At 31.1% G+C, this 72,089-nt stretch overlaps 2 protein-coding genes and 1 non-coding gene across 5 annotated transcripts in view; 1 reads left to right on the top strand and 2 right to left on the bottom strand.

Moving 5' to 3' along the window:
- The window catches only part of LOC124924248 (COP1-interactive protein 1-like), a 936-nt gene extending 428 nt beyond the window's left edge, over positions 1-508 (bottom strand). The window contains exon 1 of the mRNA XM_047464308.1: positions 1-508. This exon is cut by the window's left edge and continues 428 nt beyond it. Within this exon, the coding sequence (XP_047320264.1) occupies positions 1-508 (508 nt within the window).
- A 30,925-nt stretch (positions 509-31,433) lies between these two features.
- Positions 31,434-39,590, top strand: LOC124923709 (BTB/POZ domain-containing protein POB1-like). Of its 3 annotated transcripts, XR_007098261.1 has the most exons (9): positions 31,434-31,704; positions 32,975-33,100; positions 33,288-33,403; positions 33,491-33,554; positions 33,711-33,990; positions 34,281-35,067; positions 36,587-36,648; positions 36,750-36,799; positions 38,562-38,699. XR_007098261.1 is itself a non-coding variant. In XM_047463673.1 (8 exons), exons 1-7 carry the CDS (start codon positions 31,497-31,499, stop codon positions 38,685-38,687), a joined length of 1,707 nt encoding a protein of 568 aa, XP_047319629.1. In that variant the 5' UTR covers positions 31,434-31,496; the 3' UTR covers positions 38,688-38,698; positions 38,976-39,590. The 3 variants fall into 3 exon arrangements, 2 of the variants coding, with proteins under 2 accessions (XP_047319629.1, XP_047319630.1); XM_047463673.1 differs by lacking the exons at positions 36,587-36,648; positions 36,750-36,799 and adding an exon at positions 38,976-39,590 and having other exon boundaries at positions 38,562-38,698; XM_047463674.1 differs by lacking the exon at positions 36,750-36,799 and having other exon boundaries at positions 38,562-38,696.
- A 31,830-nt stretch (positions 39,591-71,420) lies between these two features.
- On the bottom strand, positions 71,421-71,493 carry TRNAE-CUC. Its single transcript has one exon. It is a non-coding gene; the product is annotated as a tRNA-Glu (tRNA).
- Between the last annotated feature and the right edge of the window lie 596 nt (positions 71,494-72,089).

The raw sequence follows: 72,089 nt of genomic DNA, 5'->3' as shown, positions 1-72,089 counted from the left end.
TCATGTAGACTTCCTTGTTCTCGATATGAAGTTGTTCTGCCACCTTTATTCTCCTGCTCATCATTCGGATTTGATCTTCTAAATTCTTACGTAACTCTCCAGCTATCTCGTTGATCCTCTTCTCCGCTAGTTGTTTCACTTCCTTGTTCTCGTCGCTTAACTTTTTTATGATGTTGTTTTGATGACTCACAGTTATCCTATTCTCTTTCTCTATTTTGGATATTATATTGTGTAGACGATTGTTCTCTGTTCTTAATGCATCCAGTTCTAGTATCATACTCTCGTTGGTGTTGGTATTGGTATTGGTGTTGGTGTTGGAGTTGGATTGGATGTTTGGGTTGTTTACTAGGCTTGAAGCTTCGATGCTGTTTGAAGTCATTTTGTTCCTCTTGAGTTGAAGGCAGTTGGAATGTTCCATTAAGGTTTCAATTTTGGATCTTGAATTGCTCTTTGTCTCTTCAATCTTCTTTATAAGAACTAAAACATCTCCTTGTTCATTGTTCTTCATTTTCTTTAGATGATTCTTATCATAAAGAAAATGCAGCATATATGATAATGTTTAGTTTGGATTCTTCACCTGATTTCTTGTAATCTGATTTATGAGCTTTTAAAAAGGTATGTTACTTTATTTTTCTATTTCTGCAAAAAGAGATATAAAAATCAGCACAAGAAAAGACATGTGTATAACAAAATACTAAAGAATTCAGCTGAAATAAGCATATGAATTCAAACATAAAGATACCCCAATAAATTGATCCATCCCATAAAAAATTGTTTATAGGAAAACCTATATTTCCCCACTTGAAAAAGAGACAAACTATTAGCATTTCTTAAACATTTAAACATGTAACAACAATGATTAATTTATATTTCTTTCATATCCACAATAGAGATTAGTTTTCAATATTTTCTGAAGAAAATTGATATTTAAACTATTCTCAGAACAGTCTCTTTTCATACATTTGATTCTTCGTTCAAGTAATGAAAATAGTTTAAAAAGTAGAAATATCATGTGTACCTGCGAATTGCGAACTGAAAACTTTATATCTCCGATGAGAGAGAGAGGAGAGGGAAATCTGAAATATGATATGTAAGTAAGCAAATAACTAACTCTATATATACATATATTTTTTACTTATTATTATTTTTATTTTTTAATTACTTATTTATATGGAGAAAAACAGTAAGAATTCAAGTTGTCATATCATGTAGATTATGATGTTAATCAACCGTTAAAGATTTTTGTTTTAATTTTATTCAAATAAATAAACTTAATATTTAAGTTATTAAATAAAATATATTTTTCATAATCTTTTAATTACATTTTAAAATTAAATTAAATTTAAATCATTTTACTTAAATTATTAAAATTGAATTATTATAGTCATATTTCTTATATTTTAAAATAAAATTTATATATTTAAATTATTATATTAAAATAAATCAAACCATAAATAGTTCAAGATCAAACAAATTACGAATTATTTTCAAATAACTTACTCAAACAATCCCTAAGTTTGATTGAAAATACAGCTAAACATTGCATTTCTTTATTTATAAAAGATGTTAGAATTTATTCAAATAATATTTTAAGCTCTTTATATACTTTAAACTTTATAGGAGGATTGCTATAACTAATTTTTAATACTTTGTCCCTATCAAAAATTAAATATTTTAAATAGCTTTTCAATATTTTAAACTCTTTATATACTTTAAATAATATTTAATCACTTTAAAAAAAATTGAATAGTTAAATATAAATGTATTTAAAACAAAAATTCAATATTTATTTTATATAATATATAAGAAATGATATGTTTTTGTTCGATTCTCACTTAAAACGTCTAATGTTAAAGTGAACGTCATTACTGTGTAGGTCATGCTAACATTTTTCATTCATACAAAAATATAAAAATTAAGAGACGGTAGGTTTTAAGTGTATATATTAGTGATGAGAAATAAAACAAATAAATCGAACAAAACAATTATGATTTAAGATAAAAAAAAAATTGTTACTAATCTAAATTATTTTAATAATAAGATTCAAACCAGACGAAGATACTTATAACCAAAAACTTCTATCCTACTAATTAATAATCTAGTGACAGTTAGGGAACACTACAGAGGCTCAACCTTTGTTGTATAATTATTTGAAAGGTATGAAATCAAATTTCATTCAATAAAAATGTGGGTTTTTTATTATTATTTAGATTAAATTATTAAAATGACAATTTATATTTAAAATTTATAAAATTAAAATAAATATATTTAGTATTTTAAATTAAATGAATTAAGTAATTTGATGATTGAGAATATAACTATGATTATGATATTTTTTTTTAACCCAAATAACTCAATATCAAACTAGCTCTGATATTTTTACCGAAATAACTCATTTTTAAATACCTCAAAACCAAAAATAAATTTTGAAAATAACCAAATTTCAGATAAAGCCTTGAATTTAATCCAAATTTTATCATATTATTCCAATCATAAACTAAAATAAGAAAATACTTTTTATAAATAAATCTTCTTTTCAAGATCATTCTCACAACTTATTAGAGGTTACTAGAATTGATATAAATGAACAATATTTAATAAAATCTTTAAGAATATTGAATTTTTATCTTCAAAATCAAAACGGTATAAAAATTCGGAATTCTTTGATTTGGTATAGAAGTGTCTATATTCATCTTATGACAGCAAAATTGATTCTTCTACCTCTCAAAATTCTACACCATTCTTGAACTCCAATTTCTCTTAATTTGCAAAATCCTTTTAAAAATATATAACATTTTAAATTATTAAATATTTTACTCATTTTATTAATGATTGCTTATGTACAAAAGAGACTAGATATATCATATAATCCTTGGAAGGTATTAATTTTTGTAAACCAATCTTCTTTTCAAGATCATTCTTACCGCTTATTATTAGATGTTGCTATAATTGATATAGATGAAAAATATTTAATAAAATCTTTTACAAATATTGAATTTTCATATTTAAAATTCAAATTTTTTATAAAAAGCTTCTGAAATCATCGATTTGGGATATAAGTTTTTCTCATTCATCTCATGACAGCAAAATTGATTCTTCTATCTCCCAAAAATCTCTCTACACTATTCTTGAGCTCATTCCTCTTAATTTAAAAATCCATGTTTGACAACAAATATGTACATATCCCCTTTCTTTATTTTCAATACCCATTTGTCCACTAATTAATACTGTGTACTATAAATAAAGAAATATGTTTAATAACATGTGTATGATTGTATCTTGGATTTAAGAAAAAAATCTTTTAAGAATATTGAATTTTCATATTTAAAATCCAAATTGTTTATAAAAAGCTTCTGAATTATTCGATTTGGAATAGAAGTTTCTCTGATTCATCTCATGACAGTACAATTGATTCTTCTATCTCTTAAAATCTTTCTACACCATTCTTCAGCTCCATTACTCTTAATTTATAAAATCTAAATTTGACAACAAATATGTACATATCCCCTTTCTTTGTTTTCAATACATTTGTCCATGATTGTATCTTGGATTTACCTTAGAAATATTGAGAACTAAATGTAATTAAAGATAAAAATAATTAAACATTAAAAAGAAAAAATAATTATCAGAACAAGATTTTGATCCTGGGACATTTGAATTATGGGTCCATCACGCTACCGCTGCACCAGTCTGATTTTGTTAATAAAATTGTAAATAATAAAGTTTATTCGTGTTTAATATTTTATTATATTTAGAATTATCCATTCATTTGAAATAAAAAAAAATTATCGAAAATAAGTTTGAAAGAAGCCATGTTTACAGAAATTGAATAAAGTTAAAACTTTTCGACATAATTAAAAGAACTAACCTGGTAAAAGAAATTTCAATTATTCTTCTAGTCTGAATATAGAATAAATAACTAGACAAGTCAGTTAAGATTTTCTGAATGATGTGAATTTAATCTCAAATAATACGTTCTTGAATTATTAATCACATCGTTCAAATAATCATGTTTTTTTTAAATAAATTTGCATTCTATATTTACTTCCAGAGCTTGTTTGTTGTGGAGTTACTTGATGTATTTTAAAGATATGAAATCAAAATATTATTTAATGAAAATGTGAGATTTTTTTGGGTTAAATATTAAAATAAATTTTATATTTAAAATTTATAAAAATAAAGTAAATACTTAAATTATGAATTAAGTAATTTGATTATTGAGAATATATATGATGTGATTGAGATTGTTTTTTAAAAAAATCAAATAATTATCAAACTAGCTCTCCTTTTACCAAAATAACTCAAAACTAATAATTTTTGAAAATAAACAGAATTTCAGGTAAAGCCTTAAATTTAATTCAAATTACACATTATCCTTGTCGGTGATTTATTTAATCATATCATAAAACATAAACTAAAATAACAAAATAATTTTATTTATCTTTAAAATATATAAAATTTAAAATTATAAAATATTTTAGTCAATTTTATTAATAATTTCTTATGGGCAAAGAATGTCAATAATATCATATAACCCTTGAAAGTACATTTTGTAAGTCAATCTTTTTTCAAGATCTTTTTCACAATTCATTAGAGGTGTCTAGAATTGATTAGATGAAAATTATTTAATAAATCTTTAAGAATATTGATTTTCTATCTTCAAAATTCAATTCTTTTTTATAAAACTCACAAATCTATATCTTCTCAAGTTAGTTTTCAATACCCATTTGTTTCATAACTTATTAGAGGTTTCTAGAATTATTTGATTAACCAAATCTTCAATAATATTGAATTTCCATCTTCAAAATAGAAGCTGATAGAAACGCCTCCAATTCATCCAATGGCAGCAAAACCGATTTTTTTCTCCTAAAAATCTTTCTACACCATTCTAAAATCCTATTGAATTATTGTCTTAGGTGGGAATGAATGTTGATTTATTATATAAGATATAATTTTTCTTACAAGTTTAACAACAAATATATACATTTCTCTTACTTTGTTCTTAATATCCATTTGTCCACTAACAAATACTTTGTAGGAACATACAAGAAATATGTTTCATAATATTTTTATGATTGTATCTTAGTTACCTTGATTAAAAACATTGAGACCTAAATATAATTGAAGATGAACTAAATAAAACAGTAAAAAGGAAAAAAAATAAAAACCATATCAGAGGCAGGTTTCGATCCTGGGACCTGTGGGTTATGGGCCCACCACGCTTCCGCTGCGCCACTCTGATTTTGATAATATAATTGCAAATAATTCATTTTATTCATGTTTCATAATCTTATTAGAGGTTATTAGATTAGCCAAATTTTGAACAATATTAAATTTCTTAATTCAAAATACAAGCTTTCTAGAATGTTTCAGGAATTATTTGTTTTGAAATAGAAGTGCCTCTCGTTTATCCCTCCTTTAAAAGTTTGACATATCATACGTAAGCTCTTCTTAATTCGCAAAATCCTAATAAATTATTGTCTTTCAAGGAAATGAATGAAGATTTTTAGGTAAGATATAATCATGTTAACAAATTTGACAATAAATATGTTCATTCCCTTTGAACTTAGTTTTCAATACCCATTTGTACACTAACAAATAGTTTGTAGGGATATAGTATAAAAAAAAATATGTTTCATAACATTTGTATGATATTATCTTGTCTTTCTTTGATTACAAACATTGAGACCTAAATGTAATTATTCTACATATTAATATAAGTTAAGAGTTAAAACAATTGTATGCAATATATACCTAGTAAGCTAGTTATGTCTAGCAAATCATGATAATATATAAATTGATGACTTTCATAACATAAAAACTACAATTATAAAATACTTTGTATTCTAAGAAAAAGATAGTCTAAGTACATAAATACCAACTAATAAGATGAATCAAACATTAAAAATAATCAAAAACACTTCTAATGATGCTCCACTCTTATTTTAATATTGTGATTGTAATTTTTGATTCATAGAATATAAACATACTTTGTTTTTGTTTCTAACTATTAATGATGACTACGTCTCATTATTAGGGTATTATGAGATTCATCTTTCGTGTGTTATCGTAATTATCGTTACTCTTATCGAATTTCTACTTTTATATAATTCAAATTTAATGTTTATTGAAACCAATAAATTATTTAACAATGGCTAAATCAATTGAATTACAAGCATATAAGAAAATGAGACCACTAACAAACCAACCAAAAAGGAATTAGACAAATAAACTCAGGAAACATGACAAAACTCAAAAGAAATATCAATTGTGAAAATCATAAGGCATCAATCACCAACCAACAATGAGAGCCATAACAAGTTACATGAAAAAAAGATTAGAAAAGTTAACATATGATGTTAGCCAAGTCATATGAAGTATTTCCTAAGATTAGGGACACGGTTCTTGCCAACATATTTTCAGTTAACCGAAGTACCAAACCTATATCGAATTGAGTTGATCTTATCAAACTTATCGAATTGAGTTGATGACGACTAAGGATACTATCAAAAAGGTCAAACAAGATTTTCTCTTCGAAAAAATCCCTACATCAAACAAACCTAGTTCATCATCGAGACAATAGTTTGAATCAAAAATAGACAAAATAGAATGGTAATTCACTATATTTGTCGTCACAAATTCTTCTAAAAAGCAATGAGTCACTAAAATTTTTACAATATTATTGCACTACACTAATCGATCTATCATCCACTAGCAACAAAAAAGAATGTCAGCTTTCCCTTGAGATACCTCTAATCATTTGTCGATCATGATCTCTGCTTTTTGTTGGAGGACTCCATCAATGAAATATACACTATCTTCATCTAGGAAATCCATCGTCTGTGGTGCGCTATTAAACAAATTTTCGTAACCAACCACCTTTTGTCCCCCAAAAGTATATTTCCCTTTATATCTCCTACTAAATTTTTTGCTCGTACTCAACCTAGCTGAAAACTCGTACTCAACCGAAACAGACGAATACAAACAACCCTTATCTTGCATTCCCAAGAAAAGCCCAAAGGAGGAAAAGTTCACTTGACAAATTCATTTGGAAAACAGGAAGAAGCCTTTACCATCAAGAGGGAAAAGCTTAACATAACTCTGACGCTTTGATAATAGATAAGCACACTCTTCCCTTTTCAGGTCGAGATAAACAATGCATCGCGGGTTAGGTGATTTAAACTCAACCATCTTAGTCAAATTATAGTTATATCTCCTCTCAATGGAGAAGTCAACAGTTGTGGAAAGGGCGCGTTGTTTGTATGGAGGCTCGGCCTTGAAAAAAAAGAGCATTGCGGACGAGTTTGTGAGAAACCCAAGAATCGATATCAACACAAGTCAGAATGTTTCTCAGCTTTTGGCACGACATGTAATGAAAACACATGAGTTTACACAGCCGCGTACTCATGATCATGCGACGTTCGTCTTGTTTTCAATAATGAATCGACACCCAATTAAGTAGGAATTCGTAAATTGCATTCTCGGTTGGTAATCGGAGATTGTCGCTTGCCTCGATACCGAATAATGGTATTTCTAATAAATCTTGTCGACATCTACAAAATATAATATTTGGGACTTGTTGGATCTTGGGTTATTTTGATATAAAACATTTGTGAATGCAAGATAAGGGTATTTTGGATAATTTAGCATTTCAGTTGACGAGGGTTCAGATGGAGTCATGAAAAAGTTGATTATTTAAACAAATTTTGATTGATGATTAGAATGATGCAATTCAAGAGAGAATGATGAAAAGATAATGAGTTATTTGAAAATTATTCAAATAAAGTTATTTGAAAATTATTCAAATAACACAATCCAAACAAGGCCTAAGATTAAACCTAGATTGAATTTAAACCAAATAAACACTAGTATCAACCACACATTCCATCACATTCGTTCAAATCATCAACAAAAAGAACCAAAATACCCTTAGTTTATCTTTTATAATATTGTTTTCATTTTACCCAAATAGGGCACTTTATATATCAAACAAGATTTATTTTGTTAAAAAAAATCAAGTTCAAAAAACCTTGAAGCTTCAAAGATTTATTGTTTTCATTTTAATTGTTTTTTTATTTCCAGTCAATATTTAGAGAATATACTCACTTCATAAAGTTGGTAAAGCGCATAACAAGATGCTTCATAGCTGCATCGGTTAGTGGCCGAACTTCATCGACCATTCCAATGGAGGAAATACGATCGAGATAGATCAAGGATGACTCACACGTTATAAGCCCGTTCAGTAGCATCTTTGTACAATATCTAATGCAGGAAGAAACTTTGTATTTATCAGCAGCTATTAACACGTCCAGCAAGCCATGTATTGAATTTGTTGACAAAGTAATATTGTACATAAAGCTCAAAAGGTCCATTAAAGCAGCTTCTTCTATTCCACATAGAAACATGACAGTTAAGTAGAGACAATATCCTTAATTAGGCAAATGCAGTAACACAAATACTAAAAATAGATCATTTTGGGTTACTTTTAGTTGATAATTTGAATCATCAAGTGATTAATAATGAGATAAAGAGTTATTTGGATTAACCCTTTATCAAACAAGGCCAATGTAACATGTCCTGAAAATAGTACAACTCAAATTTGTCAAATATATTGGTTTCATTTGAAAACATCAATTCCTATGTTTTCTCATCAGGGTTTGGATCCGAATGAGATTTTGTTTGGAAACAAAATGTACCTAAAAACAAAATCTATAAAAAAAATCAATGTAATTAGAAGATTGGATCGTCGATAGAAGGTGATTGAAGGTTGTGATTATAGTGTATCCAGTTAGCCACACTTTTTATGTCAAAAGTGTTTGAAAATGTATGAGAAAACCTTTATAAAACTGATTATCTCATAAACTGTAATGTAAGGCTTTAAAGCCTTTCAACCCACAACTAATAAAGCCACTAACCTAATAAAAGCGAGAATAGACTGTCTAAGAAATAGTAAAGAAAAACTACGCCCTCTAAAATTAGACTCACTAATTAGAAATCAGAAACTTGCATAAAGAAATAGTCTTTTCATTTAAAATAAATCTAATTCTAACAGGAAATGCACTTAAAATCCATTGGCGATTTTCTCATATACAAAAGTTTTTCCAAATGAAACCAATGAGTAGTGACCATATGAGAACAAAGACCTATATTTACCTGATGCATGGATTCTAAGAGTTAGTTATCTGTGCTCTGACTCCCTTGTATCATTTCAGAAAATCTAAATGAAAAAAAAGACAGAACAGAAACAATATCAAGATGAAAATTTTTTACACTTAAGATTACACTAATAGAAATCCTATAAATAATTGCATAGAAAAATCACCTCATAAAAATACATGCTCGTTGCTGCTAAAATGAGGGAATTAATGTGAATATCTTTTACTTGAAGAATAGCTAATGCGTTTGAATTTGATTCTACACTCTTAGCTGCTTCACCCTCTACCAAAAAGAACTTAGTCCATATTAAAATTACAAGCATTGCATATTTAATCAATAACTATGGAAAGAAATTCATTAATTTTCTTGGTTCACCAACTTTTTAGAAGGAGATGTTTTCATATTTAAAGTGAAAACAAAAATTTCATTGAAAACTATACCAAGTAAATTAGTATTCCTAACCAAAGCGTGTATTTTCACAGCTCCCTCCTCTTCAGCATCAACATAGCCAACGACATCATCTGTATCTTGTTCTAGAAAACTACAATTTAACTTATGCTCTTCATGGTGAATATGAGCATCCAGATAAGTAAAAGCAAACTTACATGGAAAAAAACTATATTCAAACTAAGATCAAAGAACACAATAATTTCATAATGTAGCCAAAGGTTCAACTAGCTATTACAATTTGGATAGCCAAACATGCGTAAGGGTAATGGCTAAACCACTAGCTAGATTTTTTAAACGAAATAATCTTGTCAAACAACCAATTCCAAATTCATCCTTGATATATGAACAACAATTCGGGTATCTTAGACAAAAAGGAGAGAGACATATCTACAGATTTTGCAAAAAGTTATAAAAACTACAAAGTTAGTTTAACAACATGAGTTGAATGCTTACCCAAATGAGATGGTTAACAATGGGTCAACAAGTTCAAATCCTCTCCATCAGGTATTTGAAATGTATGCTATGATCATTTCATCAAAAGTTAACATTTGGAATCAGTATGAAACACTAAGAAATTTCTCTAATTTGAAAAATCCATGACTTATACATATGTAACCACATATGTTCTTCTTGCATTGAACTTGTTCATACAGTAGCAATAGATTCCTTTCAAAAATAAGCATACATTTCCTTAACTAAATAGTAAATACCAAGAGTTTGCATCTAGTAAAATTTGAAACGAAACATATTATAGGAGTGTATTAATATATTGATGTTCAGTAGAATTCAAATGCAATCCTACCATTTTCTTTCAATGAAGTTTCCTTCTTCATATTGTCGTCATTGATCCAACTGATTAAGCTTCTTTGATTCTCGTCCTTCGATTTAGTCTCAAGAACATCGACGGTGATTTCAATTCGGAGCACACGATCAGAAATTTTTTTATTGTTAAAAGCAAAGGCAAAGTTTGATTCGATGACTGACAAAGGGCAACGACTTCTAAAGAATAAATTCACGGCCATGGCCATGGCCATGGAAATTCAAGGGAATGTGGGTTACTGTTACTTAGATCATAAAGCCGATAGACACGGGAAAGAAGAGGAAGTGAAACCCTAAAGTCACGGGAAAGAATTCAAGAACCAACACTATCTGCAATGGTGGTTGATAAAAACAAAATTTTATGTACGATAATTTTCAAATAATCTCGAACAAATCTAATATTAAAAGAAAATCAAATAGTGCTTCAAAAACTGTTTTTATAAATTCATGTATTCAATTATAATTCACTAGTATATGTTGTTCATTGTCCTAAGTCGTAAAACTGGAACTATCAGGTTGAAAATTTTTTATCTTATCAGTTTGGTTACATCATTTTATAAGATTAACTCAAAATGTTTGGTAATTAGGATGCGTGGAGTTTTGGGTACGTTTATCTCTGGAAATCAGATGTATTTTATCAAAGAACGTCAAATTTTTGATGCGACACTAATCGCCAATTAGTGTATTGATTCGGCTAACTCTAAAGGCGATAAATGTGTTTTTGTCAAACTCGATATCGAGAAAGCATATGATCATGTTAACTGAGAGTTTCTTTTTGATATTATGGGTAAAATGGGTATAGGGGAAAGTGAGAGCTCTCATGGTTTCTTTGAGAGTCGGTATATATTCAACTGAAAATCTCTCAAATCAACTGTATTAGTCTCTTCTAGATTGGAATCACCATCTAATGTCTTTCCAACACAATCTTTGTAGAGAACCTATTCATTGAAGATAACATTTCTGCTATGAATGATCTTCCGATTTTGATTATCCCTGAAATGATAACCAAACTCAATATCACCATAACCAATGAAAAAACATTTACTAGACTTTGGATCAAGCTTACTCTTATCATATTAATTAATATGAATATATGATAAACAACTAAACACTTTCAAATAAGAAAGGTTTACCCTTTTTATTGCTCCAGACTTCTTCAGGTATTCTGAATTCAAGAGGAACAGAGGGTCCCCTGTTTATTAAGTAGGAAGAAGTATTGATAGCTTCTTCCCATAAGGTTTTAGGAAGCCCTGCATGTAATCTCATGCTCCTAGAACGTTCATTCAATGTTCGATTCATCCGTCCAACTACTCCATTCTCTTGAGCCATTCGGGGAACAGTTTTCACCATACTAATCCCATTCACATCACAATACTTTTGAAATCTGAATTGATATATTCACCTCCGTTGTCGGATCTCAAGCACTTAACTTTCTAATTTGTTTCATTTTCAACCAAATCCTTCTATTTCTTGAAAATAACAAATTCAGACTTGTGCTTCATAAAATATGCTCATACCTTTCTTGTCGAATTATCTATAAACGTCACGTAGTACTATGATCCGCCAATAGAAGAAACAGGTGCAGGTCCCCACACATCAGTGTGTATCAACTCTATCCTTTCTTTCTTGAGCTTCTTCACAATCATTAAGAAACTCATCCGTTTTTGTTTTCCAATAATGCAGTTTTCACATAACTAATGTTCAACATACTTCTGTTCTGGAATCTGTCCATTCTTCAAAAGAATTTTCATCCATTTTTCGCTCATATGGCCCAACCTACAATGCCACAGCTCACTGTTTTTCGAGTCATCAACTATAGTAGAAAATGTTTCTCTGCAAGTTGAAGTCATGTATAACGTTCCAGTTTTGTGACCTCGAGCAACAACTATTTCTCTTTTAGTCACCTTCCATTCACCATTTCCAAAACTGAAATTGTGACCTTCTTCATCAAGCTGTGTAATAGAAATCAGATTGTGCATTAAACCTAGAATGTGTCTCACCTTATTAATCTTCCAAACAGAACCATTTGTCATCTTCAATTTGATGTCCCCCATGCCAACAATATCTAGTGGCTCACCATCTGCGAGATAAATTTTCCCACAGTTTTCAGCCACATAATTCTCCATTAATTCTTTGTGAGCAGTGGTGTGAAAAGACATTCCCGAGTCCAAAACCCATGAATCTATTGGGCTATCAACAGACAGAAGTAACGCATCAGAGACAGATTTTGTAACAACGTTGGCTGCATCATTTTTATCATCACCGTTTTTTCTTCGGTGCTTTGCAGTTCCTCTTTAAATGACCTTGTTACCACAATTCCAGCACTCAAATATCTGCCTAGACTTGGACTGACTCCTCCTGCTCCTCGACATAGATCTGCTCTTACCTCGGTTGAAATTTATATTATTACCTTTGCCCATGTTATCTACATTCAGAGTAGAACCTTTGAACGTTTCACCAGAATCAATTTTACGAACCTTTTCAGCAAGAATATGATCTCTAACTTCAACAAACTTTAGTTTAGCATTTCCAACTGAATTACTAATTGCTTCCCTCATAGGTTCTCAGCTATTTGGTAGAGATGTTAACACAATCAGGGCACTAATTTCATCCCAAAATCAATCTCAACAGATAGCAATTGATTCACAATTGTATTGAATTCATTCAAATGAGTAGTAACAGAAGTATCATCAACCATTCTTAAGTAAAAGAGTCTTTTCATTAGATGTACTTTGTTGTTAGTATATGATTTCTAATACATATCAGAAAGAGCTTTCATCATACCCATGGTGGTCTTCTACTTTACTACATTGTGAGCAACCGTCTTGGCTAGCGTCAATTGGACAGCTCCTAAAACCTGTCTATCAAGGAGTTTCCATTCAGCTTCATCCATCTTCTCTGGTTTCTCACTCAAAAGAACATAAAGCTTCTTTCCATAGAGATAATCTTCAATCCGCATTCTCCAGAAGGCAAAATCTATCTCATCGAATCTTTCAATCCCATGTCCTATACTGCTCTCGCTTGCCATCGTTTCCAATGCTCAGATCTAGCCTAACTGTTCTGATACCAGTTGTTAGGATTTGTATCTCCCAAATCTGACCTTCTTGAAACGATCTGTAAAAAACTCAAGAAAAAAGAAGAACACAAGAAGACACAGATTTATAGTGGTTCACTTAAAATGAGCTACGTCCACTTCAGCCACCACCAGATTTCAAAGAAGGAATATAGAGTTTTTGTCTCACATTTTATTTCTCTAGAATTATGTCTAACTTATGTAAATCCTTAATAATCACATATTTATAGGGTAAACATTTAGGTAATAAACCTAAATAATTGTTAGTCAAACCCAAGCCCAAAACCAAATACAAACTCAATAAACTCTAATTAACAATGTAGAGTTTATTATAAGTGTAGGCTCCATAACTCAACAATTCTTACTGATGATAGATGTATGAAAAAATGCATGATTATTGTGAGTCGTATGTGTTACAAAGAGTTTGAGACAGTTTCTCATCTACTTTTACATTGTCACGTTGTTGCAAATATACGAAGTATTTTGTGGAATTTGTCTAGAATACAATGGGTTATGCCGGAAACTGTTAGTGACTATTGGGAGACATGGATTGGGGCGACTAAAAATGTGATACTTAGAAGATGAGTCGCTATCCCTATAATTTTTTGGTGGATTATCTAGTTGGAAAGAAATCGAAGAATTTTTAACAATGATAGTAGGCCGTTAAAGATTATTCACAATGTCATTATCATAGCGATGTCGGAGATTGGATCCGAAAAACATGTGGATTCGTATGGAGATCTTATTGCTCTTTTTAAAGATTTTCGAGTCAATTAATTATTCTAATGTATTTAATTTATACATAATTTTTCATGTTATGCTTTTATCGTTGTGCTTAAACAATTTTTTAATTAAATGGACCATTTCTTATCGGGTCTTAATCTCTTGGTGTTTAGTGCAAATCAACCAGAGTTAAAAAAAAAGATAGTGATAATTATCCATGGATTTCAATCTACTATCATTTTTGGTTCACCCTATATTTTGGAGGTTTTATTTTATTAATATAGGTATGACAATCTTTCAACATAAAACGTTTTGAATGAAAATCGAATTGTGATATTGGATCTCTTAAGTTAATTGGAATTCAAAACTTAATCATCGTCTACTTCTATTTGAGTGATATTTCATCTCTTAAGTTAATTGGAGTTCAAAAACTTAATATCGACTATTGCTACTTGAGTTACCCTAATAAGTAACTATATACTTGAATCTCAATAATTTACTTAGAAGAAAAGATAAGGTCATAGTTATTCACGTTTGGTTTTTGATACGATAATTTTATAAATTGTATTTGGTTCAATAATTTTCAAGAAAATGATCATTCACTGTCAAGGTAGTCACTTTCTTTGGGCGGCAAATCTTGCCCATCATTCAGAGTTAATGCACACGGTTTCTTTCTGACCTATTTGACTCTCTGACTGCAGTTATTTAGGTGGTATCCCGAGATTGGAAAGAAACTTTCTAAGGTCAATGCGAATAGAAGTTTACTATGGTCAATGCACAGTGTAAGAAAAAAGTGCTTAGTTTCGTTGGAAAAATTAACGCTCATGTTTACATTCTCTCTCCCTACTTCTAAAGATAGATAGAAAAGATTGGAGTTTCTGGGTTAAGCACGCTAATTAGAAGGACCTTCTTTTGCTATCAATAAAAAGGAAGAGCGGGATAAGACATTCCTAGTGCCAACTAGAACAGACTGGTGTCAATTCGGATGAGATCGGGTTGGGTTGAAGTAGGTGCATCACAAAAAAAATTCAACCCGAACCCGAATCTGAACCAACCCGAACAAGGACCAACCTGAAATGATTTTTTTACTATTAAAATTATTTTTTAATTATTTAACAAAATAATTAAATAAAAAAATAAATAATAGTAATAATATTTTGATTTAAAAACAAAATAACAAAAACTGGCCTAAATATAACCATCCATGGAAAATAGAAGTCCACAAATTAGAAGTGAAATAAATCTTTTTAGGGCATGAACGCATTTTTGAGCTAGCCTATTGCATTCATTTTTATGCATCTTAAGAATATTAGTCCTTGTAGTATTTTTAGTGAAATGATTGACTTGAGGTTCTAAATAGGTAAAAACTGTTCTAATTGCCTCATATTCTACGAACTGAAATGGTAAATCATGCCTCACAATTGTTAAGATTAGCAACTCTCTAAATCTTTCCTGACTGAACATTTATGACATAATGACAAGACTTTTATTATATTGTTCTCGCAAATCCTGATCAATATCACGAGTTTTCTGTCTATCACATTAATTAAGGATATGACATCGAAGATTACATGACCCAATGTTATTGTCAGCTTTGTATGTAATACCACATGCTTTACATCCGCAATGTCAATCTTCTCCCTCTATTTTAGGAAGCATCTCAAAATATTGTCACCACTTTGATTTGAAGGGTCTCTTTCGTTTGCCTATTTCACTTTCGGAGGTTGGCTTTAAGAATTAATATTGGTTTGTTCATTTGCATCTAAATCTGTCATAGGTACACCCTCCACACCCTCTTGCTAATGATCAATATCCATAAGATCCATAAGTTGTGAACTCATTGTGTTATTGATGGATGCTGATGGAGTTGAAGAGATAAGAGATTGAAGAAGAGATGAGAAATGAAGGAGGAGTGGAGGTGGAATGAAAGAAATATAGATATATATTAGTTATGGTTAGGTTTTTTAGGGCAGGAGTGTAGAGATTTTTAATTCTGGTCAACCAGGGTTAACCCAAACCCAATCCAACCCAACTCAACCCAAATTTTTTTTAGACCAGATTTTGGGTCTAACCCGACCTGACTCGAACCTGAAAAACCCCAGCCATAACTCAATATTTGTCGAGTCGACTCGTGTCGGGTTGGCGGGTCGAGTTTATTTTTGACACCCCTAGATAATACCAAATTACCTTCCATTATTCTTCTGATCCGTAAAGAAAGCTAGAGCAAAGAGGAACTTCTCGACACACTGTTCGAATCCGAAAACCATCTTTCTATCTTCTCTTACTAAATTGATAGTTATAGGCAACAATTGATTTGTTTTCAATCAAAGCAAGTTCTAAATGTCAAGGTTTCGTTCAAATAATCTCGAAGATAGAGTTATGAGATAATTATAATTTTTTTTCATTTTTATGATTCATAAAATCGAAAAATTGCATTTCGTTGTCAGGAATCGAACTGCCAAGAATGGAACCCGAGTGTTGAGTCTTTCAGTAAGAGCCAAATATCCTAACCAACTACACTATAACGAATGATTAGTTTATTCTCGTAAATGATGCATGTAAATTTAATTTTTTTAGATAAGAGATAGATCTATCTTTCTCTTTTTTAAGATTCTTAAAATCGCAAAATTCAATTTCGTTGCAGGGAATTGAAGCGGGTCTTTCAGGTGAGAGCCGAATATCCTAACCAATTCGACTATAACGGATGATGAGCTTAGTCTCATTAATCATACATCAAACTTTTAATTTCTTCTATAAGATCTTTTTGACTTAAACTACTATATATAGTTAAAAATAAACTACTTTAAAAAACTGAAAAATCATTTCAAGTCTTTCGGGGATATCCTAACCAATTAAGACTACAATGAATGGTTAGTTTATTCTTGTGAATGATACATTAAACTTTTAAATTTTAGATAATACTTTTATAACGTAATCTACGAGATAGAGTTCATATTATTTTTTCTTTTCTTAAATTTATAAAATCACAAAATTCAATTAGTTGTCGGAAATTGAACCCAACTCTTTAGAGTGAGAACTGAATATCATAAAAAACTAAAATTCAACGGATGATGTGTTCATTCTCGTGAATGATACATCCAATTTTAATTTATTATACAAGATCTCTATGACTTAAACTAGATAGAGTTAATGTTATTTTTACTTTATAAAATTGAAAAATTATTTCGTTGCTAGGAATTGAAACCTCGTGAATGATACATGAAATTTTTGATTTTTTAGATAAGAGATATATTTATCTTTTCCTTTTTTAATATTCTTAAAATCGTAAAATTTAATTTCTTTTTTGGGAATTGAAATTGGATCTTACAGGTGAGAGACGAATATCCTAACCATCTAGATTACAATGGGTGATGAGCTTATTATCGTGAATGATACATTAAACTTTTAATTTCTTATATAAAATTTTTATGACTTTAACTACTATATAAAGTTAATATTTTAACTTTATAAAACTGATAAATCATTTCTGTCGCGGGAATTGAACTCGAGTGTTGAGTCTTTCGGTGAGAGTAGAATATACTAACCAACTAACACTACAACGAAAGATTAGTTTATTCTTGTGAATGATACATTAACTTTTAAAATTGTAGATAAAAATTTTATATGTAAACTACGAGATAGAGATAATTGTTTTTTTTTTCCTTTTTTAAGTTCATAAAATCACAAAATTAAATTTTGTTGGCGGAAAGTTAACCCAGGTCTTTAAAGTGATATTTGAATATCTTAACAAACTAGATTACAACGATGAAGAGTTCATTCTCATGAATAATACATCCAACTTTAAATTTCTTATATAAGATATTTATGACTTAAACTATTAGATAAAGTTAAAAAAATACTTTATAAAATTGAAAAGTCATTTCCATTGTCAGGAATTGAATCAAGTCGCAAAGTTGCATTACATTGCCTGGAATTGAACATAGATCTTTCAGGTGAGACACGAATATTCTAACCAACTAGTCTACAATAAATAGTTATGTTAGTCTCATTAATGCTACATCAAACTTTTAATTTCTTCCATAAGATCTTTTTGAGATAAACTACTAGGTAGAGTTATAAATGAATTATTTTGAATAATTGAAAAATCATTTTAAGTCTTTCGATGAGAGCCGAATATCCTAAAAAACTTAGATTACAACGAATGGTTAGTTTATTCTGGTGAATGATACATTAAACTTTTAAATTTCATATAAGATTTTTTATGACATAAGCTACGAGTTAGAGTTACTATTATTTTTTGTTTTTTTAAAATTCATAAACTCACGAAATAATTTCGTTGCCAGGATTGAACCCAACTCTTTAGAGTGAGAGTTGAACATCCTAAATAAACAACTAGATTACAACGGATGATGAGTTTATTCTCGTGAATGATACATCCAACTTTTAATTTATTATATAAGATCTTTATGACTTAAACTACTAAATAGAGTTAAATTGAAAATGTATTTCCAAATATTCTAACCAACTAGATTATAATGAATGGTTAGTTTATTCTGGTGAATAATACATGAAATCCAAAAATTTAAATGATACAAACAATTTTTAATTTCTTATATAAGATATTTATGACTTAAACTATATATAAAAAAAAATTACTTTGTAAAATTGAAAAATTATTTATGTTTCCGGGAAATGAACACGGGTATTTTAGGTGAGAGACAAATATCTAACCAACTAAACTACAACAAATATGATGATGTTAGTCTCACTTCTAATTTTTTCTATAAGATCTTTTTGACTTAAACTACTATATAGAGTTAAAAATAAATTACTTTATAAAATTGAAAAATTATTTCAAGTCTATCGTTGAGAGACAAATATCCTAACAAACTAAGACTACAACGAATGGTTAGTTTATTTTCGTGAATGATACATTAATCTTTTAAATTTTAGATAAGATTTTTATGACGTAAACTACGAGATATAGTTACTATTATTTTTTTCTTTCTTAAAATTCATAAACTCACGAAATTCAATTTAGTTACCTGGAATTGAACCCAACTCTTTAGAGTGAGAGCTGAACATCCTAAACAACTAGAATACAACGGATGATGAGTTAATTCTTCTAAATGATACAACAAACTTTTAATTTATTATATAAGATCTTTATTACTTAAGCTACTAAATAGAGTTAATATTGTTTTGCTTTATTAAATTTTGCCAGGAATTGAACCCGAGTGTCGAGTGTTTCATCGAAAAATATAATTTCGTTGCTGGGTATTAAATCCGGGTCTTTTAGGTGAGAGCCGAATATCCTAACCAACTAGACTACAACGGATAATGACTATCTTTCTCGTAAATGATACAAACAACTTTTAATTTCTTATATAAGATATTTATGACTTGAACTATATATAAAAAAAATTACTTTATAGAATTGAAAATTTATTTTGTTGTCGGTAAATGAACATGGGTCTTTTAGGTGAGATACAAATATCTACCCAACTAGACTACAAGAGATGACGATGTTAGTCTCACTTTTAATTTTCTATAAGATCTTTTTGACTTAAACTACTAGATAAAGTTAAAAATAAATTACTTTATAAAATTGAAAAAACATTTCAAGTCTTTCGTTGAGAGCCGAATATCCTAAAAAACTAAGACTATAACGAATAGTTAATTTATTCTCGTGAATGATACATTAAACTTTTCAATTTTAGATAAGATTTTTATGACGTAAGATACGAGATAGAGTTAATATTTTTTTTGTTTGTTTAAGATTCATAAAATCATGAAATTCAATTTAGTTGTCGGGAATTGAACCCAACTAATTAGAGTGGGAGATAAACATCCTAAAAGACTAGAATACAACGAATGATGAGTTCATTCTCGTGAATGATATATCCAACATTTAATTTATTATATAAGATTTTTATGAATTAAACTACTAAATAGAGTTAATATTTTTCACTTTAATAAATTGAAAATTTATTTTTGTTGCCAAGATTTGAACCCGAGCACTGAGTCTTTCGATGAAAGCAAAATATCCTAACCAACTAGACTATAAGGAATGATTAGTTTATTCTCGTGAATGATACATGAAACTTTTGATTTTTTTAGATAAGAGCTAGATCTATCTTTTTCTTTTTTAAGATTCTTAAAATCAAAAAATTTAATTTTGTTGATGTGAATTGAAACCGGGTGTTTTGGGTGAGAGTCAAATATCCTAACCAACTAGACTACAACAGATGATGACTATCATTCTTATATATGATACATACAACTTTTAATTTCTTATATAAGATATTTATGACTTAAACTACTAGATAAAGATTTTTTTTGACTTTATGAAATTGAAAATTTAATTTTTTTTACTTTATAAAATTGAAAAATTATTTCCGTTGCCGGGAATTGAATCGAGTCTTTCAGGTGAGAGACGAATATCCTAACCAACTAGACTACAATAGATGTTGAGGTTAGTCTCATGAATGATACATTAAACTTTTTAATTTCTTCTATAAGATCTTTTTGACTCAAACTACTAGATAGAGTTAAAAATAAATTACTTTATAAATTTAAAAAATCATTTCAAGTATTTCGCTGAGAGCCGAATATCCTAACAAACTAAAACTACAACGAAGGATTAGTTTATGCTCGTGAATGATACATTAAACTTTTAAATTTTAGATAGGATTTTTATGACGTAAGCTACGAGATAGAGTTAATATTTTTTTATCTTTTTTAAAATTCATAAAATCACGAAATTCAATTTAGTTGTCGGGAATTAAACCCAACTATTTAGAGTGAGAGTTGAACATCCTAAACAACTAGAATACAACGGATGATGAGTTCATTCTCGTGAATGAAACATCCAACTTTTAATTTATTATATAAAATTTTTATGACTTAAACTACTAGATAGAGTTAATATTTTTTTACTTTATTAAATTGAAAATTTATTTCCGTTGCCAGGAATTGAACCCGAGTGTTGGGTCTTTCGATGAAAGCCAAATATCCTAACCAACTAGACTATAACGGATGATTAGTTTATTCTCGTGAATGATACATGAAACTTTTGATTTTTTAGATAAGAGATAGATTTATCTTTTTCTTTTTTAAGATTCTTAAAATCAAAAAAATTAATTTCGTTGCTGGGAGTTTAACTTGGGTCTTTCGGGTGAGAATCGAATATCCTAACCAACTAGACTACAACGAATGATGAGTTTATTCTCGTGGATAATACATCAAACTTTTAACTTCTTCTATAAGATCCGTTGCCAGGAATTGAACTCGAGTGTCGAGGTCTTCGGTGAGAGATGGATATCCTAACCGACTAAGACTACAACGAATGGTTAGTTTAATCTCGTGAATGATACATTAAAATTTTAAATTTTAGATAATATTTTTATGAGGTAAGCTACTATATAGAGTTCATATTTTTTTTTACTTTTTAAGATTAATAAAATTACAAATTAATTTCTGTGGTCAAGAATTTACTTAAACTACTTACATAGATTTAGTTATTAAAAATGCTCAAAGAGGAAATATTACCACCTAATTCAGAGTTACTAAGTTAATACCATAAGTGTAAGAAATTTATTACATACATTGGTTAACGTATGACAAAATTGATGCTTGTAAAAATGATTTTATCTTATTCCATAAAGAAGATAAAGATTTATAAGAGTGTAAAGTTTTTGGTGTGTATAGATGGAAGATCAACCAATCAAGTGGTAGGTTTCGGGAAAAGGCAAATGGAAAGTTCATTCCAAATAAAATTTTACGATATTTCCCATTTGCACCGAGGTTGCAAAAGTTGTACATGTGCTCCAAAATCGCTCCTCAGATGACTTGGCATAAAGATATTATTAATGTTGATGATGAAGTCTTAAGGCATCCAACTAATTCAATGACATGGATGTCTTTCGATGAAAAGTTTAAAGATTTCTCCTCCGAGCCTCGAAATGTAAGATTTTCTCTCGCAAGTGACATGTTCCAACCATTTGAAAATGGAAAGACTTCTTATAAAATTTGGCCTGCTATTATTATCCCTTACAACGTCTCTCCTACAATTTGTATGGATAAAAATAACTTCAATTTCCATGTTAATCCCCGTGCCAAAAAGTCTCGAGGATTCGATTGACGTGTGTAAGCATGAAAAATTGACTTACCCTATTTGCAAAATAATATTATTATGTTTAATAATATTAAAATAATATTTTGAATTTTTATATTCAAAATAACTTAAAAGAAGGAATTAAAACCTAATTAAGGATTAATTATAGTAATAATTAAACCTTAATTAAGGAAACTTTCCAAAATTCCAAAAATAATTTGAGGATAAAATATTTGTATATATTTTACCCATATTAGACCAAGGAAGGGGTTAAAAATATTTAATTAGGATTTATTCATGATTTATGTTTAATTCATGACTTAAACTAATTAAATAAAATACCCGAAAATTCACAAAAAAATAAAAATGATCATAATTGCTATTATGAATCTAGAAATATTTTTTGTGAAATTTTTGGTGAAAAAATGGATTTAAAAGGAATTAAATTCGATTTTTAATAACATTTTAAATAAAATTAAAATTGCATAATCCTTTGTGGCTGATTTTATGTTTAAACTTTGTAACAGGATCTTGGACCATCAGATGAGCGCCCAAATCTCATCCGACAGGCCAGAGCGCGCCAAAAATCCAGCTATAGCAGAACCATGCGCGCGCGCCCGCACCGGATCAACTAACGGGACATACTAACCCCATTAGTCAACCAAGCTGACCGCTGACGGAACCAGACGGAACTAGTCGTTCCGTTACTCAAAACGACACCGTTTTGTTTGTCTTATTCGCTGGGATGTAGGGGTGGCCGGATTCACGATCATCGTCGGCGTCCAACCTTCCAGAAGCTCTAACTTTGGCTATAGGCGATCAAATACTTTGATTTTTTCGCCCACGTGATCCCCTCATCAGCGTCTACGTTTCCCCCTTATCTAGAAGCCTTATCTTCCCCGGGATAAGACTGCCAGCTTCCGGATAAGATTTTAGGGATAAGAACGTCGGCGATCAAATTCAAGTCGAATTGGCCTTCTATAGCCGACCTATCCACCCTATAAATACTCGCCCACCATCCTAATACTAATCTATCAAATAATAACTGCAAATTACACATCAAATCGCCTCAATCGAAGACCTGCAATTTCCAGCAAAGAACAGTTTTCTACAAAACTTTCTCCGGTGAGCCAAGCTTCGATCCAGGCTTCTAGATCACTTCCAATACTGCCCAGGAATGTTTTCCAGTTGTTGGTATGATTCTAGATGCCTTGATTTTCGATTTGTAATTTAAAATTTTGAATTTCTTCAAATTTTCTTGTTTGATCACTTTGGCCGTATTCTTATGTTTGATTGTGTGATTTCTTTGTAGAGAATCATTATATATATCATGTGTAAGCTTTTTGTTGAAAGAAAACCGATCAAATGAACCTAGAACAGAATTTTGCAAAAATCAGTTTGAAAATTGGATTTTTTGAAATGTTGTGTTCTTGGTTTAAATCTGGATTTGTTGATCTAGATTGTTGTTATATATGTTTATAAACATGTTTGAATCATTTCCATACAACTGTAATCAAGTTTTGATCATGTTTGATTAAAATTGAAATTTGAGAAAAAAACTTGAAATTTTGAATTTTAAAACTTTGTGTTCTTGCTTTTATTCTAATTTTTTTTGTTCAATTAGTTGTATTACATGTTTGTATACATGGTTGGATGATTTCTAAGTAACTGTAATCATGTTTTGATCATGTTTGATCAAATTGAAATTTTGGAAAAAAAGGTTAAAAATCTGGATTTTTGAAATTTCATGTTTTTGCTTCTAAGTTGGATTTGTTGATTCAATTAGTAGCTATACATGATTCCTAACATTTAGAGATGAATTCCAAGTAACTGTTTCACCCTTTGGATCATGTTTGATCAAATTTGGTTTTTGAAAAAAGTTAGATTTTGATTCAATCTTCAAAAACTATTTTAATGATGTAATGATGTTCTTGTTTTGGTATGGATTAACTATATTCATCATTTCAAAGCTAATGGAACAAAAATCAGGCCTTGAAATGGCCTAATTTAAAAGATCCTAAAATTTGACCTAGAAATGGTGTTTTAAAATTATTCCTCTTATAATTTTCAAAATAGTGATTTATATTAGGGTTTTTGTTCTTCATGATCATATGAACCTACTGCAACTTACGGATTGTGATTTGGACATTCCAATCAAAACTTATGGCCTTTTGAAATTTCGGGCCAAAACAAGAACACCAAGCCCTGAAATTTTACCTTAGGACCGAGAAAAACATGCCAGGACCGAGAAAAACATGCCAGGACCGAGCCGCTTGACTGAGAAAACCGCCCAGGACTGTGCCGCCCGACAGAGAGAGTTGGCTTAGGGTCGACAAAACTAGCATAGACCAAATTAACCTAGGACAAACCTTGCCACTTGACCTAGGATTGACCTTGACACCTAACCTAGGACAAACAATTAAGCCTAGCCTCATCTTAGCCTAGACCAAGCCCTAACCCTAGCCTAGGATCAAACCCCCACTTAGCCTAAGACCGTTACAGCCCTAGGCCTAAGTCAGAACCCTCACTCAAGTTTGAACCTCTCAAACCCTACTAAGCCCAAATTGATAAGATCGGACTCGAACCTAGGATTTAATCCTTAGGCCCGTTTGGTTCTAATTTTCAAAAATCCAAAACTATTTTGGAACCAAACCTCCCATTTTCTAAAAAAATGGTATTCTCAAGGTTTTGTTAAATCTGAACCCCAACGCAACATTTACACACCTCCTTTAAATAATTTTGTACAATTATTTAAAGTCTATCCTCATTTAGGACCCCTGTACTACTAATTAAAGATAAGGAATGTTATAATTAGATTTATAGAAGCCAGACTTTGTCTATTTTAGAAGGATTTTGAAAACCGTCCTTAGGCGGGCGCAGAGGACATAGCGCGAAAACCCTTTCTCGAGCGTAAACAAACAACGAACCACTTTTTTCAGAAACTCTAGTATAAATACGTTTGTACATGTATCATTTTATTGATTTTCATAAAATCTCTTGGCGACTCTGATTTTCAAATGAATAATCTTTAAATTAATTATGCTTAATTGATTTAAATCGGGCCAGGTTAAATTGTTATTTAGACTCCTAGATTATTAATGTTTGAACAAAAGATTAATTATTTTTCATAATTAAATCTTTTAAAAATTAAATGTTTCATTTTAAAAGATGTCTGGCACGCAAACCAAGGTTGAAATCATTGAACCTCGAGCTGCCTCGCGGTAGTCCTTCTATATTTCCATGTGCCTCACAAGCACGTGATAAGCTATGGAACGGGACATAGACCGGGGGGGATAATCGGTGTTACAACGTGTTTCTTCAACCATTGATTGACGAGTTAAAATAATTGTGGCATACTGGTGTTATGACTTACGACACGAGCCGTAAATAATATTTCAATATGCAGGCATCTATGTTGTGTACTATTAATAATTTTTCAGCTTATGCAAATTTATCTAGATGGAGTACGAAGGGAAAACTTGTATGTCCGTGTTGTAATAAGGATACAACTTTGTTGAGATCGGTACACGTCAAGAAAGAGTGTTACATGAGTCATCGACGATTTCTTACACCTACTCATCGTTGGTGCAAGAAAATAAATTCTTTTATGGTAAAGAGTTAAGACTGTCACCTAATCTTTTGTTTGGAACCGAATTATTAATGCAAGCAAAAGATTTGAATCCAAAGAAGATAAAGATTAGTCATGATTCTCGTGGTGATAATTGGAATAAACTCAACATATTTTTCGAACCACCATACTGAAAAACGTTGTTATTGAGGCATAATTTGGATGTGATGCATATTGAGAAAAACATTTGTGATAGCGTGTTGAGCACTATAATGGATTTCAAAGAAAAACGAAAGATGAACTCAAAGCTCGTAAAAAATTAGAATTATTGAACATAAAACATTTATTGAATCCCGAGTAATTCTTTTCAAGTGTAGATGGTTTGATGTACATTCCAAAGACAATGGTATAAAAGTAGATAAATATGGGTTTATAATTGTTAATGTGAATAGGACATTAAGAACTCAAAGTCATGATCCGTTTGTAATGGAAAATCAAGCACACCAGGTTTTTTATGCTACGGATATGATTTCTAGACATTGATGGAAAATTGTCAGAAAGATAAATCCTCGTTATTCGAACATCTAGACATGTTTTATTTGTGTGTGTCAAATATGATTACTTATTTAAAATTTTAACTTCATTTTTTTTAGATATCATGGCACCTAAACGGGGTAATAGATGAGAACTATCGAGAGATTTGGACGAGCTCTAAGGACGAGCACTATCGAGACATTTGGACGAGCTTCGAGCTCGTGCAGATGATGTAGAGTTCGATGATATTATACACTTTATAGGATCACAACTTCATGATATTGAGAGACTATATGATCTAGATTCCAGCATTCCCGAGGAGTCTGTCATCTAGAAGGGAAATCTTCCATTCCCGAGACTACAGGTAGTTAATAATAACTTATACGTGATATTCAAATGATTATATAAATTTTAACAAATGTCGTTTTAATGTTATTTTGTAGGGTCTTCATCGAGGAGGGGACGGGGGAAGAACCAAAACATGGTTCTTGCAAAAATGGCAACTAGGGAGAATATGAGGTTGGAGTTCAAGTACTTGGATGGAAAGCCTATATGCGACAACGCCTGCTATTGGTATCGCCATATTGGCAGCATTGTTCGGAAAGTCGAGGTTGTGCCACATCATCTCAAAAATTGGTCTGAACTGTCTCAATCCTAATTTAACCATATATGGTAGTCCATCTTTGTGAGTTTGATATTCTTTAACGTGTTATCTTATCATTTGAACTTTTACAATCCTAAAATATATTGTTATTTTTCAGGATCCTTTCGAGTCTTCAACAGACATTCCCATTAACTACTATAGAGATAAGGTGATGCCACAAGCAAAGAAAGCATGTGATAGGTGGAGATATACGAACAAGAGGGATTACATCGACCCATATATTGAGGATGAAGACAAAATCAGATTAAACCCTACTCGGAAATTTTTTCACGAAAATTGGAATTATCTACTTACAATCACTACTTCATGCCTGGATTTAAGGTATAATACGTAGTCATTTATATTTCATTATATGTTTTTTTTCGACTATTAACTAACAACTATTATCTTCTAATTATAGAAATAAAGTAAGATCAACGCCGACAATATAGAGAAATTTTTATACCCACACCACACCAGCAACAAACCATTTTCGTAGATGGGATGACATATGATAAGTTTTATTAAGAGTGTTAAATTTTCATAATATCTAACAGTTGATATGTATGTTATTTGTACAAGAGAGGGAGATTGGACACCCTCCTAGTCATGCAGACTTCTTCCTACATACGCATACTAGGAGAGCGACCATCGATGATCCGACTCCCGTGCCTTCTCCCCAAGTTCAGCAGGCCATTATAAGTTTAATCATTTCTATCGTTTTAATTTGTATGTCTAATTAACTTTAAATTACTAACATTAATGTTATAAATGATTGTAGATTGTGATACGCGAGCGGTTAGAATTAAACCCTAATCCGTCGTTGTTTGAGGTGTATGAGGCTGCTTTGGGACGATAGAGACACGAGAGGGTGACCGGAATCAGAAATATGTCCAACTCATTTTAGAACCGATTAACGGTGAAGTTCTTCCTCAAGCGTCAACATCTCACGCTCATGGGTGAGAATATGAACATGCAACAACAGATGGAAGAGATGAGCAAACAACATAAACGTGAACAGGAGATTCGCAAAAAGCAGGCACGTCAAATAGAAGAGATGCGTGCAATGGTGTTTGCACAACAAGAGTCTATAAGGACACTCAAGTCTATGACCCCCCTCCTCCTACAATCAATAGTCATTTACGTAGATTTTGAGATTTTTGTACTAATACGATTTGAGACGATTTGAGATTTTTGAAACTTGGAATTGATTTTTATTTATGAATGGTCTTTTTTATGAATGAAACATGTTTTATAAAATTAAAAAAAAAACAAAAACTCGAGAGCAAACATTATCAACGTTGGTGTTAAGGGAGTGTCGACGTTGATAAAGAATAATATTAACGTCGGCGTTAAGGATGTTGACGTTAATAAGTGAACCACAAAGGTTCAAACAACCCGAGAGCAAGCATTATCAACGTTGGCTTTAGGGTAAAGCCAACGTTGATAAAGAATGATATCAACATCGGTTTTGGGGTAAAGTCGACGTTGATAAAGAACGATATCAACTTCGGCACTCCTAAAGTCGACGTTGATATCATTCATTATCAACATCGGCTCTCCCCCCCTCCGAACGCGGACGTTGATATCATTCTTTATCAACGTCAACTCTCCTCTCCTAACGTCGACATTAATAATCGTATAAAAACATTGGCTTTAGGGGAAAATCGTCGTTGTTAAAAATCAAAAACTGTTAACGTCCAAATCTTTAACATCGACAGGTGACGATTTTGGTAGTCGACGTTAATAAGTATTAATGTTGGCATTAGGCTTTTAAAACCGTCGCTAATAGTATAATTTCCAGTTAGGGCTGTGCAAAAAAATCAGAAAACCGGTAATCAACCGAACCGATAGTTAAGCGGTTTTATTTTAACGGTTTATTGGTTAACCGATTCTAGCGGTTCTGGTTAACCGATTTTTTACTTGTTAAACGGTTCGGTTTTCGGTTTACCTATTTTTTTAACGATTTAACTGGTAAACCGGTAATAATTTAATTATATATTTTTAAATTTTATAATTTGTATTAGTTCTTTTATAAATAATAAATATATTATAAATAATATTTAATAATTTATAAATCTTTTTTATTTTTAAATTTTAAATTATAATTTTTATAGAATTATTTTTAAAAAACATTATAATTTATATAAAATTTTACAAAAATAAATTAAAAACAAAATAAAATAATTTCATTAAAATATGTAAAATTGTTTTTATAACAATAAAATCAAGTGGAATTATAAATTAACAAAATCAAAATAGTTAAGCAAATTAAAACTCGATGTCTTCAACTTTTGCTTCATGTTTTAACTTCCTATCCAACACTTGTTTGGTCAAAGACTAATTGACAAAATAAATTTGAATATGAATTTCTCAATAAACATATAAAAATTTAACAAAATAACTATAAAATATTATATATTATAACATATTCTTAAATATATCAATATAATATATTATAATAATATAATATATTATTATAATAATAATATAATAAAGGAAACGATGGATAATAGTATAATAGGAGAGTGCAAAAAATAATTTTTCAAAAAAAATTATTTCATAAATTTATTACTTAATTTAAAAATTAAATTATCGGTTCCTAATTAAACTCGTTTAATCGATCAGAACCGATTAAAACTGGTAGAACCAGAACCGGTAAAACCGATCCCATTAACGGCCAATTAACCGGTTTGTAAAATAAGAGGTAAAACTGGTCTTAATCGAAACCGTTTAACCGATTAACCGGCCGGTTAAACATCCCTATCTCTAATAAGTTTATTGAAAATAGTTAAACACATAATTAAGCATTATAATATATATAATAAAATAAACATTCATCTGAACAACAATTTTTTTATTAACAACATAAACAAAAATATACAAACCAATCATGAATCTTATTCATAATTGACACAGGCTCATAGTATCACTCAAATATCGAACATTAATTAAAACAAAATTTAATTTTTCCAAATAAAATGCAATTTTCATTTGATACAAACGAGTTTGGAACTTAGTTCTTCCAGTCGTGAAATATAAACAACTATTCAAAAATATAAAAATTGTAAACTAAGAGCAGATAACTAAATAAAGAAAGTAACAAAAACAAATGTTGGTAGTTGAAGGTAGGGTCATTGCATCATCATATTTTGTGCATTATATCTTAGGAAATTACCATTTTTAAGATCTAAATGTGATTTTTAAATTTAAAATAAAATTGATAAAATAGTGTAAAGTTCACTTCTCTCTTTGTTTTTTTTTTTTTTCTAGGAGTTATAAAATATAATTAATTTCTTGATTAAATATAATTAAAAAATATATAACATCTAAAAAAATCAAGCAAGGTCATTATAACCATGGTTTAATTAACCATTCATTTATGAAATCTTATTAAAGGATATTACAAATTTCAAAATCAAATCATAATTCAAATGTAAAGTAAAAATTCCAAATATAGGTAAAATAAAGTTGATATAAATATTTTGGAAGAATCATATCTATCAACATAAGTTTATTCCCCAAATTAGGAACTAACAACTAATTCTACAAATGTCTTTTTTATATGTATATAACACTTATTTTTGAAATGAAATTCATAATTGACAATCAATTTACCGATACTAGGAAACGACAAACAAAAAATTTAATCAATTGAGAGAGAATTATTATTCATTAAGCATGAGTATCATCGCAAATAATTAAATATTTATTTACTAGTCACAATTAATAATTGTTATTGAAATCGTTGACAAACATTTGTTGGTTAAACACATGCCACTCACGACAAAGAAAGAAAAATAAAAAAAAAATGATGAGAACTCATACGAGTGTCAAGAAATAAAATTGAAAAAATGAAGAAAAACAAAATACATAAAATCTCATAAAAAGAAAAAAGCCTACAAAAATATACATTTTCTCATCCCCTAAAAATCAACTTTAACTTGAAAAAAAAAAATAGAATAAAGATTATGAAAGTGGGTTATTTAAATAATTTAATAAAAAAAAACGTTTACTTAAGAGAATCACTAGATTCTTAAAATCTAAGTTAAAATATTTTATTAAAATGAGAGATGACATAATGACTTATGATTCAAAAAGTAAATCAAGATTACAAAAATTTAAAAAACATTTATAATCATTTTTAATAAAATATTAATTTCAATCTGATTGCAATCTCATAAATTATCTTAGGCCAATTAAAAGTTAAAAAATAACACTACTTCTAAAAATAATTTGATCTAAAACATAAAATAATACCAAAACATAGATAATTTAATAAAATATTTATTTTTCAATTCAAACAGGACTAATAAGTAAGATTGTTGAAATTCAGATATTGTTCTTTCCCAAAATTGACTGCGGATATATAGGGTTTCTCCAGGTAAAGCTCTCACCTTCATCACTCTCATTTCTTCCTTACTGAAATCAATCTCTATCCCTTTGACTTACCATGGACGTGAATTCATCCTCTAGAATTCGAAGCTCTTCTACAGTCGACCCTCCTGATTTCGGTATTTTCATTAATGACAGAAAGTTTTCCGATTGCGTGCTCCGAATTGAGATTGTAGCCGATATTCCGGATGAAGATGATCGCAGCTACTTAATCTCTTGGGCCCGCAACGCAAAGAAGAACAGGGACGAAATAGAGAAGAAAAATGGTAGGTTTGCATTTCAATTCGTCTCACAAGTTATTTGCTGCAATGTAGGATATTTTGTTTATGATTTTGTGGTGATAGGGATGCAAGCTGTGACCTTTTGTATGAAATGATCATACCTGATGGATAGGATTTGAATTTGTTTAGCCATTGTTAACCCTTGGATTGAATTTGTATTTCTTGAAACTTTTTGCAAATTCTGTTGTTATAACAACCATGAAGTATTGAATTATGTCTCTGATGCTAACCCTAAATTGGGTTTGTAGATATAGGTTAATATTATATTCTAAACAATCTTCTTGCATGTGCCTGTAACATACTTTTAAACAATCAACCCTTCTTTATCTAGGGTTTCATAACCTTTCCTTATTTCGTATTAGTCTCTCTACCTTTTATCTAAGGTACTGAATTGATTAGGTAGTATTACACGAATAGAAGTTTTCGTTTGAAATTGGTTACTTGATAAGATATTTTCATTTGGAAGTCTAGCTAGTGGCAGGGAGATCATCTCTTGCACAGCATTTGGAAGCCCTAGGGCTACCAATCCCAGACTTTTTATAATTTTGGTCATTCTTCTGTTTATATTCGAGGGCTATTACGCTCCACGTGTACTCTATTAGTATTGTTTGATGTAAACTCGCATTCGATGCAACTTTTGCATTGAATTTGTTTGTAATGAATAACTAAACTACGTACTTTCTTAAAAAAAAAGTCTGTTAGGCCTTGTTTGCTATTAGTGGACAGTTTTAGTCATTACCCCTTGTTTGGCTACCCAATTGTGGTTTAGTAATTACCCTTACATTTATTCGCTAATACCAAACTATGACATCTTTATTCGTCTATACCAAACAAGGTCATTTGTTGGTATATCAATTATTCTTTTCATTTTATTTCATTACTAGACTTGTTAGAAAGACTATTTATAGAACAAAGGAGAGACTCAGATCGAATCCTGTCTCTGAATTAGGTTTTATATTTGTATATAAGACCTGGTGTAACAACCTATCTCCGGTTCACTAACAATTAAAATGAAAGGAACCTTATTGTTATCTCTTTTTATCCCTTCTTTCTATGTAATGCCTCACCTATTGTGTCTAGCTCTTTGCACATGATTCAAACTTATTTCTCTCATCCAAATTCCATATGAAAAAGTTAAAACCTTTTGTCCACATTCGCAAATTATTATGTGTTCTTTGATCTTATTTTGCATAAGTTTTTTTTCCCATGTAATTTTGCTTTTACTGATTGAAACACTATTTTCATTTTACCGCAGCTCTGGTTGCTGCTATTTGCCATGAAGATTGTAACTATCATCCACCAGAACGGAGCATAGACGTTGATGATGATGACGATGATGATGATGAGGATCCGCCTGAAGTTAGGAAAACTAATCTACATGGTATAATTTTTTGTTGATTTCTTTTTTCTTTACATTTTAAGTATGCAAACAAATAAAGAGAGTAGTAAATTTCTTTCCATTTCAACTGCATATCATCAAGAACATAGCTATTCATAATAATTAATTAAAATCTGCAAGATCTGTAATTTTAATTATGGAATTTTGTTTTTGTTTTTTGTTTCTGTAGCCGTTGAAGTAGCTAGCATTGTTGAATCAAATTCAAACGGTTCCTCTATTCTTCAAGTGAAGAATATACATATTAGTTCCATCATTTTAGCTGAAAAGAGTACTCATTTTTATGAGGTGAATGTTCTGTCCTCTTGATTTTAGTCTTACTACTGTTATCTTACTACTTATCTTGCTTTTTGTCTGCCTTTTTTTTTCAATTAGCTTTTCTCAAATGAGGCAAGGGGTTCTGAGGAGAGACAAGTAACTCTAAGAATCCATGCATCAGGTAAATAAACTTTTGTTCTCATACGTTTCATAACTAACATGCAAACTTGGTGCACAACTCATTGGTCTCATTTAGAAAACATCCTCTATTTACTGTATTTTCCTAATTAAGGATATATAGTCACTAACTCAACTGTCATGTTTCTTTGTGGAGCAGAAGAAACTGCCTTAATGGACCTTTTGGGATTTATGTATAGCAATACTCTGTCAACAAGTTCAGTTTCTGGCTTCCTAGATGTGTTAATGGTTGCTGATAAATTCAAAGCTCCTTCCTGCGTGAAATACTGTAGCAGATTGCTGCAGAGATTGCCTATAACGTGTGTGTATGCCTTGGTGTATCTTGATCTTCCTTCAATTGTTGGGATGGTTGCAGCAGTTCAGCCTCTCGTCTTTGCAGCTACTCAGTATTTTACTTGTCGCTATAACAACTTTATGAAGTAAGTCTGTTATCTAGATATTGTCTGGAAAATACAAAAATAAATTAACACCAAGAAATCTTTCAATAATCTATTTCTAAACAACGTGATTTTGTAATATCGGTATCCAAATATCCAAGGCCTTCTGTTCGGTTGGCATACTTGAATAATTGGTTATCTGGGTTTGATTGACCAAATTGGCCATGTTTTATGTTATTATTTATAATGCATGAAAAATAAAAGGTATTCTCGTCATCATCAATTGGTTCAAACATGCTCTTATATTTTTCAGTTCTTTCTTTTCTTTGCAGATATAAAAAAGATTTGTTGAAACTGCCTTGCGCTGTTATTGAGGTGGTTCTTTCTTGCGACGATCTCGAGGTGGATTCCGAGGATGATATTTACGATTTCGTACTTGAATGGGTGAATCTGCATCACCCAATATCGGACGAACGTCGTTCCATCTTGACAACGAAGCTGAGTGAACACGTACGCTTCCCATTCATGTCATGCAAAAAACTGAGGGAAGTTCTATCTTGTGGCGATTTTGATTCGCTAGTTTCTTCCAAGCTTGTCCTCGGTGCTCTCCTTTTCAAGGTTGACCCGTCGTACAGACATCATGCCCTAACAACTGGCATTCCCATAGTTGGAAGGGACTATAAATATATTCCGATCACGGTGGTGGAGTTTCAATCGCCCCGCGAACAAGTTACTGTTTACTTTAACCTGAAACGGGAGGATTGCACTCGGCGTTTCCCACTTCACCGAATTTATTCGCAGTCTTTTGACCTTGCTGGTCAAAGCTTCTTCCTGTCTGCTCACTGGACTCATAATGATGCACATGATTTTCGCAGCTTTGGGCTGTTCTTGGGGATGCATGACGATAAATCCTTGTCGTATGTTTCGGTGGATTACCAGTTTTTCGCTAAGATCAAACCAAGTGAAGAATTTACAATAAGATATGGAGGGAGCTATAACTTTTCAGGAGGAAAGACGGTTGGTTGTATAAACATGTCTGGCCTGCCTTGGACGTTATTTCTTGATGAAGAAAGCAATTTCTTTATCAACGACGTCCTCCACTTGAGGGTCGATCTTGTGGTAAGACAATGATATGTTTTTATACTTTTTCTTTTCTTTGCAAGTGAATAATAGGAGTAGTATAGTGCAATCTCATTAACATTGAACTTTTTATTATTTCCTTTCTCTCGAAGAATTTGCGACGGATAAAGAGATGACATTTACATTTGTCGGTTTGCTGTCACAATTGACAATTTATAGGATTATTATTTGACAAATTTTTGATTTATTTTTCTAGATTAAAAGTATATCTTGCATATGATGAATATACACTTTTTTGATTTATTTCTCTAGATTAAAATAATTTCACTTTTTAGAGAAAATACTGTTTCATAAAGGGTAGATTATTTGGATTATACGACAAATTGTAGATTTATTTTTTTTGTTGGTAATCAATTTTATGCTAGTGGATAAGATCGATTTTAGAGTAGGGATAAAAGATTTTGCTTTTTCGAAAATTGATTTTTAGCACAATCATAATCACTTTTGCAAATTGCCAAACTGAAAAGTGAAGGTGATTTTGTTTGATTTGGTATGGAAAATGCGATTGAACCTTTTTAATGTACACTTTTTAGATTGTGTTATAGATTTGTTTTAGATCACACATTTTCCAAGCGATGGATTTTTATTTTTGTCAATGAGACAAAAATATCATACAAAAGGCTCAATTGAAGATACTATTATTATCATCAACTTTGAGTGACTGCTTTAGAAGATTTTGTGATTTTGTCGGTTTGTTGTGACAATTGACGGTTTATTGGATCATATGTACAATTTCTTTTTTATTTCTAGACTAAAACTATCATCTCATCCCCTCTTCTAGCCTAGTGGCAATAAGAGGTGGATATCCCCCCTGCCTCCATGAGGTCCTGGGTTCGAGCCCGTCAGGCGGCAAGTTCTGCGCCTGGTTAATTGGTTAAGTATGTTTACGGGCTATTTACTTAACCCGCGGGGATTAGTCGCACTCCATAGGAGTAGCGGAACCCAGCGTTCTCAAAAAAAAAAAAAAAAAAAAACTATCATCTCGTAACTGGGGGCTTGTTTGATGTAGGTTTTATTTTCTTGAAATGGTTTTTTTAATTTTTTAGAGAAAATTTTGTTTGATGAAAAGTTGGTTTGTTTGGAATTATTTGGATAAAAATGACTAAAATATCATTTTAAAGTTAAATCTTTCATTTATATATTAAAAAAATGAAGTATGTTTAATTTAGTATTTTAGTCAATAATTTTTGTTTTTGAATTCGAAATTGATGAATGAAGTAATCGAGATGATAATAAGGTCCTTCATCAAATATACGAAGAGGTTGATATTCATTATAAATATAGAACACAAGATGAAAGTGTACCAATCCTTCTATCAAATGAATGCAGTATAATCCCCTCTACTATTTCCATTGTTATGGTATGAAGTGGCAGAAGTTATAGAATTCTTCAGCATGTGGATTCATGAGAAACATGACAGTTTTACCACATTGGATGGCAAGTTGTAAATTTGGTCTTACTAATGATGAGTCTTTTACGTTTCATTTTTCTTTTATAGGTATTAGTTGTTTATAATTCCATGGGATAGAAAATGAATGAAGTTATCAGAATCCTGTAACTATAAGTGTTTCACGTTTTTCTTGCTCAAGGTTTTGGTTTCATTATCTTTTCTATATAACTAACTACAATTTTGATGTGTAATGTTTGTTTTCTATTGGTAGTGATTACAATTTTGATGAGTAACTGATCAAAGGTGAAGTGAAGATTCTTGGTTAGCTTTATTTTTTTACCCATTCCTCATCATTTAGTGTTGTATTGTTCACTTGACAATCTTAGCCTGCCTAGTGAGTTGAAAGCAGTAAAGTTGCAGTTAGGAGGAATCTTCTTATATGGACATTACAATAGGGACATGTAGAGTATCTGTATTTGTGATATTTTATAATACATTGATGATTGTTCCAAAAAAGAAAATTTTGTCATATTAGTAGTCCGGTTTCTTGTTGTTTGTGTTCTACATGTAAAGGATAGCTATACTTAATCGAGAACAATCTTTTTTATTTTATTTTATTTTAATTACACTTATTTGATAATACTAGAACTCTGCTTTTGACATTTAGTCATTCCTTCATTAATTGTAGAAAATTTATAAGAACCAAAGCTAGATTTATGCATGAGTACTTGAAATGTAGCTAGACAATTGTACAGACAATATTGCTTGAAAATAGCAAGCTAGACATAACTTTAAACAAGTACTACAACTGGATGACTTCATGATCTAAACAACACCATACTCCTCTTTATAATAGGTGGTTACTCTTTATTGACTCTTTAGTGACTCTTTTCTCTACTTTTTCTTTTCTTTTGACTTAAAGTCAAACTTCATTAGTAAACGAGTGTTACACCTTATGGTTGAGAAGATGGGGCATTTAATGTAAATGTGAATGACATCTATCTCTTTGATTAATGTAATTTGTCATTTAAACGAATACTACTCTCGTGACAAAACTCAGTGTTAAAATAATGATTAATTATCTTTAGATAATAATTATTTATTTAAATATATTCACCTTAAATACAGTTCATTAAATGCATTATCCCTAATACTTCACACTGTTTCTTCATTCTAATTCTTATCAAATTTTCATTAAATGCATGTATGCGATACAAGGGGAAATAGTATTAGGGCTAATACTCTATGTTGAAAGTGACAGTTATTGATGAGGAGTGAATAATTAGTGGAGGGAGATAGAACTCTAACTGACAGGGTGAATACAATGGGGGATGAAAGAGAAAAACTCTAATAACAGAATTCAACTATTTTTTATTTCATAACTATTCTTAACAACTAATATTATATTTATACTACTACATCAATAACTGCCACTTTCACCATAGGGTCATAGTGTATTAGCCCTAATACTATTTCCTTTTGTATGAACATGTTTATCATATAATTTATCACCATTAATAGTATAGCATCTAATTTGAATTCATCCCACATCTATCAATTTTTTATTTATTTAACAAGGATATTCGGGCCATTATCTTACACGGTTCATTCCTGAAAAGGGCTAGCACATTATCGTATCCTTTCACTTTTAGTCAAGTGTTTTCTGTAATGATTGAATCTAACATCCTTATGAACCCATAGTTAGTGCAAAACTCTTCAATCGTCTATCATCTTAACATTATAACCCATTCATTGTCCAACAATCCTTCACAACCATTTTAGACAAGTCAAGTGTTAGCTTCCATGATAATTAATTCATCATCTTTAACCCAACAATACTTATCCCTAAACTCTATAGTAACTAGTTCTACGGTTTGAATTATAAACATTCATTATGACAAGATCCAAAATTAGTAGCTTCAATATTACAGGATTGGGAATCATCTTCTTCATTATCTTCCGTGTACGTAATAATGGATTTGTTTTCCCTTCTTGAGGCTTTTCAATTGTTTCCTTTAACATTCTGTTTATCATCATTAAAGCTTGTAGGACACTTTATCTGATGGTGTTCTTGTTTCTGCAGCTACTGCATCCAACAAGATTCAAGTTGACATCTAATGGAAATTTTATGAGCTGTTGTTTACTTGATGATGTCGTACAAGAGATTTTGAAATATCCCTACTATCTAAAGATTGGATTGAGCTGGTAGAACTATACCAGGTAATTCATCATTATGTGGTGAATTTATACCCTGAAACTGCAACAATTATCTTCAATAAATACATTGTTACAATAACTTTTCAAATATATAATTCATAAATCTTCCTATAAAACTATTTGAATGTTGAATTTTGTTATATTTCATTCCAGACCTATTTATGTTAGGTGCATTGGCTCCTTCATCTTGTTTATCATCAATTAAAAAATATTGTTTTTTGGAGCTTTACTTTTGAGTGATATTAGAATGATAAAAATAGTGTCATGTAACGTTATTCAGGGTACTTGTAAATCACACTGTTGCTGATAGTGAAGGATATTCCGAAGCAAAATGAGCTGGAGGAGGATGATCTCACATAAAAGTTGAGTTTGCATATTGCTAAATACTTGTTAGATTTTTTTTTACTGATGTTGATGATGATTTGGTACTAATTGAATCTGATTAACTCTTGTCTTCATTTTTTTAAACTCAATTTCTCACAAGGAACAAAATAAGGAGGAGATCGTCTCAAAGAGCGCTGATACTTGGAAGGGAAAGATAGCTAAATCCTAGTTGATCTAAAGCACCAATCAAGAATTCTCATCTCAAAGTTGTTCTTAGCTTTCAAAGAACTTGACCTTGAGTTGTTGGGAACCAAGAGATAGGGAAATCCAATGTTTGGTTGATTGCTTTACTGTCATTGTATTTGTTGGTTGGTGTAACTAATTTGAAGTTTAGATTTTCTTGTTCAGTCCAATATTTAATTCTTTGGTCATCATAGTAATTTTATACTTTTACTAAAAAATGTACTTGGTTACCTTATTTCCTTATAAATTTGTAATATCTTTGACTGATTTTTATTATGATATTTTTTATTATGAAAAGAGAAAAAAGAAAAGGAAACATTAGACTTTATTTACTTCAGAAAGAGGCCAAACAAGGCCTAAATGTTGCCAATTAATACAATGGTAAGATTTCTTAGTAATACATGTAAAGAGTAGGGATAAGTAGCTAGCTACATGTTTTTAAGCAAAAACTCCAATTATTGACAAAAATAAAAACAAAAGATTTCTTTCTTTTAACCTTGTAGGGTTGTTGTTAAACATTATAGGTTGCGATTTTGAGGATCTATCTTCAATTTTAAGGTGGATTAAGTAATCTAATGATGAAAGTCTTTATGTTCTAGTTTTCATAGACTTAAAGTAAAAAAAAAAAGTTAGATATATCGGTATGTGAATTTTGAGTAAGATAGTGAGTGACTAACGACAAAAGTTAATAGTGTAAATATTTAAAATTAGAAAAAATTTGACTAAAAAATTGACAATAATTTGCAATTTAATGAAGGGCTAAATTGGATTTCAAAGAGCCAACTAAAAGGAAGTTTGAAGCATTTTGATTTGAAGAATTATGTGTTTTTCTTCATTTTGAATAAATTATTGTAGTTCCTAGTCTAAAACTAAAATATTCTTCTACTTCCAATAGTTTCTCTATGTTTAAGGATTTCTTTACACATTTGAATAAAGATTTGATATGAAAATAATGATTGAAGCTAAACAAACTCATATTTGCTTGGTTTCCATTTCAATCATTTCAGTTGTGAATAAGTTCTTTACCCTGTGTTTTATAAAAATCCTAGTCACCCGAACCGAATATTATGTACAACTAGACTAAAATGGATGATGATGTACAACTAGTTAGAGAAAGTTAAATATGTCTATTTATGTTGATCATTTATTTATTTTTTCTTTCTTTCTCAGCTTAAAGTGTTTGTGTTACGTCATAGAAATTTCTTACTTTTAATTTAGTAGTTATGTTTTTTTTATTAAATAAATTTGTATTGTTTTAACCAAATTTTCATAGTTTAGTTGGTTAAATGGTTTGTTAATATATATAGAGATAGATTTATGAATCAAATTTTGTTAGTTCTACATTTTTTTGATTTTTTTTTTATTTTAAATGCACCTTGGGAGCGGTCTTAGGCGACCGTCTAGCTGACCTTACCCTAAGGCCGACCCTGGTCATAGGTGCAAAGTAAGAAATACGAACTAGGCGACCAATTAGGGTTACCCCGTCCAAAGGACTACCTAACCTGTCTCTACTAACTTAGTTAACCAACTACATTGTAATTTTTTATATAAATACTAATGTTATAAAATTATATATATAAAATGTATTTTTAAAAAACACAAAAATATATTTGAAAAAAAGTTTAAAATGAAATTGTTTAAGGTATTACGATTGTTTGGATCGGTAGTGACTTAGACGATCAATTAAGATTAGTAATTTGTAACCACTTTTGTTAATGGTACTTTATGTTTGTTGAGATTCTTTATACAATTAAATCATGAATTAAAATGTTTAATTTAATTGTGTTAGGTAACAACTTTAACACTAAATAAAAAAATATTGTAAAATAGTTATATGGTTGTAGAAGTTTTTTATTTTGAAAAAACGATAACTTTTCATTAAAAAACCGCAAGATGCATTTAAAGAATTTCAGATGTAAAGGAGAAAAGAAAAAAAAAACACAAAAGAACATAAGGAAAAAAAGAAGACTAAATACTGTTAATTTTAGTTTATTACATTAAGTTTATAATAGTGCACATGCTTTTATTTAGTTATTTTATTACATTAAGTTTATAATAGTGCACATGCTTTTATTTAGTTATTTTTAAATGCAGTTTGAATTTTAGTAGGTGGGTTAATAAAGTTATCCCTAATATAGGAAAGAAGTGTTGGTTCTGAATTCTGATAAGTTTTTATTTACAAATGCCAATAGGATAAAAAAAATTTAACCCATACAAAATCCTCTTTTTTGAATAAAAGAAAACGCATGAAACATAAAATTTTTGATTATTTCAACACCAAAACTTTTCTCTTGAAATGTTCTTTAATTCATATTTTTCCAAATTGTCCACTAAATGAAGAGGGGTATATGTTTTCAATCGTCACTATGTTATTGCTTGCTCCCCACTTAACCATTTTCTCCAGAAGTTAGCGGCGGTAAACGTTACGTCCCAATGAAAGTTGAAAATACATTCGAAATAGTCCAAAACATGACCATGTCTTGGGACAATTGGTCCGGGACATAGCCATGTTTGAGAACTTGGTCCAGGACATTGCCATGTACGGGGAACTCAGAGTTTTTCTTATTATTTTAAAACCCTAGTATAAATCAATATTATAGATAATAACAAACATGGAACGTGCAGACTAATACTAATTGTTTCCAATCACTAATTGTTGGTATGCAAATTTCATGTTTGTTATTGTCTATAATATTGATGTTATTTGTTTTGGAATCACACGAGACTTTCTTTAAAATTATTTGGATATGTAGGGTTTATCATGATTTTAGAATTTGAATATTTGGTGGAAAATTTGTGCTTCTGAGTGAAATTGCTTCTCTACTAATGAATTTCATCATTTCAACATAACTCAATAGATAATTCAGCTTAAAGGTTTTAAGAAAACGATTAATTCCCCGACTCAACCATTCTGTCCATTCCATTTCGACAACAAAGACTAACATGAACAATTTGAGGATCAAATGTTTCATTTGGAAACATTTACTCTATCGATCATCAAGGAATCAAATACTTCATTCGTGAATGCGTCGAGAACCGACAGATCATTGTAGAGTTTGTAGGCACTAAAGAGTAGCGAGCGTGAAGAATTTCGAACTAAATCAAGCTTACGGGGGAAATTGTGAGTTTAAGCATTGATTTTTAGAAAATTGAAAGTTGTAGGCTTTTATTGTCTTTTATACAATTAGGCTTATTTAATTATTTATGGGCTTGGCCTTTATGTATATGTAATTTAGGGTTTTTAGGATAATTACTCAGTTATAAGGGTTGTTTGTAAAGGTCGATTAAAATCGAATGGATCAACAATTGAGATATGAATCACTACAACTTCAATATAATGTCATTAAAAATGAGCTTGGGACTTACCTAAGAATATATACCTAAACAACAATGGAGACGAAGCTTTCGCCCGATTGCAGACAGTGCTCGTCGAAAGATCAGAAGGAATTCTCTCTCGTTTATCAAAAGATCTCTCAAGTGTTTTCTCAAGTGTCTCACTCTAGAATTTAGGAAAATGAAATCCTAATCCAGTTAACTGCCTCATTTTGTGAACAAAACGAGTTTAAATACCCTAAGACATGGGTAAGTCGGTTCCAACAGGCTACTAACTCAGCGAGTTGACTAGGAAGTGACTCCGACGTTGGAGTGAGTATTGCTCGAGTGTCTTGTGTATAGGTAACAAGCCCATCTGTATTCTCAAATTTGAATCAGCCTAAAACATTGAGTAATGAGTGTTGACCATGTTAAATTTTTTAAAGTTCAGCCTTTTCTATTTCCGTTTTCATCTACTATGTGAAAACATAAACTTTGTCAAGCCATCTAGACTACTCAAGCCATGCCAATAGTTGATCTTAGACTCGTTGGAAAGGTGATCCAATGAGCTACAAGTTTCATGTTACTCACCAATGTCAAGACAATTGCATGTTCATGTATTTCCTATTGGAATGTTATTAACCCTAAATTGAACATGTTGGCTTATGGGCGACCTAGTGTGGACCTAGTGTGGGTTATAGGTCGAACCGTGACCTCTACCGGAGTATACCATATGAAGAACACATTTGTATTTTCAAATATGGCTTCTGTTGGTGTCAAAATGATGCCATCTCCGTATGTTTAAGTGATTTTGGTGTGGTTGACTTGCGTTGACCAAGCCTTGAACCGCCCGGTTTCACCCGGTTCTCATATTTTGACTCTTTGAACACCTTATGTACAAAATTTTCAATAACAATATTATACTCAAAATTTATAATTTTTTGAATCGGTCAAACTGAAAGTATCATGTCTCATAAGTTTCAACTTTTTATGAAAATGGTGTTTGGACACAAAACAAGCCTAAAATAAATGTTCTGTATATTTTGTCAAATAACAATATTATACTCAAAATTCATGATTTTCCGAACCGATTAATCTAAAAGTATCGGTTCATCCCAATTTTGAGTGTTTTCAAAAAGCAATGTTTGGACAAGATCGAAATGGCAAACCATGCCGATTTTGAAACGGTGCTTCTGTTTTTTGTTTCACGGTCCAAGAATCAAGTATGATTATCATACTAGACTTGACATATTTATTTTAATTTTAAGGGTAAAAAATGAGGTGTCTAGCGAACCATTAATTTTAATAAAAAAAACAAAACATTTGACTTGTTTTTATGGATAAAAAATAAAAAAAAAGACAAAGCTAGATTTTAGAATTGATAATATAAAAGCAAATAAGAATATTATTGATTGAATTGATAATATTTATAACAGTAATAAAAAAGTTAACTAATATGAAAAATTTTAAAAACTAATTAATAAGGCCTAATTAATAGTAAATAAATCTAGAATTTTTCTTGGATTGTTTAATACTTTGTCATCTCTCTTCAAACAAAAATGTGAGACCGTGAGCTTTCTACGTAAAAGATAAAATCGATGAGAAAGAAGACATTTGTTAAATATATCAACCACTTGATCTTCGGTATGATGGTACAAAATGAGTAGTTGTTTAAGAGCATGTTTTTCTCAAACAAAGTGAATGTCGCTTTCAATATGTTTTGTGCGAACATCAAATACTGGATTGGTTGATAAAAATGCGACACCAATATTATCACATCATATAACTGAAGAAGAAGAAAGTGAAACTCAAAGTTCACTGAGTAGATATTAAATACAACAAATATCACTTGTTGAATAAGCAAGATCACGATATTTAGATTCATTACTAGAGCAATCAACTACTTGTTTTTTTCTTAGAATTTTAAGAAATGAGATTGGTATCTAAAAAAATATAAAATATAGTTATTGAATGATAAGGCATCATGCCCAGTTAGAACAATTATCTTCGATAAATACATTGTTACAATAACTTCTCAAATATATATTTCATAAACCTTCCTATGAAACTATTTGAATGTTGAATTTTGTTATATTTAATTCTAGACCATTTATGTTAGGTGCATTGGTTCCTTCATCTTGTTTATCATCAATTCAAAAATCTTGTGCTTTGGAGATTTACTTTTGAGTGATGATTAGAATGATAAAAATAGTGTCATGTAATGTTGTTCAGGTACTTAAAAATCACACTGTTGCTGATAAAGAATATTCCGAAGCAAAATGAGTTGGAGGAGGATGATTTCACATAAAAGTTGAGTTTGCATATTTCTAAATACTTGTTAGATTTTTTTTACTAATGTTGATGATTTGGTACTAATTGAATCTGGTTAACTCTTGCCTTCATTTTTTTAAACTCAATTTCTCACAAGGAACAAGATGATGTTGTACAGATGTGTACATAATAAGGAGGAGATCATCTCAAAGATGATATTTGGAAGGGAAAGATAACTAAAGCCTAGTTGATCTAAAGAACCAATCAAGAACTCTCATCTCAAAGTTGATCTTAGCTCTTCAAAGAACTTGACCTTGAATGGTTGGGAGCCAAAAGATAGGGAAATTCAATGTTTGGTTGATTACTTTACTGTCATTGTATTTGTTGGTTAGCTAGTGTAACTAATTTGAAGTTTAGATTTTCTTGTGCAGCCCAATATCTAATTCTTTAGTCAACATAGTAATTTTTTATACTTTACTAAAAAAAATGTACTTGGTTACCTCATTGCTTTGTAGTTTGTAATATCTTTAACAGTTTTTTTTTATGATATTTTTTATTAGGAAAAGAGAGAAAAAATGGAAACAATATACTTTATTTACTTCGAAAAGAACAAGGCCTAAATGTTATTACAATAGTAATATTTCTTATTAACACATGTAAAGAGTAGGGCTAAGGGCTAAGTAGCAGCTACATTTGTTTAAGCAAAAACTCCAATTATTGACAAAATAAATAGAATTATGAGAGACTACATCTGGGGAACACAAAGAAGAGATGGAAAAAAAGTCAAATGGGAGGATGTTTGCACTCCCATAGAAGAAGGCGGACTAGGAATAAAGAGTTGTGTTGAATGGAACAAATCCCTCACCATCAAGAGCTTATGGGAGTTGGAGCAAAAAGCGGACTTCCTATGGATTAAATGGGTGCATACAAGATTTATAAAAGAAGAGCAGAGTATCTGGACACGAAGCATCAACGAAAGAATGACATGGTCATTGAAGAAAATCCTAAAAACAAGAAAAGATGCCTTTCAAATGGTGAAAACCACAATTGGAAATGGAAGAGGGGTACTATTCTGGCATGATCCTTGGCTGGATAATATTCTCATTATATTCAAAGAAGAAATGCAAGAAAACAGAGTTAGAAGAGAATACATCAAGTACTCATTTAGAGACGTCTATGAAGGTAGATGTGATTCACTTTTGAGGCGTATTCCAGAAGGTGATAGAATCCTAAACCTAATGAGGCAGAAACAACTCAATGAAAGTAATGATGAAATGTGTTGGAAAACAGAAAGCAATGAGAAGTTTATTACAGGAAAGGCATGGGAAATGGTTAGAATAAGAGGACATGAGGTAGATTGGCATAATGTGGTATGGTCTCCAAAGATTATTCCTCGTCACCAATTTATTCTCTGGCTGGTATACAGGAAAAAGGTTGACAACAAAAGACAGAATTCGAAAATATATAAACATTCCTGATATCAACTGTGTCCTATGTTCGGGAGTTGAGGAAAGCATAAACCATTTATTTGGGGAATGTTCTTTTGTAATACAGATCTGGAGGATCTATGCTGCAAACATGAACATCATCAACTTTCCAAGAATATGGGAAGAAATCCAAGAGTGGATGAAGAATAAAGCAAAAGGAAGATCCAAGAGTATATGTAAGTATGTTAAAATACTACTTTGGAGCAGTAATCTACAATATCTGGAAAGAAAGAAATTCAAGAACTCACAATGGAAGAAGTATAACCGCTGAAGATATTTGGAGAGATATAACTTCAGATGGAAATGCACTCATTCAATCCTAGAGAGGAATCGAAAGGAATGAAAAGAATAGAAAGCTCTGCCAGATATGGGATATTTCGTTTGAGAAGGTCACAATTAGAATAAAAGTAAAAACGTTGTAGGCGCTAATTGATTGTTGTTATTGTCTATAATTCAATTATTGTTTTATTGTCAAATCTAGAAATTGTCTAGATCTGATTTTAAACTTTTGTATTTTTTTTTCCTCTTTTGAGTTTTTTTAATAAAATGGCACTAAGCTGTTTTCCAAAAAAATAAAAAAAAGTAAAAGATTTCTCTCTTTTAACCTTGTAGGGTTGTTGTTAAACATCGTAGGTTGCGATTTTGAGGATCATATCCATTTTTTAAGGTGGATTAAGTGATCTAATGATGAAAGTCTTTATATTCTAGTTTTCATAGACCTAAAGTGAACAAAAAGTTAGATATTTGAGTGATATTATAAGTATGTTAATTTTGAATAAGATTGTGATAAAATGAATAATCTTTTAATTAAAGCATTACATATTATATATTAATGAGAAATGTCTTGACAGAGAACTAGGAAAGTTAATAGTGTAAATATCAAAAATTAGAAAAAGTTTGTCAAAAAATTTGACAATAATTTGCAATTCAATCAAAAAGACTTGTTTTCTGAGAAATTGAATTTCAAAATTAGAATTACACTATTGATTTCCTCTTCATGAGCCACACAAGCCCTAAAATGTTATTTGAGCTAACTAAAAGCAAGTTTGAAGCATTTTGATTTGAAAAATAATGTGATATCCTTCATTTTGAATAAATTATTCTAGTTCCTAGCCTAAAAACAAAACATTCTTCTACTTCCATAGTTTTCTATTGTGAGGTCTTACATTACATATTTGAATAAATATTTGATATGAAAATTATAATTGAAGCTAAACTCAAACTTCATATTTTCTTGGTTTCCATTTCAGTTGTGAGCAAGTTCTTTACCATGTGTTTTATGAAAATTACATTGCTGGGAATCGAACTCGGGTCTTTCGGGTGAGAGTTGAATCCTAACCAACTAGAATACGATGAGATTTTAATGTACAACTAGTTCAAATATATCAAATAATTTTAAAATTTTATTTTTTCTCATTCTTAGCTTAAAGTACTGAGAATTGGGTACACTGAGCGATCAAAAAAGGTATATTTTAATTTAATAGTTATATTTTTTGATTTTTGATTTGAGTGCCCCTAGGAGGTGCCTATGCGGTCGTCTAGCTGGCTTACCCTAGTCATATGTATATGTGTAAAGTAAGAGATATTAACTAGGCAACCAATTAGGGTCACCCCATACTAAGGACTACCTACTTTTCTCTTAGAATGTTCTTATATTCCTTCATTCCAAATTGTCCACTTAATGACGAGGGGTATATGTTTTCAATCGTCACTAATGTTATATTGTCTTCTCCCCACTTATTCATTTTCCCTAGAAGTTAACGACATTAAACATCACGTCCTAATGAAAGTCGAGAATATTTTCCAGAAGAACCCACATGTCTCTAGGAATGTCAAAATGGAGAAGAATGTTATCGATAGTTTCATGGTTCTTCTTATAAAGACAACACTTACTAGCCAAATGTATCACTTTCCTTTTAAGTTTTATATTAGTTATAACTCCTTGTGAATTATTTCTCACTTAAAAAATAATTTTTTTATATTATGGTGACTCATGTGGGTTTTGATCGGGGTTGAGCCTAGGATCGAGATATAATAATATAATATAAAATAAAATAAAATCCTAAATGTTTGATATTGGGTCCACTAGGCTCAGTTATGTGACATATAAATATATAGTCTTAGTTAGAGTTTAATTCACACATATTAATTGTCATTATTCTTCTCTCTCTATATATAAGTTGTAATCTTCTATTTTAACCATAATAAAATTTTCATCCTCTACCCGTGGTTTTTTCCGTCTTGGTTTCCACGTAAATCTTGTGTTTTTTGGTTTATATTCATCTCTTCTTTATCTTTAATAGTCTTAAATTCATATCATGTTTTTCAACAATTGGTATCAAAGTTTTCAACTTTTTTTATAATGAGATTATATCTATTTTCGGAGATGTCAAGTATGAAGTATGACATTCTGTTATTGGATACAACACCATATTTTCTTTATGGTAGATAAAGATGCGAGGTTTGCTCTCTCATATAGATTTGGAAAAAAACTCTATTAGGGTTTGATAAGATGCACAGTTCGTAGACGACAGAAGGGAAAAGAGGAAGGATCGTAAGGCTATACATCTACATCTATCAAAAATATTCTACAAGATGTTCTAAAAGAGACGAGTGTTGTTGGGTGAAGGCTGAAACTAGAAAAACTATGTTTGACAAAAAGTCTCACTAGTAAGTTGTTTATGAAGAAGCATTTATATTTTTATCGTATGTCTGAAGGTACGGCTCTACAAGAGCATTTATCAGCATTTGAAGAAACTATTTCTCATCTGAAGGCTTTGGAAGTCAAGTATACTGATGAAGATCTAGTTTTAATTTTGTTATGTCCATTGCCCCCATCATATATCATGTTTTATGATACTATATTATTTAGTGGTGATAATATCACGACTAATGATGTTTATAATGCATTATTCTCTAAGGAGAAAATGAAACATCTTGTTGATTATTCTGATGGTCAGGTAGAGAGCTTTATTGCTCAAGAGAGAACCCATGAAAATGATTTAAAATATTATCAAACAAATAGATCAAATTCAAGAAAACTATGGAAGATTTGCAATTACTATAAGAAAGGAGGCCACGTGAAATCTAAGTGTTGGAAGCTATAAAAATAAAGTTAAGAAAGAAGATAATATTCTAACTGAAAAGATGACAAGAAATTACGGCGAAATCAATATTGTTGACGTCGGAGACAGTGAAATCCTATGGCTTCTCTTTGCAATGCAAGGTCGCAAGATAATTGGATACTCGATTTTGATTGTAAGTATCACATGTGTCACAATTGGGACTGGTTTTCTACATATGATACAATTTCCAAAGGTGTTGTATTAATGGGAGAAAATTCATCATGTAAAGTTGTGGGTATATGAACAATAAAAATCAAGATGTTTGATGGAGCTGTTTGAACACTTGATGATATGAGACATGTTCTTGATTTGAATAGAAATCATATTTCTCTTAATACCCTCAATTCAAAAGGTTACAAGTACACTATTGAAGGTGGAGTTATGAAGATTAGTAGATGTGTTCTTGCCGTAATGTGAGTTGAAAGAAAACTTGATAGGCTATATGTTCTTAAAAACTCCACAATTGTAGGCGATGTTGTTGTCGTTACCTCTTCGTTATCTAATGATGATGTTACAAAATTGTGGCATATGCGACTTGGTCATATAAGTGAGAATGACATGATTGAATTGAGAAAACGAGGACTTCTTAATGGATAAAGTATTTGTTAATTGAAGTTTTATGAGCATTGTGTTATCGACAATTAGAAATATGTTAGGTTTATATAAGTAATCCACAAAACTAAAGGAACATTGTATTATATCCACTTTGGTCTTTGGGGGCCGTCTAGGGTGCCTTCTATGGGAGGTGCTTATTATATGTTGACGATTATCGACGGATTTCTCCAAAAAAGTTTAGGCTTTCTTCTTGAAGCAAAAGAGTGATGTGTTTTCTAAGTTTAAGGAGTGAGAGACTATGATTGAGAAAAAGACAGGGAAACCAATAAAATATTTGCGTACTGATAATGGTTTGGAGTTATGTTCTAAAGAATTTAATTATGTATGCAGAACTGAAATCATAAGGCAACACACAGTGCCTAAGAATCCACAACAGAATGGTATGGAAGAGATAATGAATAGAACTTTGATGGAGAAGGTGCGTTGTATTCTCCTTAATAAGGATGGCAATTTGAAACCGCCCTGCGAAAACCGAACCAAATTGCCCCGTTTGGGACGGTTTTTCCCCGAAACCGAACGAGGATGGGGCGGGGATGGTATTTGTGTCCCCCGCCCCAATTTCACCCCATTTTCATCCCGATTCTGCCCCGAATACCATAAACATAATTAAATATATTAAATCACCAAAATATTTATTTATTTACTATATTTTATAAGAGTATTAAAATTATTTCTTTATAATAATATAAAATTTTAATATATTATAATATAAATTATATTAAAAAATTGGTTTATATAATTTTATTGTATAATATTTATTTATTTTTTAAAATAAAAATTATTAACGGTGCCCCGCGGGATTTCCCCGAAACTGAAAAAAACCGAACGGGGCGGGGATGGTATTAAAAAAATCCCCTAAATTAAAACGGGGCGGGGATGGTAATTGCATTCCCCGTTCCGAACCGCCCCATTGTCATCCCTACTCCTTAATGTTGATTTATCAAAGTCTTTTTGGGATGAAGTTGTAGCTTTAGCATGTTTCCTCGTCAACCGTTCTACGTCAACTACAATTAATAAATAGACTTCGCAAGAAGTATGGTATGGTATTCCTTCTAGTTATTCTGATTTGAAAATTTTTGGTTATTCGACATATGCCTATGTTGATGAAGAAAAATTAGAGACTCGATCTATGAAGTGTATTTTCATTGGCTACAAATCTGGTGTAAAGGGGTATAAGTTATGGTGTCCTGATATTAGAAATATTATAATGAGTCAAAATGTTATTTTTGATGAGACGCATATGTTACATGCTACACCTCTTATATATTCTTGTGATCAGGTTGAGCAAAAATATAACCTTTTTTGAGATAAAATTTTACAATAATTTAGCAAGCAAGTGGAGTTTGAGAGCATATCATAATTTGAACCTGCAAAACTATAGTCAACTATACTAGAGTTGTCAGATACATAATTGCTTGTACCATAATATCATATTGATACAGATAATCCCATATCTTAAATTACCTCCTCGAAGACTCAATGAAGAATGTTATAGTCAAATTCCATAAACATGTTTTCTCCGATTGTGAAACATATTTTGATTCGAGTATTTTGATTGCTTGTACCATTTTGTTTTGTGGCGATGCATATTTTGAAGTTTGAGCAGCTATATGTGAAGACCGTGTTTCTACATGGAGATTTATATGAAGACATCTATATGCATCAACCTAAAAGATTTACAGTCTTAAGAGAAGATGACTGTATTTGTTATTTGAAGAAATTCCTTTATGGTTTAAAGCAACCGCCAAGGTAGTGGTATAAAAGTTTTGACTCTTTTATGATCACTCATGACTTCAAGAAAAGTGATTTTGATAGTTGCGTCTACTTAAAATTCCTTTGTCGGTTCAATATGAATAATACTAGTCCCGTGAGTTCTCCATTAACAACTCACTTTAAACTCTCTTTAACTATGTCGCCTCAGTCTGTTGAGGATATCAAGTATTTGTTACGAGCTCATTTTCATTTCAATTGGTTCATTTATGTATGTATTGGTTTGCTCTCAATTAGATTTGACATATTCAGTAAATGCAGTTAGCACTAGTAGATACCTGGTAAATTCAGGTAAAGAGTATTGGAGAATAGTTTGGTAGATCTTAGGTTATTTGAAAGGTTCAACGGATATTCACATACAGTTTGGTAGGACTAGAGATGGAGTTATCGGCTATGTCGACTTTGATTATGCTAGCGGTCTTGACATAAGAAGATCACTTACAAGTTTTGTTTTTTGTATTGGCGTTTTGCGATTAGTTGGAAAGTTACTCTATAGAGTGCAGTCGCATTGTCTACTACTGAGGCAAAATATATGGCCATTACAGAAGCTTGTAAAAAAGCTGAGAGGACTTTTTGGGGAACTAAAAAAAATTTACAAATGACGATAGTCTTTTGTAATAGTCAAAGTGCTATTTTTCTGACAAAAGATTAGATGTTTCATGAAAGAACTAATCACATTGATGTACAATATCATTTCGGAAACGTGATGTTATTTCTCGTGGTGATATTGATGTGAGTAAAGTTAGTACTATTGATAATCATGATGATATGATGACAAATGTACTCCCCGTTATTAAGTTTGAACATTGCTATAACTTAGTTGGTCTTGATTGTTGAAGCCCATAGGGCTTTTAGAAGAGGTGAAGACTGATATGGTTATTGTCTATATTTTGATGATCAATTTTTCTTTTGACATATTAGATACATGTCAAGGTGGAGATTTTTAGATTATGGTGACCCAGATGGGATCGGGGCATGGACATAGGTTCGCGATATAATAATATTATATAAAATAAAATAAAAACTTAATTGTTTGATATTTGGCCCACTAGGCCCAGTTATGTGACGTATAAATATATAGTCTTAGTTAGAGTTTTATTCACACACAGAATATTTGTCATTATTCTTCTCTCTCTCTAAGTTGTAATCTTCTACTTTAACCATAGTAAAATTTCCTTCTCTTCCCGTGGTTTATCCGTCTTGGAGTTTTCACGTAAATATTTTACGTGTTTTCTTAGTTTATATACATCTCTTCTTTATCTCGATTAGTCTCAGATTCATATCTTTTTTTAAACAGAAATCTTAGAAGGAATTTTGTCTTTCCACACTTCCTTCCAAAGGAACTAAGTTGGCGCCCCTTGAATAGTCCAGAGTTAGTAATATCCTAGAGAAAATCAATTACCGCCCTTAGAGAAAAGTGGAAATTATGGATAGGGAAGAGAGACATAATGAAAGTTGAAATTTTGGTAAGAAAGTTCTTCACAAAAACAAGTTTACCGCCCATAGAATTAAGTTTTTTTTCAAAGAGCCAATCTAGCCTCTATTTTCTCAACGATAGGCTTATAGATTTTCTTACAACTAGTATTGGCTCTAAGAGGAAAACCCAAGTACTTAGAAGGAAGATGACCGTGTTTGAATCCCAAAATGACAGCCAATGCATGTGTGTTTGAGATGTTACCAATGCAAAAAGTTTTAACTTTTCTCTTTTAATTTTGAGCCCTGAACACGCCTTATAGATTATGAGGATCTTCCTAAGAAGATAGAGGTTATCGAAAGTGGGCTACACAAGACAAAGTGTGTCATCTGAAAAAAGAATATGAGTAATGAAGTTAGTTTGTCTCAATGTTCCCAAATTAATCCACATTAAGAGCCTTGTGGGGCTACTCTCTCAAAAAACTTAAAAATCATTCCATGATGATCATAATACTACTATTGTTTTCCTCTAATCTCCAGAAGTTAGATTTCAAAATCGGAATAGTACTATTATTTTTCTCTTTCTGATACACAAAGGTCTATAACATATCATTTGAGCTAAATAAAATCAAGTTTAAAGCATTTGATTTGAAGATTACAATCCTACATAATAATTATGTGTTTTCCTTTTTATGAATAAATTATTGTAGTTTCTAGCCTAAAAATAAAACATTCCTCTACTCCCATATCTTTTCCATTTGCAGGGAATCAAACCCGAGTCTTTCATGTGAAAGCCAAATATCCTAACCAACTATACTACAACAAATTATGAAAATTTAGTGTATGACTAGTTTAGAAGAAGTCACATATGTCTATTAATTTTGACAATTTAATTTTTCTCATTCTTAGCTAAAGTGTTTGTGCTGGTTGATTTAGGTCATAGGTAGGCGATAAATAAAGATTAGTAAAGCGATCGAAGGAGTCTCGGTTTCCGAGTACATCTGTCGGCAGCGGGAGTCTTACATCCGAGCGAGAGGTTAGACCAATCCCATTCATCCTGGTCTAATCCGAATGGATCTTATTGAGAGTTACTTTATTCCACTCTTCCCGTAAAGGAGTGAGAGCTTGGGGGTTAGTTGAAGGTTCCTTTGAGTTGGTTATCGCTCCGGGTGAGCTCGAGACGATCGGCACGCTAAAGCCCTTCGACCAGAGATGAAAGTCTTCATGATCGGTAGAGTTGTAAATGAACCGAGCTGCTCGCGAGCTATTCGAATCTCGGCTCGACAAAAAGCTCGTTCGAGCTCGTTCGTTAGTCTTAACGAGCCGAGCTCAAGCTCGTTTAAAAGCTCGAAAATTTAAACGAGTCGAGCTTGAACTTCTCGATATTCGGCTCGTAAGCTCACGAACATGTTCGTTTATAGGCTCGCTTATAAGCTCGCGAAAAAGTTCGTTTATAGGCTCATGAACACGTTCGTTTATAATATTATTTAAATATAATTTATAAATTATTAAAAAAATCGTAATATATAAATATATATTATAATAATTATGTTATTGGCTAGTGTTATAGTTTTGAAGGTTTACTTCCACTAATTTGTTACTCTTATCATTTGAAAAGTATATTTATAATTATAATTTTAATGTTGCATTCATTTCATTGTTCAATTTATAAACGAGCTTTAAACGAGCTCTTAACGAGCTTTCTAAACGAGCTTTAAACGAGCTCTTAACGAGCTTTCTAAACGAGCTTTAAATGAGTCGAGCACGAGCGGCTCGTGAGCTCAAATAAATCCATACGAGCCGAGCTCGAGCCCGAATATATACTAGACGAGCCGAGCTCGAGCATGATACTGTTCGGCTCGGCTCATTTACATCCCTAATGATCGGCAAGGTAACTCGTGCAAGAGATTTTAGTTAGGCAGAAATGGCACGGTAGAAAGCGAAATTTTAAAATGAGTAGTTCAGATAGAATCGAACTTTTGATTAATCCAGGCACTTGGGATCCTATGGATGAGGACATGGTCTCTTCCCATTGAATCTCATTCAGAGCAGAGGAGTTGTTTGTAATCAATTGAAAAAGTCAAATTGGTTGTGTCATGCAACAACTTCAACACTAAACAAAAAATTGATTGTGAAATAATTTTATGGTTAGAGAAGTTTTTTTAAAGTTTTCTTTAGAGCATTTACTATCATTAATGAAGAGCTAACCACGGTTACACTCCACTAAATAATAGTTTATTGTAAAATGAGTGTTCAATCATGTTTTTATCTTGATTTTTGGATTTATATTATCAAATTGTGTGATTTGATACAATCAATATAAAAATAAACTTTTAATTGATACCAAACTTAAAGTTATAAAATTGTCTAAGTAAGCAGAGTAGTACTAGTCATCAACATATAACAAATAAAAGAGAGAAAAATATTATTATTAGTTGTTCATATTTTCATGCAGTTGATTTACTCTCTAAAAGATAGAAAGAACATAGAGATTAATAACAAAAAGATAATTTTAGTAAATGAATATATATTTTCTTTTAATTCATAGACAAAAGGCTTTCAAACCTTGATTAGACATCACAATAATATTTTTCAATAAATACATGCATGAAGTGAATTGTAATGAGTTAATCAAATGAGATCAACTCAAATGAAAAAAAAAAACCCTTAAAAACGCCTCTTGGCTCACTACAATTCAAGGTCAAGTTCTTTGAGGCAGCTAAGATCATCTTTGAGATGAGATTTCTTCATCGATACGACATCATTGTAACCAATCGGTATAGTCTGCATCCACAGCCGTATCAAATGTTCCTAGCCAAGCCCTACATTTCTTGACAGGATCTCTGATTTCAGCTGTGAATTTCCCCCATGGCCTCTTTCTAACTCCGCGATAGTGCAACATTGGTTGAAGGAACCGATACAGTCATTTCATCAGCTTGCTTCCCCCGTTCGATCAATCTCCATAACTGAAAACAAACCCACAAAAAAGATAAATTATCACTAGATTTAGAAAACCCATGAACAAAATAACGACAAATAAGAAGAAGAATATTACTTTCTTCATCTCCCTCTCTCAACCTCATTGTTCTCCATCTTAGTACAGAGAGTGAGAGAAAGAGAAGAAGAGGGTATAGTCTGCGTTCATACAGCAATTAGAAGATGGATAATAATAAGAATAGAACAATCATTCTTTTCATTCTGTAAGCTTGGGAGGAGGAAACAATGAACTAAAATAAAATAAATAAAATAACTTGTGAGACGAATTCAAATGTAAACCTACCATTTTTCTTCTCTATTCCGTCTTTGTTCTTCATAGCGTCGCGCCCCAAGAGATAATGCAGCTGCAAGCATCTTAATCCGGAACATGGCCACAATTTTATAACGTATCACGCAATTAGAGACCTAATATCTTCAATGAAAATCAAACTTGAGACCTAACCATGTAAGGGAGAAAACCTATATTTGGGATTTCTCCCCAAATATCGTCTCATTAAAGCTGGTCCACGGGGATCTACAACTATGGGTGCTATGCGCAATAGAATTTGACATTTATTTCTCGATCTAAAGACTAATTTAAGAAAATTTTCATAATAGTAAATTAGAAAAGACGATGAAAGATCTTCGTGAACCATTGAAATATGTAGCAAATAAAAATGTTTTCTTGCTATCGTGCGTTAGAGAGAATGTATCGATATGAAAGGAACAACGGCGGCGGAAGTAATAAAAAGAATGAATCGATGTGAAAGGAACCACGGCGGCGGAAGTAATAAAAAGAATGAATCGATGTGAAAGGAACCACGGCGGCGGCGAGCTTTAATATTTTATTATAGTTTATTATTTTCACATGCGAAAATTTTATTTATAGAGCACCTGACATTGTTAATGGGCCAATTTAAGAAACCCTAATCCACATCTAACTTCCCTTCCTACCCACACACATTTATAAATCAGTGTATCTAAAACACAACTAGTACACATGCCCCCAAAGTAGTCAAAATCAAAAATTTACATAAAAATCGAAAGTTTTATTTATAGAGCACCTGACATTGTTAATGGGCCAATTTAAGAAACCATAATCCACATCTAACTTCCCTTCCGGCCCACACACATTTATAAATCAGTGTATCTAAAACACAACTAGTACACATGCCCCCAAAGTAGTCAAAATCAAAAATTTACATAAAAATCGAAAGCGTTGAGTAGTACAATCGAGAGTTTATATAAAATTGTTGAGGGTAAACTTATAAAATCAAAAGTTTACTTAAAATAATAAAATTTAGTTTTAAAAAAATAATAGTTATATATTATTATTTATATATATATAATAAGTATTTTATACCTTAATAATTTACAACTATATATATTTAAATATAAAATTAATTTAAAAATAATAAAAAGTAGATGATATTATAAAAAGTTATATTTACAAAATTAATTATATTATTTAATTTATTTGAGTAAATAATAACTTTTTTTATTTATAAATATAAATATATTTATTTTTAATATAAATCGTAAAATCGGAATTATTTATAAACTCGTAAAATTTAATTATCGTAAATTTAAAATTGTAAGAGTTTACCTAAAATTAGATTTATTCGTCTGAATTTCAATAATCTTACTCATTAGTCCATGTTTGAATTGAAAATTAATTATTTTATTAAATCTCACACTAAAATAATGAAAGTTAAAATACAAAATAATTATCAAAGTTAAAATGTAAGTAATTGTATTTTAATATGGGAGAAATTGTGCATATTATTTATTATTTTTTAAATTATAATCCAGATCATATTGTTTTAGTGTATATTATCCTTCACACTAATAGTTTTTCAATAACTAATCAAAGATATTTTATGAATACTAGGACAAATAGAATTGAAAGTGGAATACTAATAATATGCTTATCAAGTACCAAATTAACTAGTTTTCAATTGACATGTGTCAAGAAAACCTACAAAGTATTCAATGTTTCCAAAAAAAAGAAGATTGTAAACTAAACTTTATATGGTGGTCTATTCAATTAAATCACCTAACTTTGAATTCCATAACGAAATCTAAATTTCGAGCTTTTCACACTAGTTGGAAACAATTCCCTAGGCATTGATCGAAAGCAAAATTCCAATAATCTCAAATACATTAACCATGAGTTGCAATAATAGAACTTTTTTTTGGGTGGATGCAAGATTGAAAATGTTCGGTAGTTACTTTGTAATATTAGATAAACCTAAATATTACACAATCGACGGCACTATCAACATGGTTGGCACAACACAATCGACGGCACGATCGACACGAATGGCACAATCGGCACAAACGACACGATTCGTGAAGTAAGATCCGATAACCCTAAATCTCTCAGAATTTTGTTGGTAGCTTTTCTAGATGCTTATTTCTTGATTGCGAGCGTCGGTGTGTTCTCTAATCTTTGGTGTTCTCGGAGGTTGCCTTTTGAAACGATTTTGTCATTAAATCTTTAGAGTTTCTGAATTGCCCTATTTCTGCATTTACTCTACTTTATTATTTTTTCTCTTCTTCAATAATGGGGAAAAAGAAGAGTAATAAAGCTAAGGAAGTCAAAGAGTTTGTTATGGAAGGTCTCAAGGAGATTGTTGAAGAAGTCATTCAAGAAAAACATGACAAAAACAAAAGGAAAATCAAATGTTGTGGAAAATGCTGAAGAAAATAATGCATGAAAGCATGGGAAGAAGGCTTCTGAAGAAAATAATGTAGGAAAGCAAGGAAAGAATGAAGGAGTCTAGAAGGTTGATTACAATGAAAGATCCAATATGTTTGACCTATAAAACCAAATCACCAAGTTTCTGATGCATTCTAAAAAAGGAAAGATTATTCTTAATAAGGAGAAAGTCCAACATATAACAATTCAACTCAATATTCATTATCTTCAGGATTGGAATTTACTGAAGAAGGAAGAATATGAAGAGATAGTAAACAAGTCAGTGACTATAATGAGGGAGCTGATGAAGGCCCCTAAATCGAAGACCTATAATATTAGGAGCAACTCTACCTGGAAAGTAAATGAAGTATGGAATAAAATGCAGGAAAGAAAGTTGAAGACCATGCCTACAAAGGGAAAATCTTCTTGGGGGATATTAAAACAAAAGTGGAGGTACTAAATTCTCCTTTTGAATTTAAACTTCCCAAAGAAGTAGAAGAAAAGTGCATAAAGGAATGGGAAAATGTGGTGGTAGGGAATTATATTGGAAAAAATAGAATATCATTCTCAATCACTAAAGAAGTTTTAATGAAACAGTGGAAGGAAAATGGGTTAAAGAAGATCTCTTCAAATATTCATGATCTCTACTTTCTTCAATTCAAGAATGGGTCGAATCTGGATGAAATTTTGGAACATGGACATACATATATTGGATCCAACTGTATGAAGTTGGAAAGATGGTTTGAAGATTTGAATTTGTTTAGTAAACCTAAGAAGACAGCACATATATGGTTCAAGCATTGGAATATCCCTGCACACATGTAGAAAGTAGAAGCCATTAGTCATTTTGTAGGGTTATTGGGAAAACCATTATACAAGGACCCAATAACAGAAGGAGGAGAGCATGTATCATTTGCTAGAATTAGCATAGAGGTGAATCCTCGTAGCACACATTACCGAATAATATAATAGTGGTCGATAGGAAAGGAAAATCTAATGTCATGAGAATCACTTATGAATTGAGACCGGATAGGTGTGCATTCTGCAATACTTTCCAACATATCAGCACGAAATGTGCTCAAACTATGGAAGATGAGCAGAAGACAATGAAAGGCCAAAAAGCAAAAAATCGGGAAAAAGAAACAGGGGAGTCTGAAAGCAAAGAGCAAAATGTGGAGGAAGAGAAAGAAGTAGAAATCAATGAGGACTCTAAAATTGAAGAAAGCATAAATTGAAGAAAATATATTAAGGGGGTTTTTGTTGAAGAAGAGAATAAAGGTAGCAATGAAACAGAGAATGAAGAAGATGAAAGAAGTTGATTCTCAAACAAGTCAATATGTAATACAGGAAACCATAGATGATGATACTCAAAATAATCAAGTTGAAGTAGATGTTATCAAGGCTGTTGCAGAGGATACCATAGATGAAGCTGAAGGAAGCAAAGACAAGAATCCTGAGACTGATCTAGAAATTCAAGTTGAGAACAACAAGGTGAAGAGCCCGAAAATCCTAGAAAATAATTCTTTCTATCAAATCAGAACGGGTTCATATAAAGAAATAAATCAAAATGAGAATATGCAGTATTCATCAAACTCTTCAGTTCATCCCCCTTTCATTGCAAGAGGAAGGGGACGAGGAAGGAAAAGGGGAAGTGAAAGACAATATATTGACACAATAGGTTGGTATGAAAATAAAAATCCTGATTGGGATAATTAGGATTTGATACAGTTTATCATCTTTGTCTGTAATCTTTGTTTGTATGTTTGATTGCTACTAGTCATTTTCTTTAGGGTCGTTTGATTGTCATTTTTAATCATAGTTAAGGTTTGTCTAGTTTTGATTTTTGACCCTTCCACTTTTAGGATTTTTAATGAAATGGTTTTAACTGTTTTTCAAAAAAAAATCTAAATATATATTTTATCAAGAGTGAAGATGTCCATTGATATTGTATAGTCAATTAGTTACTTTGTAATGTTAGATAAAATAAATATACAGTTGATCGGTGTTGAAGGTTCATATTCTTCAAATGAAAATCTTTTGAATCTTAACATATCGAAAATGGATGAAATTCTGAAAAAGAAATCTAATTACAATTTAAAAAAAATCAATGCTATATAAACACAATTAATATATTCTAAAATTAGTAAGAACTAATTTAACTTTAAATAGTATATATATATATATATAAAGAGCGATAGTGAGATGAAATTTCAGAGAGGAAATGAGAAATGGAATGAGGTGTCACCAGGTCATTTTTATTGGTTAGAAAAAAGATAAAAGGGTGAATAGAGAGAGAAGAGAGAGAAAATTTATTATTTTTTCAACGAATCAGATTGCGACACGTAATTCTCTTCAATCATTTCTATATATTGTAATCCTAAGAATTATCTGAAGTTAGGAATAGTTTAATACATAGGTAAAAAAAAATAAAAATTGATAAGAAGATGCATAGCTCAATACATAGATAAAAATAAATACATTTAGTAAAAACTACCAACAAAGACAATTCAATGAATCATTTACAACTCGGTTATTATAATAGAATAAATTATCAAATTGTTAACACAAATTTCATACATCTCCATAAGTTGTTTTATTAAAGAAGAGTCTAACTTGATACAATTAGTAAAGCCCTATGTTGTTTGTCTTAAAATTTTGCACAATTATTTTTACATATCTATGATAATATGGTATTATAATTAGGTGTATGAATACTCATAGGAACCATTAATTCTATTAATTTTAATAAATAAAAACAAGTGACTTATTTTTATAGATAAAAAAAGAAAAAAGAGGAAAAAACACAGTGAAATTTTATTTTAAAATTAATAATATAAAAATAAATGAATTATTTGATTATTTAAAAAAATTAATATAATTGTTTAAATTGATAATATTTACAATAGTTTATTCATTATAATAATAATTGAAAATTTAATTAATATGATAAAACTTAAGAGTTAATATACGCTAAAAAAAAAGATGTGGTTTGTTTATGGTTTATATATAAATGTATAGAAACATTTATGGTATGGTGTATTTATTTGAATAAAATCGGAAAAAAGGAATAGAGAGAAAAGTTTATGGAGGTGCAGGAAGTTGTAAAAAATGGAATTAATGTGGGTCCGTGTGCTCATTAGCATCAAAGGACCATTGGTTATGATTGATCATGCTTCCAGTTCTTTCCTAGTTAGGGTTTCTTTTTTTTAGGGTTTACACCACAAGGGTTAAGCGTATAGCCCGAAAACACACTTAAATATTTAACTAGACACAGAATTTGCCGCCTAACGAGTTCGAACTCATTACCTTAATAAATTTGCAAAATTTATTCTCATTGCCGGGAATTAAACCCGGGTCTTTCAGATGAAAGTCGAATATCCTAACAAACTAGACTACAACAGATAGTCAATTTGTTTTCGTGAATGATACATTAAACTTTTAATTTCTTATATAAGATCTTTATGACTTAAACTACGAGATAAAAAAAAAAATTTACTATTTCTGTTCCCGAGAATTGAACCCAAGTCTTTTGGGTGAGAGCCAAATATTCTAACCAACTAGACTACAGCAAATAGTCGTTTACTTCTTGTGAATGATACATTAAACTTTTAATTTCTTATATAAGATTTTTATGACTTAAAATACGAGATAGAGTTTTTTTTTTACTTTTTAAAATTCGTAATATTGCAAAATTTATTTTCGTTGCCAGAAATTGAACCCGGGTTCTTTGGGTGAGAGGCTGAGAGCCGAATATCCTAACCAATTAGACTACAACGGATAGTCATTTTTTACTTTTTAAAATTCGTAAAATTGAAAATTTTATTTTTGTGGCCGGGAATTTAACCCGAGTCTTTCGGGTGAGAGTCGAATATCCTAAACAACTAGACTACAATGGATAGTTGGTTTGTTCTCGTGAATGATACAAATTTTTAATTTTTTATATAAGATAGCCAAATATCATAACCAATTATACTACAACATAGTAAAATTATTTATGTTGTCGGGAATTGAACCCGGGTCTTTTGTGTGAGAGTCAAATATCCCAACCAACTAGACTACAACAGATAGTCGATTTCTTCTCTTGAATGATACATTAAAATTTTAATTTCTTATATAAGATCTTTATGACTTAAACAACAAACATAAAAAAAATTACTTTTTAAAATTCATAAAATTCTAGGTACGACGTATATTAAGCTTGCTTCCATTGCTATATATATAAATGTCATAGTTAATGACATGTTTGATCATCGGTGTAGTGGTTTCGTTAGCCGAATTAGATATAGAAGGAGATTGAATATTAGGGAGAGTTTGTATCATAATAGAGTTTTATTTTTGGTATGACACAAGCAAGTGTTCTATCTAAACAAGACATTATGCATTGGCAATATATGGATAGTTTCCATGAGATATATTGCTACAAATTGTTCATTAAGATGATTCAATATAATTTTATTGGGAGAAACTTTTGGAGTCAAAGATTTTGTTCTTTGGATGGAGCGTTACTCAATGTGGAATTTTTACGGATGATATGTGCATGAAAAAATGTTGTATTAGTTAATCGTTATCGTATGTGTAATGATGAAGTTAAATCGACAACTCACTTACTTTTACATTGTTGAAGGGTGACTAGTATCTGTAGTTTTTTGTGAAGTATTACTAGAACTCATTGGGTGATGCTCGAGTCTCTAGGTAGTTGCTCGAAAATTTGGATTGATGCGGTTGATATGGTAGGTCTACATATTTGGGTTACCATTCCAATTTTTTTGGATGGACTATCTGGTTAGAGGGAAATCGTCGAGCTTTTAATAATCGTAGTCGTCTGATGTGTATCATTAATAATGATATTATGATGACGCATTATGTGTTTCGTTATGGAAAGTCGGTAGAGTCCGTCAGTGAATTAATCGTTATTTTTGAGTATTTGCGAGTTCGATAACTTATAGAGTAATGTTTTTTTTGTTTTTTTTATTTTGTCATGTTATGTTTTGTCGTTGTGCTTAAACGATTTTATGAATTTTAATAGGAAAAAATAATATATGTATCTATTAAGTTGTGGTCATTTCTTAAATGTATCCACCACCTAAAAATTTATTGTATCATCTTTTAAAAAATTTGTCATGTTTATCCAAACGGATAATAAAATTTAACATGTTAATTTTTCGCCATGTAACCATTAGATGTAGGTTTTTATTTATTTTTTTAATCTAGTCATCAAATCGACGTGGCATCCTACTCTTTAAATTTTAAAACTTTGTATTTGTCTAATTTTAACCTGAAATGTGAAGATGGGGCCTTTGATGTCTCTTCTATTAATGTAAGTTATCATTAATAAGAATACTACTCTCATGACAAAATTAAGTGTTAAAAATAATGATTAATTATCTTTAGATAATAATAATTATTTATTTAAATATATTTTAAGTTCTTTAAATGCATTATCCCTAATACTACAAATTGTTCATTCATTCTTAATTAAGAAAAACTAACATGTCATACCTTGCAAATTTCAGCTCAAAACGTTTCCACTTGAAATTGAACCCGTGACATTTTTATCTCTTAAGACGACTTTACCATTTACGATTGAGAGTACATTGGTGGGTTATTGTTATTTTATTCTAATCCTTGCATTTTATCTTATAATTTATCACCGTTAATAGTATATCATCTAATTTGAATTCATCCCACATCTATCCATTATTATTTATTTAACAAAGATATTTGGGTCATTTTCTTAAACGATTAATTCTGGAAAAGGGCTAGCACATTATCGTATCCTCTCACTTTTGGTCAAGTGTTTTCAGTAATAATTGAATCTAACATCCTAATAAACCAGATAGTGTAAAACTCTTCAATCATCTACCATCTTAACATTAGAATCCATTCATTGTCCAACAAACCTTCACAACCATTTTAGACAAGTCAAATGTTAGTGTCCATGATAATTAACTTATCATCTGTAACCCAACAATACTTATCCCTAAGATCTACATATAGTAGCTAGTTCTACATTTTTAATTATAAACATTCATTTTGACAAGATCCAAAATTAGTAGCTTCAATGTTACAGGATTGAGAATCATCTTCTTCATTATCTTCTGTGTATGTAATAATGGATTTCTTTTCCCTTCTTGAGGCTTTTCAATAGTTTCCTTTAACATTCTGTTTATCATCATCAAAGCTTTTAGGACACTTTATCTGATGGTGTTCTTGTTTCTGCAGCTACTGCATCCAACAAGATTCAAGTTGACATCTAATGGAAATTTTATGAGCTGTTGTTTACTTGATGATGTCGTACAAGATTCTACTATCTAAAGATTGGATTGAGCTGGTATAACTATACCAGGTAATTCATCATTATATGGCCCCTGAATTTATACCCTAAGCAACAAAAAATTATCTTCGATAAATAGGTTGATACAATAACTTCTCAAATATATAATTCATATACCTTCCTAAGAAACTATTTGAATGTTGAATTTTGTTAGGTTTCATTCTAGACCTATTTATGTTAGATGCATTGGCTCCTTCATCTTGTTTATCATCAATTCAAAAATCTTGTGCTTTGGAGCTTTACTTTTGAGTGCTTTGTTGAGTAGTTAGGGGGGTGGATGATTAGAATGATATAAATAGTGTCATGTAATGTTACTCAGGGTACTTAAAAATAACATTGTTGCTGATACTGAAGGATATTTCGAAGCAAAATGAGCTAGAGGAGGACGTGTTGGGTTTTGCAACAGCAAAACTATGGATCTTCTTAGAAATCAAACCTGTAACAAATCATTTTCCAAATCGTCTATGACGAACAACAGATTTACCAAGAACTGAAATAGCACAAAACAATAAACGACAACACAATATACGTGGTTCGGTCAAAATCGACCTACGTTCACGGGAGGGATAAGTTTCACTAAATCAAACAAATGTCAATAGTAGAAACTTACATGCCCTGCTCTCAAATGAAAGAAGTGATTACACTAGGAATGATTGGACTACTCCACAATCAAAAGCTCCCCTAATCTCTCTCTCTGGATCAACCAAAGAACAAGAAAAGGAAGAAAACCAGAAAACTCTAGATCTGTAATTCACTCTCTCTCAACCTTGCTTTGTTATGATAAAAATACCCAAAAAAAGTATTTATACTCTAACCCGTTTTCATAAAGGAAAACCCTGACCCATTTACCCGGAATTTAAAACCCAGCAGGGGTCAAAACCGAATGTGTATTTGAAAACCTTCGGTTTTTACCCTTAGAAATTTTTTAGATTTTTTTAAACGAGGGTCAAAACCGAAGGTTTTCAAATAAACCTTCGGTTTTGGCCATGCTGTTTTTTTTTAAAAAAGGTGAAAAGTAAACAAAAATAACATAATTCATTAACAACATATTAAAACCAAACCAAACATAATAATAATAATTCATGAATATTAAAACAAAACACATAAAAATATTGTCATCGTTCGTACGGAAAAACTAATAAACACATAATTAATCTAGAAATTATTAGATGGAGTGGGAGGAGGGGGTGGTTGATTCAGTCGACTCCTCAACAATACAAGTTCCTGTTCGAGATTCTCTAATCTCTGGGCCATTTCGGCCCTATCCGCTTTAATTTCACTGAGCAATCGGCCTCTTTCCGCATCCCTCAATAGGATTTGTTCCATTTCCAGCGTCATTTGTCTCACCTCTTCCTCACGTGCCGCAATTTTTGTTTGTGCTAGCAGATTCTGGTAACACGGAGGTAGTTTCTCCGGTGTACGCCGAAGACTATTCCATGAATCACCCATCCTAAATCAATGAAACAAACAAATAATTTAAACTAGCCTAAATCTAGATAATATATATAAACTACATTATAAGAAATATACATCTAATAATAAACAACAACAAAAAAAACAAATGAAACAAACCTGAACGCGAGAAGAGAAGCGGCGTGGAGGAGGCGGCGGCTACGGCGCGAAAGAGAGAGAAAGGAGAGAGTGGAATGAAAAAGAAAAGGGTTAGGGTTTGTATTTATAGAGGTAGATACTGAAGGTTTTCATATTACTTTCGGTTTTGATATTAGTCAAAATCGAAGGTTTATTAAAAACCCTTCGGAAATAACCATTTCCAAACTTAGAATTATTTTTAATAGAGTCAAAACCGAAGGCTTTTTGGAAAACCTTCGCAAAAGAGAATTTCAAAAAAGGTAAAACCGAAGGTTCTTTGAATAACCTTCGCAATTAAAAATCTCCGGGATTACAAAACCGAAGGTTTTTGTAAAACCTTCGCAATTAACCCACATCCAACACTTAGAATTATTTTTGGTTTTTTGGGAATGTAAAAACCGAAAGTTCTACAAAGAACTTTCGGTAATAATTAATAAAACCGAAGGTTTTACACCCCTCTCGGAATCTATTTTTATTACCGAAAGATTTACTCCTCTCGGGAGTATTTAGGAGAGTTTTATAAAACCTTCGGGAAAAACCGTCGGTAAAGGTCGATTTTTTACTAGTGACACATGTATCCCCACTTTTCATCACCATACCCCAAAAATATGCATTGTCTGGTTTTTGCATCTAGCTTAGACCTCTCATCTTTTGGAACATGCACAAAAGCTCTACAACCAAAAACACGTAAATAGTCATAATTAACATCTTTACCTGACCAGACGCTTTCTGCACACTTATTATTCAATGGCTTGGAGGGAGAACGGTTGATCACATACACTGCAGTGCTCATGGCTTCAGCCCAAAAATTCTTAGCCAACCTGGCATGGGAGAGCATACTCCTCATCCGTTCTAACATTATTCTGTTCATCCTCTCTGCCACACCATTTTGTTGTGGAGTCTTAGGCACAGTCTGTTCATGTCGAATACCCTTCTCTTTGCAATAATCATCAAATGAGCCTATGTACTCTCCCCCGTTATCTGACCGCACCCTCATTAGTTTTCTTCCTGTCTCTCTTTCAACCAGCTTGTGAAAGACCTCAAACCTTGCTGCAACCTCATCCTTGGACTTTATAGCGTAAGCCCAAACCTTCCTAGATGCATCGTCTATGAAGGTTACAAAATAGGAAGCACCACCTATGGATTTAATCTTCATAGGACCACAAACATCTGTATGGACCAGTTCAAGGACATTCTTTTTCAGTTCCACTTTTGACTTACTGAAGGAGACTCTGTTCTACTTACCCTTCAAGCAATGCTCACAATTTTCAAGATGAGCATCCTTGAGATTGAGCAGCTCATTCCTCTTGATCAAAACATTCAGCCTCTTTTCACTAATGTGACCTAGTCTCTTGTGCCATAACTCAGAGGATGACTCCATCACAACAGAATATGCTGCATCATAGACAATTTTAAAATTTGTCTTGTATAAGGAACAACATTTCTTACCTCGTGCAACAACCAATGAACCCTTGCTTAGCTTCCATGCTCCACCACTGAAAACATTATGGTAGCCTCCATCATCGAGCTTACCTGCTGAAATCAAATTCATTCTCAAATCAGGAACATGTCTTACATCTCTCAATGTCATGAAGCAGCCCATGTTTGTCTCGATTCTAACATCACCAAAACCAACTATCTTGGACACACTATTGTTACCCATGCGAACCTCACCATAATCACCAGCTTTGTAGGATTGGAAGTAACCTTTGTGTGGAGTAATATGGAATGAGGCACCTGTGTCAACAATTCATGCTGTTTCATTTGAAGATGTGCTAAGACATGAGTCTTGACAGTTAGAAGCATATGTCAGTTCACCATCTGAAGCATAAGCAGATGTATCTGCACTCTATTCTTTCTTTTCTCTGGGCTTCACTGTACCCTTCGCTTTATCATTTTTAAATTTTCAGCACTCGTTTTTCCAGTGACCCATTTTGCCACAGTAATGGAAAGCATCATCTTCTATGGAGCTCTAGACTTACTTCTAGACTTTCCCCTATTCGAACCACTTCTATTATCCTTTGATCTTCCTCTATCAGCCACCAACATATCAGACTTAGAGGGTTTATCCCCCTTTCGATTCTCCTCATCAAGTAAGGAACTGGTGACAAATGCCATGTTTACTTTACCATTTGGTGCTGAGTTGCTGAGAGTGATAATAAGTGTCTCCCAACTTTCAGGCAAAGATCCAAGGACTAAAAGTGCTTGCACCTCATCATCAAAGTTTATCTTCATACTACTTAGCTGATTCAAAATATTTTGAAATTCATTCAAGTGCTCAGCAATTGATTTATTATCAATATACTTCAGATTCACCAGCCTTCGTACTAGTGCTGCTTTATTCCCTGCTGATCTCCTAGCAGAGAGCTTCAAGTTTGCTCCACACACCATACGCCGTAGTCTCGTTCTCAACATGGTGCACAACATTTATACCAACCCAGGAACGAATAAAGTTGCAGGCCTTTCTATCTATCTTTTTCCAATCAGCCTATTTTGTAGTCTCAATTCTAACACCTTCATTTTCAATTGCTTCATTCAAATCATCTGAAACTAACATATCACTAATCATCAGTTTCCATTGCCTGTAGTTTGTACCATTCAGACTCACCATATCAGGTCTAGATTTCCCCATTATTACTGCCTTAACAACTGACAAAAAAACCTAGCAAAGAAACTAGTTGATCTCTTTTATGAATTTCGCCAAATAACCAGCAGAGCACTCTGCTCCAATGTTAAAACAGATAACCAATCAATACTGCTCTGATACCACTGTTGGGTTTTGCAACAGCAAAATTATGGATCTTCTTAGAAATCAAACCTGTAATAAATCAGTTTCCAAATCGTCTATGACGAACAACAGATTTACCAAGAACTGAAATAGCACAAAGCAATAAACGACAACACAATATACGTGGTTCGGTCAAAATCGACCTACGTCCACGGGAGGGATAAGTTTCACTAAATCAAACAAATGTCAATAGTAGAAACTTACATGCCCTGCTCTCAAATGAAAGAAGTGATTACACTAGGAATGATTGGACTACTCCACAATCAAAAACTCCCCCAATCTCTCTCTCTCTGGATCAGCCAAAGAACAAGAAGAAGAAGAAAACCAGAAAACCCTAGATCTGTAATTCACTCTCTCTCAACCTTGCTCTATTATGAGAAAAATACCAAAAAAAATGTATTTATACTCTAACCCGTTTTCATAAAGGAAAACACTGACCCGTTTACCCGGAATTTAAAACCCGCCCGCAATGGCAAGGAACACCAACAGGACGATCTCACATAAAAGTTGAGTATGCATATTGCTAAATATTACTTAGTTTTTTCTCTTACTGATGTTGATGATGCGATAAAATCTTGCCTTCGTTATTTTAAACTCAATTTCTTACAAGGAGAAATATGATGTTATACATTTTTGTACATAATAAGGAGGAGGTCGTCTCAAAGAGCGTTGATATTTGGAAGGAAAATATGGCTAAAACCTAGCCCAGTCATAATACTAAAGCACCAATCAAGATTTCTCATCTCAAAGTTGATCTTAGCTCGTTCGAAGAACTTGACCTTGAATTGTTGGGAGCCAAGAGATAGGGAAATTGAATGCCTCACTGTCATTGTATTTGTTGGTTGGTGTAATTACTTTGAAGTTTAGATTTTCTTGATCAGTCTAAAAGGAAACAATACACTTTATTTACTTCAAAAAGTGTCCAAATAAATGTTGCCAACTAATACATTGGTAAGATTTCTTAGTAATACATGTAGAAAGTAGCTAGCTCCATTTATTTCCTTTTTTTAAGCAATCGGAAATTCCAACAATTATTGACAAAAAATGATAATAATAAAATATTTCCCTTTTAACCTTGTAGAGTTTTTAAACATTATAGGTTGTGCCATTTTGGATCATATCAAATTTTTAAGGAGGATTAAGTGATCTAATGATTTTTTTATATTCTAGTTTTCAAGTGAAAATAAGTTTTAATTTGAGTGATATTATAAGTATGCGAATTTTGAATAAGACGGTAATTATTTTGTATTTTTTTATGTGTTGTAAATAAATGCAAATTGTTTAAATAAATATTCTTTAGATAAAAGTATTACATATTATATATTAATGAGAAATGCATGTAAAGGACAGAAAGTTAATCGTGTAAAAATTTTAAATTAGAAAAAGTTTGGCAAAAAGAATTGACCATGATTTGTAATTCAATCAAAAGGACGACAATCGATAAATTAGATTTCAAAATCGGAATGGTACTATAGTTTTCCTCTTTATACAAGCCCCTAATATATCATTTGAGCTAATTAAAAGCAAGTTTGAAGAATTATGTGTTTTCCTTCTTTTGAATAAATTATTATAGTTCATAGTCTAAAACTAAAAAATTCTTCTACTTCCATAGCTTCTCTATTGTTTTATCTCGAAAATTGTAGTCTCCTTAAATAAGATTTGATATGAAAATATTGATTGAAACAAAACTCATTTGCTTGGTTTCATTTTCAATTGTGAGTAAGTTTTTAACAACAAAAAACTAATATTTATTTTAACTAGACGCTAAAGTAAAAATTCCGTTGCCGGGAATTGAACCCGGGTCTTTCGGGTGAGAGCCGAATATCCTGACCAACTAGACTACAACGGATGATGACATTCTAATCTATAATTTATTTAGAGAATGTCAAATATGTCTATTAATTTTGACAATTTAATTTTTTTTCATTGTTTGTGTTAGGTCAGTGCCAGCCCCGAGTTTTGTGATGCCCTCGCCTCGATAAAATAAAAGATCTTTTTTTTTGTTGCCCTAGATCTATTATTAAAAATTGATAAAACAAAATATAGTTTGGGTGAGATTTGAATTCATAACCTATGCAAAATTTTAAGTTTGTATCTGGACTAAGCTATAATATTTTATGCTTAAAAAATTATATATTTATCTATATATCTTATATATTTTATTAAATGAGTTGTCTTGAGAGTAGGCTGCTTTAGTCCGAGGGCTTGTCGGGTTTACTCTAGGGTCGGCCCTGGTTGCAAGGTAAGCAATATAAACTAGGATATAAACTAGGCGACCAATTAGGGTCAGCCGTCCCGGACTACATATTCTATCTCTAATAAGTTAGTTAACCAATTACATTGCAATATTTTTTTTTATAAATAATAATGTTATAAAATTATATCTCAAAAGTTTATTATAAAACACAAAATATATTTGAAAAGAAAATTTAAAAGAAAATTATT

The sequence above is a fragment of the Impatiens glandulifera genome, chromosome 2 (assembly GCF_907164915.1).
Source record: "Impatiens glandulifera chromosome 2, dImpGla2.1, whole genome shotgun sequence".
Classification (NCBI taxonomy): Eukaryota; Viridiplantae; Streptophyta; class Magnoliopsida; order Ericales; family Balsaminaceae; genus Impatiens; species Impatiens glandulifera.
This window is presented reverse-complemented; position numbering and strand designations above follow the sequence as displayed.

Bases quoted from the DNA above. Each gene is read 5' to 3' on its own strand.
- LOC124923709 (XM_047463673.1), top strand. From the start codon at position 31,497: ATGGACGTGAATTCATCCTCTAGAATTCGAAGCTCTTCTACAGTCGAC. The intron at 33,555-33,710 runs GTAAATAAACTT...TTTGTGGAGCAG, and splicing joins TCTAAGAATCCATGCATCAG to AAGAAACTGCCTTAATGGAC. The intron at 33,991-34,280 runs GTAAGTCTGTTA...TTTTCTTTGCAG, and splicing joins CGCTATAACAACTTTATGAA to ATATAAAAAAGATTTGTTGA.